The 72,089-nt window shown below is 39.7% G+C and overlaps 1 pseudogene; it reads right to left on the bottom strand.

The window, feature by feature from the left end:
• Positions 1-23,716: 23,716 nt before the first annotated feature.
• Positions 23,717-45,729, bottom strand: LOC104656108 (annotated as a pseudogene).
• Positions 45,730-72,089: the final 26,360 nt, after the last annotated feature.

Genomic DNA, 72,089 nt, shown 5'->3' with positions numbered 1-72,089 from the left:
AATTTTCCCTGTTTACAGACATGGTATTATATGTAGAAAATTCTAAAGATTCCACCAAAAAACTGTTAGAACTAATAAACAAATTCAGTAAAGCTGTAGAATACAACATCAACATATGAAAGTCAACAGCATTTCTATACACCAACAGCAAACTATCTGAAAAAAAATTAAGAAAACAATCTCATTTACAATAGTTACAAAATAGTTAAATCATTTAGGAATAAATTTAATCAAGGATATGAAAGACCTCTACCCTGAAAACCATAAAACATTGATGAAAGAAATTGAAGACAAAAATAAATGGAAACATCCTGTGTGGATGGATTGGAAGAATTAATATTGTTAAAATGTCCATAGTATCCACAGCAATCCATAGATTTAAAGTAATCCCTATCAAAATACCCATGACATTCTTTACAGAGCAAAAAATATATATATCCTAAAATTCATATAGTCCTACAAAAGACCCTGAATAGCCAAAGCAGTCTTGAGCAAAAAGAACAAAGCTGAAAGCATCACACCACCTGACTTTAAAATATACTACAAAGCTATAGTAACAAAATCCACATGATACTGCATAACAACAAACACACAGACCAATGAAACAGGATAGAGAACCCAGAAATAAGTCCACACATTTACAGCTGACTGATTTTTGTCAAAGGTGCCATAAATACAAAAGGGGAAAAGGAAATTCTCTTGACTAAATTAGGCTGGGAAAACTGGATATCCACATACAGAACAAAAAAAAAAATAGACCTTCTCTCACCCCACATACAAAAAGTCAACTCAAAATGGATCAAAGACTTAAATATAAATCTCGAAAGTAAAGAGCTAATAGAAGAAAATACAGAGAAAAGCCTCCATGACGTTGCTTATTTGGATATGAGCTCAAAAGCACAGGCAACAAAGCAAAAACAGACAAATGAGGTTACATCAAACAAAAGTTTCTACACAGTAAAGAAAACAATCAATAGATTAAAGAGACAAACTACAGAATGGTGGAAAGCGTTTTACTAAGCTATACATCTGATAAGGGATTAATATCCAGAATAGATAAGAAACTTAAACAACTCAACAGCAAATAAAAAATTAAAAAATAAATCTGATTTTAAAATGTGCAAATGTGCTAAACAGACATAGCTCAAAAGAAGACATATACATGGCCAACAGGTATATGAAAACATTCTCAACATCACTAATCATCAGAGAAATTCAAATGAAAACCACAATGAGATCTCACCTCACTCCTATTAGAATAGCTACAATCAAAAAGACAAAAGATAAATGTTGATAAGGCTGTGGAGAAAATACTTGTAAACTGGCGATGGGAATGCAAATTAGTACAGCCATTATAAAAATAGTATGAAGATTCCTCAAAAAAAACTAAAAATAGAATTACTATATGATCCAGCTATTCTTCTACTGGTTATATACCCAAAGGAAAGGAAATCAGTGTGTCAAAGAGATACCTGCACTCCCATGTTTATTGCAGCATTATCCACATTAGCCAAGATATGAAATCAACCTAAGTGTCCATCAACAGATTAATGGATAAAGCAAATGTAGTATATGTTCACAACAGAATACTATTCAGCTATTAAAAAAAATAAAGAAATCTTATAAATTTGCAAAAACATGGATGAACCTGGGGGACATTATATTAAGTAGAATAAGCCAAGCACAGAAAAACAAATACCACATGATCTCATTCATATGTGGAATCTAAAAAAGTTGATCTCATAGAAGTAGAGAGTCCAGTATTACTTACCAGGGCTGGGGCACTTGCAGGAATGGGGAAGGGCTGGAAAGACAATTGTCAAAGGATGCAAAATTATAGTTGGATTGGAGGAATAAGTTCAAGAGATCTATTGGACCACATGGTGACTATAGTTAATGACAATATGTTATATTATTGAAATATGCTAACAGAATGGATGTAAAATGTACTCACCACAAAAATAAACCGTGAGGTTATTTTATGCATATTTTATTTAGCTAGATTTAACCATTCCACAATGTATATATATTTTAAAACATCATGTTGTATATGATAAATGCATACAATTTTATCTATTTAAAAGAAATCAGTTTTTAAAAAGGAAAAATATGTAGGCTTACTTAATTTTCTTTCTTCTTCTCTCTCTGCCATCTAAACTTCATGATCATAAAACTGTCTGGTTTTGGTCATCACCCTGTGCCAGGACAAGCATGACACAAAAAATCTTCTGATTAGTAAATGCATAACAAAAGAAAGTGCAATAAGGAAAGAGAACAAGAGAGAAAAGAAGAGAAAGAAGGAGGAAGGGAGGCAAAGAGGAAAAGTAGTTGGTGGCAGATATACTAAGGCTTATTTTAAATCTTTATCCTGATTCACCAAGTGTCCTGGGGACTTGTTTCGGATGGGGAATTTGTAACAAAGCAGATGCAAACCTACCAATGTAGCCTCTTTTCTATGAGAAAATGCAGAAATACCTCAAGGAGTTCTATGTCAAAGAAGATGACTTTGAGTAGTGTTTAAAGTACATTGCAAGGATGGAACCCTCAAGAGATAAAATTACTGCAGACTACGTAAAAGTCTACACCATAGGTGGAAAACTCAAATGCCTCTATGGACCAATCAAGTCATATCAATAACCAAGGCAGGCCAGATATCAAAGAATTAGGTGTGGTGAGGACTTTTGCTACCTGGAAAGCAGATGCCCCATCTAAAGAAGCAACTGCTACTCTGCATTGGCCAACTTCTATTCAATGGGAACATAGGTCCAAATGGTGCCAGGTATTGCTACTTTCTACAGAGATGCAAAACTCAGAGTAATCGATGTAAAGCTTCTCTATTTTTAAAACAATGTGTAGTTAACACAAACACTTTGCAGTATGGAGCTTCCTTGTTATGGGATCTAAGGATAGTAGTTATTAAGGGACTCAAAGTCATCAGAGCCTCCGTGTAGATGGTAGATGATCTCATTTCCTTGGGGAGATTATAGGAAGAAGCGTAGTTTGGATTTGTAGTTTGGACTCATAATCAAGAGTCAGCAAGAAGAAAATAAATGTTCCTTCCACTATATGTTCAAATGAAGGCCAGGAAAAGTGAAGCACAGCTTAGAAAATCGGGCACACTTGAACCAAAAATTTGAACCAATTTTGTGAGTGAGTTGAGGGACTGACATTTACTGAGACTTGGAGGGCTCCCTAAATTCCCACTGTTAGTTAAGCTAATGAGAACTAAAGTAATAGTGTTTAAAGTACTGATTGAGTGCCATAGTTATACCTCATCCTATTGAAGTTGGGCCCATGAGAGGAAAGATATCAATGGACAGGAGTAAGTCAGTTCATCAGTTCTAGTTAAGGCGATTGGCATCTTTCCTGTCCCGAGTCAACATAGGGCTCAGCCTAGAAACAAAACTCCATGATCCGCTTGGAGTATGGCAAGTTGCCCACAGCTTTTAGTACCCACATATCCATCTACAGCCATTTTGTAGTCCCCACTGGGGAGTAAAGATAGCTGTACATTGGCTCTGGTTGTAACAGAAAGACATATAATGGCAACCTACATCCTGAAGATTTTAACCCTAATTATAGGAGTAGAACCCTTAAGGAGAAAATTAAATTCCAGTATGAATGTGCTCATTCCCAGATATGCTCCCCACCCCCAAAAACATGGATTGGCATAACCAGACTAAATACAGTAACATCTTCAGATGAAACAGAAAATCTTCATTTACCTCAGAGAAGAAAAATAAGGGAAAGGGATATTGGACTGTGAATGGGAAGGGAATTTTGCTTCCCTAGGAAGCAAAAATTGTACACTGTGCTCCTCTTTGTGAAGTTTGCTAAGGAAAAAATGCAATGAGGTAGAGAATTGTGTATGAAAGAATCATATACAATGATTTGTCACTTGTTTTCCTCATAAAAATGATGTGTCACTTGTTTTCATTTGTTTCCAGGGTTTGGAGGGTCTAATTTATATGAGGAAAACAAGTGATAAACCATGATTGCCAGGGAGCTGCTATGGAAGAGGAAAGAACAATTGTCAGGAGTATGGGTGATATAATTTGGCTCTGTGTCCTCACCCAAATCTCATGTCAAATTATAATTCCCAGTGTTGGAGAAGGGGCCTGGTGGGAGGTGATTGAATCATGGGGACAGGCTTCCCCTTGCTGTTCTCCTGATTGAGTTCTCACAAGATCTGGTTGTTTGAAAGTGTATAGCACCTCCCACTTCCCTTGCTCTCTCTTCCTCCTGCTTCAGCCAGGTAGGATGTGCCTGCTTTCTCTTTGCCTTCAGCCATGATTGCAAGTTTCCTAAGGACTCCCCAGCCATGCTTCCTGTATAACCTGTGAACTGTGAGCCAATTAAAACTCTTTTCCTTAAAAATTACCCAGTCTCAGATAGTTCTTTACAGCAGTGTGAGGATGAACAAACACAATGGGACATAAGCATTGCAAAGAATAAGAAAAGGAAGAGGGAAAGCAGCAAAATGGTGAGGAGACTGCAGAAAGACAGGCAGAGGGGGAGGATTTTAGCAGTTGCCCTAAGCAGAAAACTTTGGGCAGAGTAAACAATGTATGAAGATGTTTTTAGGAAAAGTTTTAAGTGATAAGCTATATAAAATTCCTATCTTGCGACCTCAAACAGATCATCCATTAATGTCTTGAGTAAAATTCGTAATGGGGCAGGTTGAGAGGGAGGCAGATGGGGTGAGAGATGTATAAGCAGACAGGCAGGCTGAGCAACCCACCTACAGTTGGGGAATATTCAGAGAGCCCATCCAGGATCAACATTAAAATTTATTTAAATAGCAGACTTCAAAAAGAAACCTTTAACTCAACTATGGAAGTAATGAAATGAAGATACATATTTTAGAAAGCTTATAGTGAAGAAAAACAAAATCTCTGAAGGCTTGGAGATCTTTCCTCCCAGGTCAAATTAGTCACTCAAGGGTACATCATTAGGGCTATCTGCCCAGGGTACCATTGCCCACAAGGACTGGGAATCCTTAGCAAGAAGGGTCTTTGCTCTCTACTCAAAGTCCCACTTTAGAGAGGCATCTACTTTGCAAGAATTCTCTGTTTACAAGCCAACAAAATTTGACATGTTTGTTCAATGCTGTTGGGTATAATTGATTTTAGATTATCCTGATTAAAGTCAGTCTAATTTTCAGACTGTTGTTATACCAAAAGTCCCTGCTGAAAACAATCCTTGTGAGGAGCTTCTGACAGCTTTGGCTTAATTACAATCCATAAAATCTCCCTGAAGTAGAAGTAACTACAAACAGAGGCTATTCAAGCTTATGAAGGCTTTAATGCTTCAACCCATGTGCCAACAGGGAGAGCTTGATACAGAGAGTGATAATTTCAAAACATATTGTCCTCTTTTCCTATTATTAAGTGAAAATAAAATATAGATTATTACTGTTACTTAGGGAAAGAAACTGAGCCCTTTGATCTGATTACAGACAATTATCAAGGGAACAAAAATGATGAGTGATATTTTAGAGAGAAAATTACTTTCAAAATAAATATTTCATAATAATTTTTATTGTTATAGTAGTTTCACTGTCCAACTTGATTATTGTATTCTTCTCAAACAAACACACTGCCCTTTCTAGTAGCCTTGTTTACAGATATATTTATTTATCTGTTTTTAAAATCTGAGTTATCAGTTATTAATCCTTCTTTGACATATTGCTTGAAAGGGTTAATACAGCTCCTCAAAGGCCTAAGATGCTACCAGAAAAGAGCTCAGAAATTAAAACAGTGTTCAATTCTGCCTGCATATTAGAAGCAGTTGAAATGCCTTAAAACAAAAAAATACCAAAGCATAAGCCCTATCCTTTGAAATCCTGATTGATGTGGTCTGGGAAGGGACTTAGTATTGTTATTTTATATAAGCTTCCCAAGTGATTTTGATGTGCAGCCACATTTGGAAACCACTGAATCAAGAAATTCTGTATAATTATTTTGAAAACCAATGAATCAGAGCTAAGAAGTGGAACAAGACAAGTATGTCTGTTCTCACCACTTTTATTCAACATGGTACTGACAGTTCTAGCCAGAGCAATTAGGCAAGACAAAGAAATAGAGGTCATCCAAATTGGAAAGAAAGAAGTCGAATTGTCCCTGTTTGCAGATGACATGATTTTATACATAGAAAACCCTAAAAGCTCCACCAAAAAAAAAAAAAATAGACCTGATAAACAAATTCAGCCAAGTTGCAGAATACCAAATCAATATACAAAAATCAGTAGAATTTCTATACACCAACAACAAACTAGTTGAAAAAGAAATCAAGAAAGCAATCCCATTTACCATAGCTACAAAAAATAAAATACCTCAGAATGAATTTAACCAAGTATAAAATATCTGCACAAGAAAAACTATAAAAGACTGATGAAAGAAATTGAAAAGGACCAAACATGGAAAAACATTCCATGTTCATGAACTGAAATAATTAATATTGTGAAAATGACTGTACTGCTAAAAGTAATCTATAGATTCAATGCAATCCCTATCAAAACACTAATGACATTCTTCACAGAAATAGAAGAAACAATCCTAAAATTCATGTGAACCCCACAAAAGACCCCAAATAGCCAAAGCAATATTGAGCAAAAAGAACAAAGCTGGAGGCATCACATTACCTGACTGCATAATATACTACAAAGCTGTCATAACCAAAACAGCATGGTACCACATAAAAACAGGCACATAGAAAAATGCAACAGAATAAAGAACCAAAAACTAAATCCACGTATTTATAGTCAACTGATTTTTGAAAAAGATGCCAAGAATATTCAGTGGGAAAGAAAAATAGTCAAGAAAGAATGATACTGGGAAAACTGGAGATCCATATGCAGAAGAATAAAGCTAGACCCCTCCCTCTCATCATATACAAAAATCAAAATAAAATGGATTAAAGACTTAAATGTAAAACTCAAAACTATGAAACTACTAGAAGAAAACAGGAAAAACTCTTCAAGACATTGGACTGAGCAAAGATTTTATGGCTAAGACCTCAAATACACAGGTAACAAAAGCCAAAATAGAAAAACGGGATTATATTGAACTAAAAAGATTCTGCAAAGCAAAGCAAACAATCATCAGAGTAACAGAAAATCTGCAAAATAAGAGAAAATATTTGCAAGTTACTCATCCAACAAGGGGTTAATATCCAGAATATACAAGAAACTCAAACAACTCAAAAGCAAAAAGTAATAATAATTTTAATGTGAAATGGGCAAATAAGCTGAACAGACATATCTCAAAAGAAGACATACAAATAGCCAATGGGTATAGGAAAAAATGCTGAACATCATTAATTATGAGAGAAATGCAAATGAAAACCACAATGAAGCCGGACATGGTGGCTCACGCCTGTAATCCCGACACTTTCGGAGACTGACGTGGGCAGATCACCAGAGCTCAGGAGTTTGAGACCAGCCTGGCCAATGTGGTGAAACCCCATCTCTACTAAAAATACAAGAATTAGCCAGGTGTGGTAGCAGGCGCCTGTAGTCCCAGCTACTCCGGAGGCTGAGACAGGAGAATCACTTAAACCCAGGAGGCAGAGGCCGCAGTGAGTCAAGATTATGCCACTGCACTCTAGCCTGAGCAACAGAGCAAGACACTGTAAAAAAAAAAAAACCAAAACCAAAACCAAAAAAAACCCACAGTGAGATACACCTGATCCCAGTTGGAATAGCTATTATCAGAAAGATAAAAAATAACAAATGCTGGTGAGGATGTGGAAAGGCGGAAACGCCACTTTTACTTCCCTCTGTTGGTGGGAATGGAAATTAGTACAGCCACTATGGAAACATTATGGAAGTTCCTCAAAAAATTAAAAATAAGACCAGGCACAGTGGCTCACACCTGTAATCCTAGCACTTTGGGAGGCTGAGGTGGGTGGATCACCTGAGGTCAGGAGTTCGAGACCAGCCTGACCAACATGGCAAAACCCTGTCTCTACTAAAAACACAAAAATTAGCTGGGCATGGTGGCACATATCTCTAATCCCAGCTACCCAGGAGGCTGACGCAGGAGAATTGCTTGAACCCGGGAGGCAGAGGTTTGCAGTGAGCTGAGATCGCACCACTGCTCCCCAGACTGGGTGACAGAGTGAGACTCCATGTCATAAATAAATAAATAAATAGATAGATAAATAAAAATAGAACTACCATATGATCCAGTTATTCTGCTACTGGTTATATACCCAAAGGAAAGGAAATTTGTATGTCAAAGAGATAGCTGCACTCCCATGTTTATTGCAGCATTATTCATATTTGCCAAGAGATGGAATCAGCCTAAGTTTCCATCAGCAGATGAATGGATAAGGAAAATGTGGTGCATATACACAATGGAATACTACTCAGCCATAAAAAATGAGATCCTTTCATTTGCAGCAACATAGATGAGCTTGGACGACATTACGCGAAGCCAAATAAGCCAGGCACAGAAACATAAACTCATGTTCTCTCTCATACGTGGAAGCTAAAAAAGTTGATCTCACAGAAGTAGAAAGTGGTATATAGTTACTAAAGACTGGCAAGGGGAAGAGGAAAGAGTTTGGTTAACAGATACAAAATTATAGCAAATAGAGATAGATAGAAAGAACATGTTCTTGTGTTCTGTAGCGCTGTAGAATGACTATAATTAACAACAATTTATATTTTCATTAGAAGAGTGGATTTTGAATGTTCCCAACACGAAGAAATGATAAATATTTGAGGTGATGGATAAGCTAATTATGCTGATTTGATCATTACACATCATATACATGTATCAAAATATCACTCTGTATCTTGTAAATATGCAGAATTACTGTGTGTCAATTAATAATAAAAGCAATAAATGAACAATTAACATCTGGCACTTAATATAAATTTCAATAATTTGAATGTGATTCAAATGATTAACTCAATACCAAAGAAAATTCACCTAATAACAGATGTCTTTCCCAAGTAGTAGCAGGATACACACGTTTTACTAGTACCATCATCTACAATTTTACAGAAAACTTCCCAGATGTTCCAAAGTTGGGAATTATTATTTTGCCCGATACATAAATATAAAAGAATGTACATATAATATTTCAGCTTATTGGTTATTCATATCAAGCTGTTAAAACTAGTCCACTCACCACTATAAAACTATACCAAGCTCCCAATAAGTGAAGTAAGGGAATGAAGAGAAATATATTAAGATAAATAACTGGGCTGGGCGCAGTGGCTCACATCTGTAATCCCAGCACTTTGGGAAGCCAAGACAGATGGATCACAAGGTCAAGAGATCAAGACCCACCTGGCCAACATGGTGAAACCCCGTCTCTACTAAAAATACAAAAATTATCCGGGAGTGGTGGCACATGCCTGTAATCCCAGCTACTCGGGAGGCTGAGGCAGGAGAATCACTTGAACCTGGGAGGCGAAGGTTGCAGTGAGCAGAAATTGCACCACTGCACTCCAGCCTGGGCTACAGAGTGAGACTACGTCTCAAAAAAAAAAAAAAAAAAAAAAGATAAATAACTGAATTTAGCTGTGTGTCTGGATACAGGTTAATACCAAAATCAATTGCCTTTATATATTCCAGCTGCAAAATGCTAAGAATATGATTTTTTTAATGATGCCATTTAAAATAGCATCAAACTATCAACTCTCTAAGAATAAATCTAACAAATGCAATAAGAGTGCTATACTAAATATTATAAAATTTTATGGAGAGAAATTAAATATGACCAGAAAATGTAGGAGAAAAATCTTGTTCATAGATTGAAATAGTTTATATTGTAAAGATGTCAGTCTGTCTAGATTGATTTATAGTTTCGATGCATTACCAACCAAAACCACAACAAATATTGGGGAGAATATAACAAGTTGATTTTAAAATGTATGGGGAATGCAAAGAATCAAGAATAGCACGTGCACTATTAAAAGAGGAAAAGGAGAGGTAGTCATTGTGGTGGTGTTAGTAAGAGGACATAAACTATCATATCAAGTTTTACAACAAACATACAAAGATGGGTGAACCAATGGAATAATACGGAATAATAGTAACATAATATAGATAGCCCAAAAAAAGACCACATACACATATATGTATGCTCTACCTAACAAAAAATAAATAAGTTGTGCAGAAACAATTGGATAACCATTTGGAACAAATCAAACTTGAATTCAACCTCAGGCCACACACAACTAGCCAGCTGCTTTGAGTAGCCTGCTGGTGTGATGGCCAGGCTGGAAGGGCCCTGCTGGGACTGCTCATCTCTACTCTTGTTTTCCAGCAACCCAGCCCAGCCTTGTTCACATGGCAGCAGCATTCCAATAGAGCAGCGGTTCTTAACTGGGGCAATTTTGCCCCCATTCCCCAGAGATATTTGGCAATGTCTACAGACATTTTGGTTGTTATAATTTGGGAAAGGGAAGGGCAATACTTGCTACTTGCATCTGGTGATAGAGGCCAGGGATGCTGATAAACATCCAACAATACAAAAAAGAGGCCTCAACCACAAAGAATTATCTGGCCCAGAATGGCAATAGTGCCAAGGCTGAGAAACACTGCAATGGGGAAAATGGAAGCTGCAAGATCTCTAAAGGTCTAGGCTTAAAATTCATACAATATCATTTTCACTTCATTTTACTAGTCAAAGGATCTCAAAGCTAGTCCAGATTTGAGGAGCTGAGAAATAGATTATTCCTTTTGATGAGAGGAGCTACAAAGAATTTATAGACACCTGTTACCTACCACAAAAGCTGATGCTTTGGGGAAGGGGAACCACTAGGAGGATGTTGATGCCTTTTAATGAAGTGGAGAAGACTGATACAGAAATAGGCTGAGCTTAGATAGAAGGATTCAGGGATGGCTCTGAGATTTCAGAAATGGAAACATTTCTAAGGAGACAGAGAGGCAGTAAACTAAAATAACAAGGCATGGATACTGTGTAAAATTCAAGCCTAATGGATTGATTTTGAGATACTCACACAATTATCTAGAAAAACCGAGTCAATCAAGTTAAGTTCTATCAATGTGGGATGCCAAGAAATTTGTTTTGACAGTTAATATGGATAAGAAAAACTCAAAGTTTACCTTATTGCCAATATCACCATAATGACATAACTGAAAAAAATTCAACTTCAAAAATAAACACTGAAAAATACCAAGTTCTTCACTAAGACTGCTTGGTAAGTCAGCAAAGGGGAATTACATCACACAGCAATTACAAGTATTATTTTCTTTGCATTTTTATTACTTTTTTTTTAATTTTTTATTTCCATAGGTTTTTGGGGAACAGGTGGTATTTGGTTACATGAGTAAGTTCTTTAGTAATGATCTGTGAGATTTTGATGCACCCATCACCCAAGCAATATACACTGAACTAAATTTGCAGGCTTTTATCCCTCTCCTCCCTTCCACTCTCTCCCCTAAGCCCCCAAAATCCATTGTATCATTCCTATGTCTTTGCATATTCATCGCTTAACTCTCACTTACAAGTGAGAACATACGATGTTTGGTTTTCCATTCCTGAGTTAGTTCACTTAGAATTACAGTCTGCAGTTCCATCCAGGTAGCTGTGAAGGCCAATAATTCACTCTTATTTATGGCTGAGTAGTATTCCATTGTGTATATATATATAAAAAAAATGTTTATCCACTCATTGATTGATGAGCATATTTTTGCAATTGTGAATTGTGCTGCTATAAACATGCATGTGCAAGTATCTTTTTCATATGACTTCTTTCCCTCTGGGTAAATACCCAGTAGAGGGATTGCTGGATCAAATGGTAGTTCTACGGTTAGTTCTTTAAGGAATCTCTACATTGTTTTCCATAGTGGTTATACACTAGTTTACATTCCCATTAGCAGTGTAGAAGTGTTCCCTTATCACCATATTCATGCCAACGTCTTTTTTTTTTTTAATTTTTTTATTATGGCCATCCTTGCAGGAGTGAGGTGGTATCACACTGTGGTTGTGATTGGCATTTCCCTGATCATTAGTGATGTTGAGCATTTTTTCATCTGTTTGTTGGCCATTTGTATATCTTCATTTGAGAATTGTCTATTCATGTCCTTAGCCCACTTTCTTATAGGATTGTTTGGTTTTTTTCTTGCTAATTTGTTTGAGTTCCTTATAGATTCTGGATATTAGTTGTCTGTCAGATGTCTTTTTTCTTGGTAGATTTATACCTCAGCAATCTACCCCTTATCTCTGCATTTTCGTGTCACCACCTGACTCAAGAAAATCAAAGAATCCTCCCCAGTACCCACCTCCTTAAAGAGTGAATTAAGTAGAGGTTAATAGCTTACTCATATTTTAAATTTTTTAGCTCCTGTTCAGCTGCATGAAGAAAAATGATTTTATGGCACTCTGTTGCCTGCAACTGGCCTACTTATCTGTGAGCGACAGAACACTCACAGGGATAAAAATGGGTCGCAGCTTCCATTTCCAGGTATAAATGAGTAGAAACACTTCAGACCCAAGGCGTAACCGGGACTTTTCTCAAAGCACAAGTTATCTCACCCTAAGTGTAAGTTATGGAAACACACACGAAGAGCATAGTCAGAAACCAAGGGGTTTCACAGAGAAACTGCATTCATCCTGCTCTGAACTGTTTGAAGCATGTCAGTACCAAACTATTCATTTCCAACAGCTCAGCCATAGAGTCCAAAGATCTTAAGATCAGGGAGGAAGAACTTTATGGGAGAATGTGAAAACCACTGTCTTCATGTATAATCTTTCCCTTGAGTTGAATTCAGAGCACTTCTTACCTTCTTAATATAGACTATTTTATCTCTATTCAAGCCTGAAGTAAGATCTGTTTATTCCTGACTTTAAAATATTTTAGCCCTTTTCACAAAGCCACCAGCCCCCGCCTTCACTGCTTTCCTCTAAAAGCAAACATGCTCCACCGTATTGAATATTTTATTAATTCTTCTAATTAAAAATCATCTTCCTTTCCTGTCCCTTTTCAAGGCACTATCTTCCCTTTTCACATGTCCGTTTTTCTTCTTCCTGAATTGCAAAGGTGGAGAAAAAAAAAGGTGAATAATGTTGTGAATGTAAACACGTCTGTTGCCATGGGAGCCGCAGCAGCTGAGCGACAAGAACCACTTGTGGCTGCAACATTTGCAGGAGGCCACTTACCAAACCTGGCAATTCTAATTCAGTAAACAGGGACAACAGTGGGCAGAGTTAGAGAAAATTGCTTATTTTTTTGGGAAGGAGAAAGGCAAACTAGGAGGCTTCAAGAACTCTATAGGATGTACAGTTGATGTTGAAGAGCATGCCTGTTGCCTAATGAAGTGGTTGTTTTTCAAAGGGGCTTGGTAAAAACGCAATTTCCAGCTGCCTTGACAACAAGGAGGTAGGCTTAATGATGCATCCTGTGTTTGTTCACAGTTCCCCCATAGGCCTGGTGATGAGGCCAGGTTGAATACAGTGCCATCCAGCAACTTAGAAAACCATTGCCAGGTTGCTGCCTGTTAGGTACCACAAAATTCTGAGCAATGTGCAAATCCAGTAAAACTTGCCCATTTACTTAGCTTTAAAAAGAAAAAAACCTGCATAAAGTGCTCAGTACTACGGAAAGAAAACTGCAGCTGTGTTCTTCATTCTTCTCCTTCTTAAAAATGCAATCAGTTAAGGAATTTTTTCATTTACCAAAAGCATTGTTATTTGTCATGTGCATCAAAGGGGCTGGGGAACATCTTTATGTATTTTGTTTTCCAGTGATCTTAAGAAAAACGTTAACAGGAACAATTAGCCACACCCATATTTCTGAGATTTTACAAGCCAGAACAGAGGACCCACCTCCTAAAGATTTGTACCTAGGAAGAGGATACGGAATAAAAATTATTTGTGTCTCATAGGCCATCCCCAGAACCAAGACCCCAAGAATGAGGACCTCAAGGGTATAACTTGTCATGATCACAAAAAGTATTCAAATGAATTCCTTGAGATATTTGACTATGCAGGCTTTTTTTAGCCTTCTCTTTTGTTCACAGGACAGAACAATTTCTGGCTCACATAGCAGGTACTTAATAAAATTTATGTAATTGAATTTAAGTAGACAAAATGAAAAGTTGTTAAAACAATTAATTATACCAAATTTGAGTAATTGAATATGACTCAAGTGTGATAAAAGTTCTTAAAAGACTTTAATTTCTGCATTCTTAATTAAAATAGTGGGGTTTTTAATTGTATTATAAAAATATCAAACCCATTTTTCTATAAACCCCTAAAGATGTTCAGTCTTGTTTTATAGAGGCAGAGTTCGAACAATAGAAACCACAGGGACCAGAGTTGGGGTAATTTTTTTACTTCTATGTCCAGCTTGGACCCTAATCGGCTGCATGAACTTAGGAAATCCTTGACACTTATTTTTCTCATCTGTAAATATTCTCCCTGGTGAAGTCCAAATGACATTATAAATATGAAGGCAATTCAAACATTATAAGAGATCAGATGAACTATATAAACCTAACCTCCTTTGTGTCTTTCTCCTTTGAGTCTTTACACAAATGCCATCTTCTCAGTGAGGCCACCCTTGGGCACCTTGTCTAAAATTACAGCCTAATGCAAACCCCATCCCTGCTTTATTTTTCTCTTGGCACCATCATCATGTTGCATATTCTATATCCAACTTATTTGGCTTGCATATGGACTCACTGCTTGCCAGAATATAAACTCCATAAGAATGAAGGTTTCTTTTTACTGTTTTTTCCTAGATATATCCACAGACCTAAATACATGTTTTAAAATATTTTTTAATTAATAAATGCAAAAATGAATGACTAATTTGCTGTCAGCTTTTTCTAAATGACTTTTCAACATGATAGAAATATTAACCAAGTCATTCTATCAAGGCCTCTGATCATATCTGTTAAAGTCAGCAGAGTCCACTGAAAGAGCTCAGGATTGTGAGTCAGGACACCAACAACATAGAGGATTTTGGGCATGACTCACAACAAATCCGTATGTGTCACAGCTACGAGCTATAGAATTGTTATCAGCATAAAATATGATCATGTGAGCAAAGTGCTTTAAAAGTTAAAAGGTGTTACAGTTTGTACTACTATTAAACAGTGCCTTAATATTTTGTCAGGGACATTAAGCACAGTGGGAGTAAGAGTGGCAGTTACAATGCAAACATTTTCAAAGGAGTGAAGAGAAGGAAGCTGCAGTTGGTCTTGGCCTCTCTACTATAAATGTGGTTGTAAGCTGTCATAGGCGGCAGAGTAGAGCACAGACCATAGAGCCTTGGCCAGAGATCAGGGCACCACAGTATCCTTCGTGAAACTTGAAAGAGTTGAGTTGTGAAGCAAACTCAGATGTTCCAGCAAATTACAATGTGTAGATTAAAGTGCATTGTTCAACAAAGCATAAAACACACAATTAAAAACATTTAAAAATTACTCATATATCTGGAAATACTAAATCACTGCTTCCTTCAAAGTGTCATAAAAATGGAAGTTTCTCCTGACAGATTCCATTGTTCTGTAGGTACTATTTTCTTGGTATGATGCCTTCCAGTACCCCTGCATATGATTAATTTTCAAATAACATGAAGTTTTCCAGCATTATAATTCAGAATAGTTTTCTAGGCTTCTTATCTCTCTTTCCTCAGAATCATTAAATATTAGGTGTGGAGAATGGTTTTTGATGACAAAAGTCTTCTTTCTAAAGTAAGCTGAGTCAGAAACAAGGAAATGTCTAACCCTGTGCATTGGAAAGTGGGGTGCCCTCTGGGGTCACTGCCCTGTGTTTCCATCACAGCTCGGGAACTCTTTTAACTGGTTTCCCCAGCTGATTCCCAAGTGGGTCATCTGTGGAATGAGTATGGTAATCCGTGGAACTGGTGGATCCGTGATCCCTTCAGATGTTCACTGCATGAGTTGAAATGCTTGAGAGTTTTTGATCTTCGATCTAAAGAAAGGAGGCTAAGTAGAGGAGAAAGGACAGCGCTAGGATGCCTGAAAGAAGAAGGGATAGGGAAGAGGAAGAGACTAAAGAGGCATGGCCTGTGTCTCCTCCCATGACCTGAGTCCCTATGAAAAGAGGAGTTAGGAACAGAAGCTTGACAAGCAATAATTGGTGGGGCAGAGGGAGGCAGGGGAGATGGAGCTGGGAATTAGTAGCACAAGCCGTGTACATCAGCTGTGTACGTCAAGGGGCTGCACAGAGATGGAATGCAGTCATCCTTTAAACTGAATCCCTCTTGCCCTTTACAACACCCCATGCTGCCACTGCCCTCAATTCAGATCTTGGGCAAAGGGGTCCAAGGGCGGCTCCCAGCCCATTGAAGATCTAGTTGGCAGTAAAGCTCAGAGAAAGCATTTCCAGCAGGAGGAGTGCTGACCACAGCAAGGCAGGAGTCAGCCTGGAAAAAAGGAAGCAGCCTTGCTTCTGACCCTCCTGACACAGGCATGGAGGAGGACTAGAAGGGCTGTTCTCACACAGGGAGGGGCAAAGGGTATTGCAATTTGGGTGTTAGTATTAATAGGACTTCATCTCTGCCCTCAGACAGGTAAAACTTGGGGAAATTCCGGTTGCAGGGACAGGAGTTTGTTCAAAGGCTCACAGAAAGGATTAAATAGGAGAACATAAGAAGGTGCATGGCACAGTGGTCTAACACATAGAAGGTACTGCATAAACATAGTCTTAGAAGATTTCCCGGGTACTTGGGTGCAAAAGCATAGAAAGAATATTGATACCCCTCCCCAAAACATCCTTCTCTGTCCCCCACCCCTTACTTAAGCATTCTTATGCAAACTACAATGGCTCCAGGGTCTAGATGGTTATCTAAGATGGTCCAACAGCTTATCATACCCTGCAAAAAAATAATCACAGGATTTCCACTGACCATTCCATGTCAAGGGACAGAAACACACACTGGAATATGCCATCTGCTTTTGTCCTCAACCTCATGGCACCTTTTAACTATCTTTTAAATTAATAATATCTTCTGAAAGATTAGAAAAAGAGAATTCTTTTTTACTTGAAATAGTGCCAATACTAAATGAGTAAGTCTGACGTGAGTTAGTCATAAACATGTCACCTGGCTCAGAGAATTTTATATCCAAATCGCCATCCCACAGCGGTGTCTTTGCAGTTTCTCTTGGCTCACTGTGCTATTTTTGAAGCCTTATAATGTTGCCTTCAGAAAGAGCCTGCAAGAAAGGAAGTCAAAAGAAAAAACTAATCTAATAAAAATCAAAATGATGCTGCATACCAAACACGACAAAATAAAACATTTATCTCTCCCAGGGGTCTGCCATAGCCAGTTCTTACAGCTCATCTACCGCTGACAAGTTTTATGTTCTTGATTACATCCAAAGCACAATTGCCCCAAATTATTTAATCATATGCATGCCAGGAATGCACTACATCTGACAAATAGAAAGTGAAATCTACTGCCTTTGTTTTCCCCAGGTTTCAATATGCAATTGTGTAAACTTTCTAAGAAACATGAATGTGTAATATAGGTATAAATTAAAATATTAAAAATTCAGGTTGATTCATTCGGGTGAATAATTCAAATGTGACACTTCATAGCTGTGTACTCCTAGAAAATTCTCATTAGGCCTGAGTAAAAGTGCTCTAATGTACATAGTATTATTTATGTGGTCATAGAAGATCTTCAGGTTGGGAGACTTACTTTCTTTTTCTTGTGAGACTTTTCCACTGTACCCTAACCCATTTATATTGCAATGTAGAATTCTTTATAGCTATATGAGAACTTAAATAGCAGCAAGTCCAATCGCTCATTTCAAAGATGAAAAATAAACAAAATGCACTAAAGTAGTGTTTTTGGGTTAAATCTTTCTGAAAATGTAATTTTAAAATCTTAACCCAAGAAAATTTATAAGGGCTTTAGTCACCTGGGTCTAACCTCAGAGGCATGTAAGAGAATGCGTTGTTGTCACCAAGCAACAGGAAATAAGATGCAAAAAGACTGCATGTTTGTCTCCCCCAAGGGACTGAATTCATCAAACAAAAGTACCGTGTTCTATTATCTTTACATCTTTAATGATGTACATAATAGACTTATATAAGCATGAAAAGAATAAACTATCCCACAGGAGAAATATACCAAATATTCCTCCTGCTCACCCTATTTCAAGAAAAATTTGTCAGATCTTCCTCATAATTCTCCCCAGTTATAGATTGTGTCAGCACCAGATACCAAATATTAAGTGTAAATTAAATACTGTAGAACTATTTTTAGTAGCACAGACCACTACACGTAGTTGGTGATCTTGACTAGCTGCTGAATTAATTTCTGCCTGTACATAAAAAGAATATACAGAAGACAGCACAGAGTTGAAAAATGTCCATTTACTTATAAGTGCCCAACTGTGGGTACTGCACATAAAATCGTTCTCTTTAAAAAGAATATTCTCTAAATGCATACAGATCTTGGAGTTTGGTTGGGTTTACCTTATCCGTCATAATAACAAAATCATTATCTCGGTTCTTATGCACTAATTATGGTAAAGCCTCCTAAACTGTGCAGCAGGTATTGTCTTTTTTGCCTATGAATTACATTTTATCTTGCTATCACTGGTTTGTTGGATGAACTATTAACAGCTTATTGCTATTCAGACGTAAATGATAGCTTTGACCACCCTATTTTACCCACCCTAAAATGTATTTTTATGCTAAACCTATCCAACCGAGTGATTTCAAATATATTTATTATATATATAATAATATTATTATATAGAAGTTAATATGGTTATGTCAATAAGTAGTTTGTAACTGCCAAGGAAATATTATTTTTTAAACTTTTTTTCACTGTTTTAAATACAGGGGAAATAGTTCCTGTAAGAATCTCTAAGCAGTTTTACAGAGAATAATTTCACTCACCATTGTAGTATGCTTCTCTGAAAATGAGATTCTTAAAAGAGCAGGATGCTGGCAGACTGCACTGAGGGTGGTGATGGGCTCTGGGACATAAAGACCTGACCCTCCCCTTACTGCTCACACTGGGAAACTTTTATAGTTGTCTCTACAACTGTTCCAATATATGAATGCACAGTTCACCTAGCAAGTGCAGACTTAGAGCATGTGTGTTCGATATATGAAGGCATACTTCACCTAGCATGTGCAGACTTACTACCAGCAAGAGTAACCACTAAAGGGGCTTTGAAGCATCAATCTTAATGTTGTTCAAGTTCCACCAAGTGAAAAATCTAAAGATATGAAGGACCACAGCAGATGCTGTTGCCACACTCCCTTCCATATCCCTTCAGCCTCAACTCTGAGTTCCTGTAGCTGTCATGGACAACGGGCACGTTGGTAACTTCCCACTTCAAATACCCTTCCCTGTCTGTCTCTCCACCTGCGGGCTATCTCTCGCCTGTGAGAGATTGCTTAGGCTACTTGCATGCACCGCTGGCAGTGTAAAACTCTTAACTTTATTCTCCTTTGGATGTGCTTTGCAGTTCCTATTCTTGATAATATGGTGCAAAGCTACTATAAGCAAGGCTCTTTCAATCCATACTTGTAAGCAATCTGGAAATGCTAGGAATTCAACACAAAGAGCAACCCTCAACAAATGAGGAGAGGGAGTAGGTGGACAAATACCACAATTTCCTTGTCCCTCAGCAGAACAAGTCTAAGTTCCTGAGCGTGTCCCCAGCTAGACAGAACCCTATTGCCTATATAGGTAACCCACCTGTATGAATGCACCCTCAAGTGGCTTTTCTCCTGAGAAAAGAAAAATAGCTCAGAGCTGTCTGAGCTACCCGGGGTATACAAAACTTACCAGGCACTAAGAAACATGGTTCAGTCCAGCGCCTGAACCCATGCCTGGAGGCAATTGTTTAAAAGCATCTTTTTCATGATGCACGGTCTCACCCACAATCTTCAAATTCCGGGAATATGTGATACAAAGAACAATGTACAGCCTACCAATAGCTTTAGTAATCTTAACGTAAATCTTGGTAAACAACTTAGGAACTGCCTCTTCTTTTTCCTTAAAAACTCGCTTTTAAAGGCTGCTAACCAAAATGTATATCCTGAGCAACTTGAATCTATGCTTCTGGGTGGCCCTTCTCAACCTTTAGGCTTGAATACACTCTCTTTGAACTAGATTTTGACCTTTTTGTTTGTTCTAGGTTCATACTCCCTGTCTTCACTCACTTTCTTAGCTCCTTCTTTTATGCATCCGGAATCCCCCCAGATAAACTACCCACCTCCGAGTACTGCTTTCCAGTTCCACTTTTGAAGGATTATAACTAAGACAAAACCTTCCTTCATAGTCAGTGGTAATGGGCAAATTTAAGGAAGTTAATGGGGTTAACTACTAAGTTAGTGGGGTTAGTGGTGAGAGAAGGGGAGGAAGAAAGAAGTGTCACCTTTTACTTAGCTGAAAATGTGTTCTAGTCATGATATTCACAAATATACCTCTTATGCTGAGAAGACCTTCTAAAAGACATATTCTCCATTTTCAAACGATGGCTGTTTGCAGCACAGTTTCTGGGGCTATATCTCCACTGACATTTTCCTATGATATCTGATTTTTAGTAAGTGTGTATGTCTATGGATTCCACCCTTTGTTTTTTCTGGTAAAGCTTACAGATTTACTAGTGATATTTCCACGCTGCTTTGCCTTTCACTGTCTCCAGCTACTATCAGTGTGGCTGATAGTAACTGTTATGTATATGAGTGAAAGAAGGAAAGCAGAGAGAGAAAGGAAGAAAAGAAGAAAATATAGTAGTGCCTTAAAATGCATTAGGTGATAAGCCATGCAATTCTAAAGAGTAAGTATGATTCATTTTGTATATGTCAGTTATAGTATTTGCAAATTCCTGGGTTATCTGTAATTCTTAACAATAAGCCTAGATAGTCCTTAAGGTCCAGTGAGAAAATAAGTTTGACACATCAGAAACTCAGGAAAAGCACTGGGGCCTGAGGAGCATTCTTCAAAGGAAATTAGTCCGAACACTAAAACAGAGTTCAGCACAGGAAGTCAAAACAAGGCATTCCAAGTTCTTAGCAGAACGGCTTAGTCTGGGGATTATTTTACTCTCTTACATAGAGAAACAAAGAATTCAGAAATCAAATGTGCATAAAGAAAAACAAAATACTTGAATTTTTTGGTCCAACAAAAACATAATACATGAAGATGAAACTAATGGTGAGAAAGCTTATGAAAATTAAAGTAGTAAATAATTTAGTTCTTACCAGAGATTGTCTTGAACTGACTTGTTTAAGCTGTTTCCGAAGAAGTTATTTCATTCTCCAGCCTCCTCAAAATAAAATCAAAATAAAGAGGAAAATAACCAATATTGAAATGCTTGTGTTTTTTATGTGTTTATACCACTCTCTCCAAATCATGTTTTTACAAAGGGACTGACTGTGGAAAATGTTTTATGAAAATATTTTCTGTGGATTCTAGTCCAGTCACCTTGAAATGTGTCTGATCTTTTACTTGGTACCTTCGTACTGTAATCTTCTTAATTTTCTTTCCAAGACAAGCAAGCTTTCATTTAGTTGAGGAACTACAATAAGGAATGCATCCAGGCTAGAATTTCAAATCATTGAGCTCCTGGCAACTTGCCCTTCCTTGTCATTTCTTTGACTCCTTCTCCCCTCCTACCTGTCTCCTTTTCACTCCCACACACCCTCAGCCCCTCTCTCCTCCATGGGAGCAACATGGTTGCTAATTGGAATGATGGGAAGGCTTTGAAGTCACTCAGGCATAATAATTTGCTTTCTATTTTTAAAAACACATCTACTGGTAAAATAAATCAAGTGTCAGGCAAAGTGGTATAATCAAATGTGCTTTGTGCCTCTTTCAGAGAACAAATAAATTCTTCCATCTATAATAATGAGTATTGAGTGGAAAAGATTTAGAGATTTGGAATACGCATCACCTTTGTCCCAAAATTCTTGCCTTGAAATATTGACGGTTGATCAGAAACGCACACAGAATTGGCAATCCCCAGCAGGCCAGACTCAGAAAGAATGCCAGGAAGCTTAATGTGGAGGCTCGGTCACAGGAATAGCAGTGCCTTAGGCCCCTTTTCAAAGTTCAGGTCACAAACAAGATCCCACTCAGTCTGCATTATATTCACAAGCTATAATATTTTAATCATTCTTTACTGCCTCTCTACTTGGTTGGAATGGATGTGGATGAATAGAAATTGAGGTGATAAAGATTAAAGTAGGCCAGCGCAGTGGCTCACGCCTGTAATCCCAACACTTTGGGAGGCCGAGGCAGGTGGATCACTTGAGGCCAGGAGTTTGAGATCAGCCTGGCCAACATGGTGAAACCCCATCGCTACTAAAAATACAAAAATCAGCCAGGTATGGTGGCAGGTGCCTGTAATCCCAGCTACGCGGGAGGCTAAAGTAAGAGAATCGCTTGAACCAGGGAGGTGGGGGTTGCAGTGAGCCGATATTGTACCACTGCACTCCAGCCTGGGTGACAGAGCAAGACTCCGTCTCAAAATGAAAAAAGAGATTAAAGTAAATATCTTTTCAAAACCCAATAGAAAAAGAACAGCTGTTTTTATTACAAATAGAAAAGGCTATTCCTAGCAATACAAAAGGAAAAGACTGTTTTATATTTGTAAATATGTACACCAACGCTTCTCACTCCGGGTGCCTCTTGGTCTTGGAAATTGGGTCACACCGATCCTCTGGTAGTCATTTTCAAGAAAGATGACTGCTGAAATCAAGTTCTATATACCATGCCTTGTGAGGTATGGTATATACCCAAAGTAATTCAAGGAAAAATCTCATGATCTCAGGTACATTCATGACAAAGACTCTGTTCTTGACCAAACCCTAGTATGACTTCTAGCAGATTAAGATTTTGTTCCTACTATGACCTGAGCTCCCTCTTAAAATGCCTGCAAAAGCTTGCAATTATAAATCCTTTCTCTGCCCTCGAGATATAAATCTTCTACCACGCAAAACTGTCTCCTCAAGGACCTGGGAGCCATCTCTCTGAAATGCAAGCGTTAGGGAGATAACTCTTCCTCTCCGTGTGAAGGTAAGGGTCTAACATCTGCAGCCCCTTGCTCCAGCTTGCACAACTTCTCCTGTAATAAAGATGCAAGAAGTTTGTTTCTCCTCCAGATAAGCACCAAGTAGCAAACCTAGATAGCCTAGTGACACAGACCAAATGCCCCACACTCGTCAGTGTTTTTCCTTCAGCACACCCCAATATTTTAAAAGTCTCCCACCTTTTGTTACAGCAGAGTTGAGCTCAGGTTACGTTGGTTAGTCTCCCCTATTACAAGAGGTAGTACTGAATAAAATCTGTCTTTATCACCTTTAACCACCATCTGGTTTTGTCTGTGTTTGACATCAGCTGGCATTCAATAAAGGGAACAGTAACTACTCTAGGCATTTCAAACAGAAAGAATTTAAATGCAGGTAATTAGGTACTTACAAAATTATTGGAAGAATTAGAGATAGGGTTACTAAGTTTACTGTCCAAACTAAGAGCAGTTGTTTTCTTGGGGGGGCAGTTATCTTTTGTCATTTTATAGCTCCCCACCACAGCTGCCCCACACCCTTCCCTTCAATGATGAAGTCTGCAGGCTTCAGGGGGACCAGAGAACAAAGCTGGGGCCTGGCAGCCCCACTACACTGCCAGCTGGGAGGAACAAGTCACAATTACAAATTATCACAACAACTAGCACCTGTACTTGGGGGTGCTGCATATTGAGGAGGCCCCACCTCCTCACTGTACAGGGGGCTATTTGGCAGTGACCTTGCTCTGGAGACGATGATATTCCTTCAGCCTGAGGAAATTGATGTTGATGAACCCGGTGGCATCAATTGGCTCATAATCACCCTGCACGTTCATGCTCACCAGCTTCTCATTGTAGAGAGACAGTGGGGACTCCCGGCCGAGGATGTACAACTGGCCCTTGAAGACGGACACCTGCACTTTCCCTTCCACTCGCTCCTGGGACTTGGAGATGCAGTGGCGGACAAATTCACACTCAGTTCTGTGCCAGAAACTGGTATACACTAGCTTAGCAGATTTCAAGCCCAGGCCTTGTTTGATTTTGTGTACTTCCCGGTCCATGGTGAAGGCCTCGATATCTAAATGAGTGTAGTAAAGAATGGTGTCTGCTGGGGCCTCCTAGATACCTTGAGAGTTCATTCCAATGAAGCGGTTCTCCATGATGTCAATACGGCCCACACCGTGCTTGCCCATGGCCTCCTTCGGGTACGTGAAGAACTCCAAGGAGGTCTGGTAGGTGGAGCCATCCTTGACGTCAGTCACCTTCACAGTGACCCCTTTTTTAACTCGATCTCGAGAATGTCAGGGATGTTGGGGGCTTTGGCCAGGTCCTGGGTCTTCGTGTAGAGACCTGGAGGCTTTTGGTTCTTGGGGTTCTCCAGGATTCCAGCCTCCTAGCTGACATGCATGAGTTTCTTGTCCATGCTGCACGGGTTCTTGGGAGTGACCAGGATGGGAATCCCATGGTGCTTTGTGTGTTCCATCAGGTCACTGCGGCCCTTGAACCAGTTGTAGAACTCGGGCATCCTCCAGGGAGCAATGACCTTTATCTGGGGGGGCTGGTGAGAAGCGGGTGAGCTCAAACTGGACCTGATCGCTCCCCTTTCCCGTGGGGCAATGAGACACATACTTGGCCCCTCCCAGTGGGCGATTTCCACTTGTTTGCAGGCGATGCAGGGCCTGGTGAGAGAAGTGCCCAGGAGGTAGTGGTCCTCATACAGTGTGCTGGACTGGATGACTGGTCAGATGAACTCCTCCAAAAACTCCCTGCTGACGCCCTCAATGAACACCTTTTTGGCCCCAAGTTTCAATGCCGCCTTCCTGGTTTCCTTGAAGTCTTCCTTCTGGCCAGTGTTGGCCACGTAGGCAATGACATCATAGCCTTGTTCCTTCAGCCACACAAGGATGCAGGAGATGTGCAGGCCGCCACTGTAGGCCAGAACCACGGAGCCTTGGCTGGAAGCGTCTGGAGGCGTGAGTTCCCGGCGTCTGGAATCTGTCTTTAAGGTGCAGCGAACCACTGGGGCCAGGCAGCAGTGGCAGGCAACAGAGCAGGGCCACTAAGAGCAGGTTTTAGAGTGAAGAGGACTGGTACAATGGGTAGAAAGCAGGCCTGTCCCAAGCATATGGAACAAACTAAAGTCAGGCAGCCACTACTGTATCAAAGTCACACCAGTTAGCTAGCATTCAGTTTTGGAGCTGCTGCTCCCACTGCTGCGGCTGGCATCCCTGAAAGCCTCACACCCACAAAGTCAGAGCCTAGAAAGGGAAAGGCTGAGGCCAGCCATGTCAACCTGCAGCCAGAGCATGCTTGTCAGGAAGACAACTCCCTCTTCTTCTGCCTCCCCACTCTTCAAGTGCTTCTCATCAGCAGGACCTGATTCATGTTCAGACCCCTCCCTGCAACTGAGACTGGAAATTATCACTGATGGTTTTTCATCCTTTCCACAAAGAAGGAACATGAAATGCAAGTTCTACCATCAACTACTTTTCCAGGCTATTTGGCCTTGATTTCACACTGAAAAATAGGTCTCTGCTCTGTCAAAACTCTAAAAACTGTGAGGTATTGAGACTTCCCAAATCTCTTCAAGATTGTCTGAATGGTATCTGGGAAGTCTGAGCCAGGAATATTCCCTTTTTCTACCTGTTGTTAAATGCTGGTCCCAATTCTATTTCCAGTAAGGAGGAGGCAAAAATGATGAAGAGGTAAGTGTTTTTTGCCCCAAATCTCTATTAATAATCAATGCATTAACACTTTTTCAAAACAGTAGTTGAAGTTGTTCTCCAAAGTTGTGATGATAAAAGCATAAAGGATCTATGTGGTCAAGAGCAGAGCTGCCTTCAGAGTTATGAATGCAGTGGTTGGGTTTATGTTTCAGTGACTGTGCTGTGGAATACTTAGTTTCTTGGTTTGTCCTTTGGATGTTGCTATAACAGACAACAGTCAACTTCAGGTAGCATTTCATTGATCTGGAAAGAGACAGAAGGAGAGAAAGAAAAATGGAGAAAATTAGAGTCCGTAACAGAAAAAGACATAAACATTCAGAAAGTTACAGAGAGACAAAGACACAGGCATCCACCCTACCATCATGAGATACAGGAACTGTGTATGAGTGTACAGACACATACACCCTGAAAATGAGGTAAAGGGAGAGATGACGGAGGAGACAGAGAGAAAAGGGGACACAAAAGCAAAGTGAGGGAACAAAACTAAAATGTAGCATGTAGTCCCAGCTACTTGGAGGCTGAGGCACGAGAATCTCTTGAGCCCAGGAGGCAGAGGTTGCGGTGAGCCAAGATCGCACCACTGTACTCCAGCTTGGGCTACAGTGAGTCTCTGTCTCAAAAAAGAAAAAAAAAAGAGCAGAGGTTTAACAGGCAACAGAAAGCAAAAAGAGAATAGCTCTTGCTCCTACAGAGAGAGAGGGGGCCTTCAGTGGATCTTCCGGTTCTGTACTGAAATGCATGGGGTTTTATAGAGGAGCTTGAGGAGGCGGTGTCTGATTTACATAGGGCCCACAGATTGGCTAGACTAGGTGTGCCATTTACATAGCACAGGAAGAAGCTGACCACCCAATCCTAATCTTTTATTATGCAGATGGAATCTCTATCTGGCAGGCGCCATGTTGCCTGCTCCTTACTGTACACGTGGTTGACAAAAGAGAAGATGGAGCCACCAGGTTGAACATGCCTAGCCCCCAGGTAGCCTTCTCCTATTGGCACAGCTACTGGCATTCACCCGTGCAAGTTTCCAGCTTGCTTATCTGTGTCTACAGATCGATTTTAAAGGCTGCTGTTTGTTAGAAAAGAAATGATTTGGGGACTGCTTTTCATTAAAAGGAAAACCTTACTAAGGACTTCCTTACCCTATCTGCCTAAACAATTTCTTTTTAACTCTTACATCAAAAAGGACCATGTATGGTTCAATAAATGGTATTGTAAGAGTTAAAGAGGAAAGAAACACAAAACACAGCTGGAAGTTAAAGACAGGTTTACTTTAAATAAAAAATGAGAGAGGCTTCTGGCCAGTTTCAGTCAGGAGCGCTTTCTCTTACAGACTAAGAGTTTATATTGGTTTTAGGGTGAGGGGGCTTATTAGAAGCTTGGAATGTCTCTGTGTGAGGGGGAAGTTTTATCACAGGGTTGGAATGTCTCTGTGTGAGGGAGAAGTTTTATCACAGGGTTGGAATGTCACTGTGTGAGGGAGAAGTTTTGTCACAGGGTTGGAATGTCTCTGGGGAGAGGGGAGGTTATCTTGGGGCAGACATCTTTCTGACTTGGAGCAGGGTTATCTCAAGGCTGGCGTCTTCCCGGCCGGTGGGGGGTTGTCTGGGTGCTAGTATGTCTCTGCTCAGGGAGGAGTTTGGAATGTTTCTGGTTGGAGATGTTACTTGTGGTTTATGGTTATCCTGACCTTAGCCATTAGACTGATGCCCTTTGGATTTAGGCGACTTTTTTATTAAGGTGAACTTTAGAATGAGAGGCTTGTCCAAGATGGCAATGCTCCTGCTCTGTCAGGTATTAAGATGACTAGTTATGAATTCAGAAGTCATTTAAGTGAATTTATAATCTCTCAACATACATAAAACAAAATATTAAGACTCAATATAAGCAATGTATCTTTTAAAATATTAATACATACAGATAGGATAATACTTTACAACTGTTTGATGCAGGGTGAGGGGAAGGCTTTCTAAGTAAAATTGGAAACCCAGAATTAGTAAAGAAAAGTCTCACAGATTTGGCTACCTAAAAAGTTTAAACCTTTATAATTTTTGCCAATGGAAATGGGGAGATTTAAGAAGATAGCATCCAATGCTAGCAGGAGTGTTTGGCAACCTGGAAATCTCCTAATCTAAATAATATAACCTATGTGAAAGTAATTTGTCCATGAAATTATAAAATATGCATTCCCTATAACCTAGCATTTTTTCCTAGGACACTAGCCATGAATATAATAACATTAATTACAAAGCTAGTATTATAGAATATTATAGTATGATTTCATTTTTGTGAAGTAAGGTATATGATATGCTTGGCTCTGTGTCCCCACCCAAATCTCATGTTGAATTATGACCCTCAGTGTTGGAGGTGGGGCCTGGTGGGAGGCGATTGGATTATGGGGGTGGTTTCTGATGGTTTAGGACCATCCCCCTAGTGCTGTCCTTTGATAGAGTTCTCTAGAGATCTGGTTGTTTGAAACTGTGTAGCACTTTCCCCTTCTCTCTGTCTCTCTCTTTCTCTTGCCACCATGCAAAGGCATGCTTGCTTCCCCTTTGCCTTCCGCCATGATTGTATAAGTTCCTTGAGACCTCCACAGTCTCCTGTATAGCCTGTGGAACTGTGAGTCAATTAAACCTCTTTTCTTTCTAAATTACGCAGTCTCAGGTAGTTCTTTATAACAGTGTAAGAACAAATACAGAAAATTGGTAACGAGAGTGTACGTGTATATATGTGTGTGTAATGTATATGTCTTTCACTGGGTCTGTATAAAATTTAAGAAAAGATTGGAAAGGATAGGCACAAAAGGTACTATGAAAAATGGAGTTGAATGAGTGGGGGAAATTTGTCATGTTTTTACATATTTTCATTTCAAAAGTAGTAATTTTTACAATAATTAGGATGGTAATTTTAGCTACATCTATGAGGCTTTCATTTGTAAACTGAATAAAATATTTGACTTCACTTCTTTCTGCCATAAACACATATTTTTCAATTAGCCCACATATTCTTTAGTTTATAGCTCTATTTTTTACATCATAGTCACTAAATAAATATTTGTTGAATAAATAAATGGCCATTCTCTTTTATCTGTGAGACTCTTTTCCTGTTTAAGTATATTAACTAGTTTTGATTTCTATTGAGTTTGTTAGCACTAATTATTTATCAAATTTTTCAAGATTATTTTTTAATTACTTTCATTGATCTAGAGATTTAGCTACCTCTCAATTCCCCTTCTCCCTCCTACCTCCCACCTCTTCTCCACCGCCACCTTGGAAAGCAAGATTTGTTGGCATATTCTGTCTGTGTGCTCATTTTTAACCATTGATTTAAATGTCATATTATAAGAAATGAATACTTTTCAAATGTGCGGTATAATTATGTGAGACTAGTTGAAGAACTGTTTTATCAATTTGAAGAGTACATTGTTGAACTTGATCATATCATATGTTTTATTGTTCTAGGTAAAAAACAATTTCCCAATTAACCAGAAGGAGAAAAGATTAATTTAGTTGTGAAAATACAGAATTACATTTCTATAATTTTTTAAAAAATGTGTTAGATCAGGCAAATCTGCACATCAAATGTTTTATCTATAGTGATAGTCAAGACTTTCTTGCTCACAGCGTATTTACTCACAGTCTATTTACTCACAACCCATTTTAAAGCCCATAATCTGTTTGGTTTAAGATAAGTCTACAGTCAAACTGACAACAAAGACTATGCTTCTCAGCAGAAAACCTGGCTGTGTTTATCTAAGTGACATACAGGGAGAAATATTTCACAAGTGGAGTTTTGTTGTTGTTTATAATTTCTAATTATCCTCCCTGAATCATCTAAAGACTAGAAGGAAAACTAAACTAACTTTTTTTAAGTGCCTAAGGTGTGTGAGCTACTTGCCATACACTATCTCATTTAATTCTAACAACATACTATCAAACAGCTGCTATTATATCCATTTTAAAGATGAGAAAACTGAGGCTTAGAAAGGGTAATACTGGTTGAGCATCCCTAATTTAAAAATTTCAAATCTGAAATTCTCCAAAACTTGAAATATTTTGAACACTGGCATGATGTCACAAGTGGAAAATTTCACACCTGGCCTCATGTGACAGGTTACAGTCAAAACTCTGTTTCATGCACAAAATTACTTTAAAATATTGTCTAAAATTACCTGCAGACCATGTGTATAAGATATATAGAAAATATAAATAAATTTTGTGATCAGCTTTGGGTCCCATCCCTGAGATAGCTCATAATGCATATGCAAAAATTCCAGACTGACAAAAATCTTGTGACCACAAGCGTTTTGGCTGAGGGACACTCAACCTGTAATTTAACCAAGATCTCAGAGACAGTAAATGTCAAATCCGAGCCCCAACCCAGGTCTATCTAACTCCAAAGTTTCTGCTTCTTTACCAAAAGGCACCCCCTATGAAGTCTTAAATGTTGCTCAAATAAGAAAATTATTGCATGAATCTTCAAATAAGTCTCACTTTTACCTTTTCATATTTCATAACAATCAAATTTCACAGCTATCATCTTAAATACAATAGGATTTATCCTTACTTAAAATACAAACCTTAATTATTTCTCTTTAAAGTAGACCTTGTTTTTGTCTATAGAAATTCTCTGCTCACTGGAAAAAGAGGCGGTAAGAAGTGATCTATGCTCCAATTTAATTATGTTCACTTGTCTTCAGGACTTTTCTTGGTAATTTAAAATGAGCTAATAATGCAAACCAATTAACAAACAAAATGAGATTACACTCAGACAGCTAAGCTACCGGTAAACACAAATATTACTAATTAGGGTTTTAATTAGAATAAACTTTAAACCAAAGAAGGTATGGAGATAAACATGCCAAGCATAGGTTACCATCATAACAACTATTTTGGCAGAAAATATGTAAGTATGCAGGTAAGTTCTGCAAAGTCTTATATGCCACCCATAATCATATATCATCCTTTTAAACACCTTTGTTTCCAATTTTGAACACAAACATCAAATATCAAAGTTTTCAAGTTGAGCCAATATCAATTCACACTCAGCCTTTGCAAATAGCCATACAACCACTCTAGGTCTTTGCTAACAACCATCACAAAGAGTAGGCAAAAAATAAAAATGTCAAATGTCTGAAACCATTTTCTTCATGTAGAAACATCTTGAGTTTTCTCTGGCAAACTCTTAAAGTTCCCTCTTAAAGCTCCTTGCCCAATTTTGGGGCATACAGTAGTAACCTTGAAACCCTTTATTCAGCACCTGGAATAAAAGGGCAAAAAGGTTGTGTTATGAACAATGTAAAATAAGTCAGATAATAGACAGGGTGATTATTAATAGTTTTTTTTTTTTTTTTTTTTTTTGAGATAAGATCTCACTCTGTCACCCAGGCTGGAGTGCAGTGGCATGATCTCAACTCACTGCAGCCTCCACCTCCCAGGTTCAAGTGATTCTCCCACCTCAGTCTCCTGAGCAGTTGTAACTACAAGCGTACACCACCACGCCTGGCTATTTTTTTTTTTATTTTTTGGTAGAGATGGGATTTCACCATGTTGGCCAGGCTGGCCTAGAACTCCTGACCTCAAGTGATCCATCCGCCTCAGCCTCCCAAAGTGCTGGGATTAATAGGCGTAAGCCACTGTGCCCGGCCATGAAGAGTATTAATATTATTAACTATGTGCATAAACCTGTGATGGAGCCCCCGTTATATAAAGTGCAATCACTGAGAAATTAAGGGAGGCAAAAGATTGCCACCAAACAAAAAGTCTAATTTGAGACTAATTATCCAGCAATAGAAAAACCCAATTGGCCATCTTGTCCATGGTACTATCATTGACAGCTAAGTTAAAAAAAAAAATGTTTAGGACCAATTGGGTATGGTGAGGAATGCCCATATATTATAAAATTATGAAGCCATGAAAAACTAATAAGGGGACTCTTCATACACCCATATGGAAATATCTCAAAAGCATAATATTAAAATAAAAAAGATACAAAACAGTATTAAAATCATTTCAGTTTTAAAAAAAAACTAGGGCAGGGGAAAATTACAAATGCATTTGGATTGTATTTACACAAAATATCTCTGAAAGGATAGCCCTGGATACCTACAGGGAGGAGAACTGGGTGGCTAGGGAAAGCGGTGAGAGGTTTTTCATTGTATAATTGTGTATTTTAAGTTTTACAAATATTCCTCAATTAACCATCAGTAAGAAACAGACTGAGAGCAACATTAGTGCCAGTTCTGACATTAATAAGGACTCTAAAGTGTTTAGTTACCTTAAATAAAAGAATGAAAACCAAATAAGCATGTACTTTGACCCAAGAATTCTCCAGCTAGAAATTTTCCCTATAGATACAGACATAGTCCAAAATACAAATTCAATGGTATTAATGGAGAAAACTTGAGAAAACCTAAAAGTTCATGAATTATCGGTTGCTGTGTAAATTGCGGTTGATCACCAATCTACCAGGTGTAACTGACTAGGGCAAGAGAGTACCTGTGAACTGAAAAGATCCTCTGGCGATGAGCCAGCTGCATTCTTGAATATAATATTTCCACTTGACAAGTGAGGATTCTTAGACCCTTCCTACTTTATGAGTTATTGAGTCCAAGTTGACCCACCCCAAAATAGGATATCAAGCCAGAGAGTCACAAGGCCTCCATAGCTCACGTTTCAAAAAGTGCCCAGTAGCAATCTAGTAGCTGCTTTTCAAACAGTGTGCCTAGTAACCATATCATGGAAGTGGCATGCCTCCCTCTTTGCCAGATGTCCCAGTTGGCAATATCATCAATCACAGAGAATTGTAGCCAAGGGGCTTATCAGAGTTTTGGAGTCCCGGAGGTACTAATACTCTTCTCCAATTAAGAAAATTTCCTCTGACATTTATAGTATAGAAAAATATAAGCATATTTTATATATGTATAAATCGATATTCATTTATATATATAAAAATTGATCAATTCCTACCATACATTTACATGTAGAAGCAACAAAAACAGTATATTGAATTGGAACCACCACAAGGTTATGCTACTTTTCCTTCCTATTATGAACCTTGCCCAAACCCCATCAAATGAATTTAGTGGCCCCTCCTCCCACAGGGTGAGCAGGAGATTGACTTGGGCTCCAATAGCCATCAAATCATAAAAGTTTAAGGCCCTCGCTGCTCCAGTTTCTCAGCATTCTTGGGTGGCTTCAAATGACCTTTGGTCCCCCTTATGAGGCGAGACCTCAGCCCCATCCCTAGTCACCTTCCGCCTTCCTCTTTAACCCAGCTGAGCTCAGGGTAGAAGGGAAAAAAGGGATTAGGGGATGCAGAGGGACAAAGTGGCTGTGTGCCAATAAACAAGGCACATTCACTTTCAGTTTGAAGTGGAATAGCAGTTGCTTGCTACTTTTCCAAATGAACTTCAATCCTTTTGTTTGACCCAAAGCAAACAATGGCAGGGTTATCATTATTGACATCATCTATTTCAGGTTTAGGGACTCCTCATCTGTCTCATAAAAATTCCCCTCAGCTCTAAGAGACCAAAACCCCCTTAGAGCAGCTGCAACAAAAAATTCTGAGCAATTTACTGTCATCTCCAGATAGATCTAAGGTTAGGATGATAAACTGATTAACTGAGCCATAAGACAGACCAGCTGTTGCCATTCTTCCTCAATATGCATCCTGCTCTTTTCTCTCCCACGAGAACCAGCCAAAGTTCTAATGATTCACCTGATTTCTGCCTATAGCAACCACAGACTTCTCTCCTTTTAGCTCCCTTTGAGATACTGAGGGCCTGAAAATAAAATAGAAGAGTCACTACAAACACCCACAAATCTGTAACCCCTGATGGAAGATAATCTCAAAATGTATCTCTACGACTGTTGTCTGAAAGATGTTGGAAGTTTCTACCCACCCAGGACAAATCTTAGTACTAGTTATTACAATGGAGCACACTTGAGGTTAATCACCAGATTGGCAAAGAAATCTCCCCACCCAGAGTAGTTAGCAAACAGGGCACACTTGATGTAACAGTTGTTGAACCTACTTCCTGGCACTTGGCCTACAAGCACATCCCCAATTCCTCCACAGTAACAGAAAACCGTGGGAAGATCATTTATGGCTCAGGTGATCATACAATGTGGTCGTTATGTTTGGTACCAATTCCCATGGACTTCCTTCAAATCCTATTAATCAACCTACACAGCTCTTACTGTTTTTCTTCAAGAAAGCCATATCTTCATCCACATCCCATCCTCATTGCCAAAATTGACAAGAACCGCAAAGAGTCTGAGATTTCACTCTACTTGCAAAGTAACAAAACAGCCTGCCACGGTATCACGCATGTTTGCAGAAGACAGGGGACTCCTAGGTCAAACACAAAAGAGGGGGACTAGAGTAAGGCAAGAGCGGTGCCTACGGTGAACAATTTGAGGAGGCTCTTACTCTCAAGATCCATGGAAGTGCAGATCAGCCTTTAAAAAGAATGTCTCCTTAAATTTTTCACCTATGTGTCTCTCTTGTCTCACCCTGGTCCCACCCCTGCAAAGGACTTTATTTCAGCAATAGTATCAGCATTTCCTTGTGCCAAGTTCCTGATTCCCACAGTGCATCATGAAGACCAGATAACGTCATGAAGCTAACATCTGCATACGCGGTGGATTGCACTACAGGAGAGGAACCAAAGCTTCAGAGACTTAAGTATTTTATAATGAAAAAGAAGCATGTATGTTCTTTGTTCCTAGGGAAGACACTATCTCTGTGTACCAAGACTGTTGTCTATGTGAACATCCTTGAAAGAATAATCCAGAACGAAGGCATAGATGTTCAGAAACACAAAGAGATTCATGGAGAATTGTCACAGTGTTTTTCATTTATGTGTTTGTGTGTGTGTGTCTATGTGTGTGTATACACACACAAATTTATGCTAAAACATATGCTAATAAGCCTATTTCTTTAAATACCCATTGTGTCTGTGAGTCATTATAAAAATATAGGGCACTTGGTTATCTGACTTAAGCTGGATAGGAAAAAAAACAGGTAATTGTAGCATTATGATACAGAAGAGATATGCTAAAAGAGGCAGTTGTCCTATAGAAATCTCACTTATAGTTTATAAAGAGCTGTCCCCAGTGGGAATGAATGACTCATGAAAAGGTAAAATTTTGAGGGAGAGGAGCAGAGTGTTAAATTGTCTGGTTAGTGGGAAAGAGGATAAAGAGGTCCAAAAAAGGAGTGTATTTATCCACCCAAAAACCTCAAAAACAGTAACCCTAGGGGTTCCCACTGAGAAGTGAAGGACTTGTAGAATAAGGTAGAAGAGACGCTCCAAACGCCCACAAAGCTGTGGATTCTGTTGGAAGATAAATCTCAAAATAAGGGATTGTCACACACCATCACCTGGAATCCTTATATTTTTGTCCAGCTAAAAGTTAAAACTGGTTAATAATGGAATATAACAGTCCTTTTTTCATTTTTAAGGGCCTATATTATAGTTGTATACACTAACAAATAAGTATCTTCTAAATATCCAAATATAGAGCAACAAAAATTAACAGCTAAAGATACAAAACTCACTTCTTTTTTACTTAACATAGAAATTTACTTTGACCCACTCTTCTGCAAAGTCTTTTAGACAAATTTACATTAATATTATTTTCTCTACTTAACATATACTCAGCGAGTTGATATCTATGTTTCTAGAAATTAGAAATGTTCTTGTTTCGATTTTGTCAGCATTAGTAATATAATTATATTACTAATATTCTGCAACAATGTTCCACCTAGGTCCTTGCCATTGCTTATTTCAAATTAGGACCTTGTGACCCCGAGTCCTATTCCAGACTCTGAATCTAATGTTGGTCCTGGAAAGAGGGATAGAAACAGCCTTGGCTGGGAGCTCAGCACCAAGTCAGTCTTGGGGATGATCTCATTAAAATTCTGGGTACCATTTTCTCACTAAATACTTTGTTCTCCTGTTTCTGAGGCTTTGACCTGTATTCCAGGTCTTCAATAGCTGAGATTCCTAAGTGGCACTCTAGTTTCTTGGTAATTTATTCTCATCTTATGGTTGATCACAGACTCCTAGTATTCCCATGACTATTTCGAACTTACTGCCAACTCCCTTGATGCTGACAAACGTGACCTAGACCTGCTGTTTGCAATTTGCCAGTTGCTTGTGCCATTCTTACTTGATTAGACATAGTGGCTTCAGTTGGAGCTTCTACCAATGTTATTCTTGCCCTACCTGTCCGTCTCCTGATTGTAAACAGATTTTCAGATCTACATTCTTACATTCCTTTCTGTGTATCCATTTATACCTAAAATATTAATCCATGACCTTGATCCTTAGCTCAACTACACACACACACACAAACACACTTGTCAATAATTGGAATTCTCTTTAACAATTTTTCAAACTGATTTACTCACTTAACTTCAATTGTTCATAAAATTTAGTGATCATAGGCCAGGTAGTGTGGCTCATGCCTATAATCCCAGCACTTTGGGAGGCCGAGGTGGGAAGATCCCTTGAGTCCAGAAATTCAAGACCATCCTGGGCAACATGGCAAGAACCCATCTCTACAAAAAATACAAAAATTAGCTGGACATGATAACATGTACCTGTAGTCCCAACTACTTGGGAGACTGAAGTGGGAGGATCTGTTGAGCCCAGGAGTTTGAGGCTGCCATGAGCTCTGATTGCCACTGTACTCTAGCCTGAGCAACAGAGTGAGACCCTGTCTCAAAAAAAAAAAATTGTTTTAATTAAGTGATTACCTCCAGTCTAAACAAGAAGCAAATGGAAGTTCACTGCCAGAGGCAATGGTTTGATTCAGCATTACATTACTTTTTGCAATGTTAAGCACTAAGTTTTCCTAAATTCCTTATCCAGATTATTGACTATTTTAGTCCATTTTGTGTTGGCAGAAAGGACTACCTGAAGCTAAGTAACTTATAAAGAGAAGAGATTTATTTGGTTCACAAGTCTACAGACCATACAAGAAGGATGGCACCAGCATCTGCATCTGGTGAGAGCTTCAGGCTGCTTCCACTCATGGCAGAAGGTGAAGGAGAGCTGGTGTGTGTGGAGATCACACAGCAAGAGAGGAGAAAAGAGAGGCAGGCAGAGGCACCAGGCTCTTCTTAACAACCAGCTCTCCTAGGAACTAATAGAGTGAGAACTCACCCCGGGGAAGGGCACTAATCTGTTCATGAGGGATCTGCCCCCATGACCAAAACACCTTCCATTAGGCCCCAACTCCAACACTGGGGGTGGGATTTCAACATGAGATTTGGTGGAGACAAACAAACTATATCCAAACTACAGCATGGACCAGTCAGGGTTCTGATTCCTGCCATCCAAATTGTCTGCCTGATTTCAGGATGGTCTGTCAAATCAATCTCTATCTACCTAAATCCAGGACTTACTATTTCCTTTCATTCTTGTAGACTGCCTACATTCTACCTAATCTACCTTAAATATACAGACGCATTTGCATTCCCAGGTGCTCACCAGGTTCCCCAGAGATTTTCTGCTAATCAGCATCACCCATTCATTCCTTCTTATCCCTCAATCAGCTTTCCTACTCCTCATCTAATGCTGCCTATGTTTCACAGCAGTAAGACATTCATGTTCTAGTTTCTGAGAGTCAACTTCCTTTTACTGGGAATAGCACACAACAATTAAACTTGCAGAGAATGGGAGGCTCAATAAGGAAACGAACAAAGCATGAAAGGAAAACTTATTATATGCAAAGACTGTCAGAGCCATGCTGAGGGGTTTAGACCTCATTTGTTCTGTAGAAAAGCCTGGGAAGGAAGAACCGTAAACTTTCTAAAAGCACAGACTCTAGGGTTGGAATGCCTGGGTGTGGATCCTGACTCTGTCACACTTTTGTTAATATTACCACTGACTTTACCAGAAAAATCTTTAAGTATTAGGAGGCTGTCAAGCTCACAGTGCCACATACAAATTTCCAAAATTCTTAAAATTTGAAAGCTCAGAATTTACCATTGGCAGCAAATACTGTCAGTTGGGTTTTTTAAAGTAACAGGCTTGCTTTGTTCGTTTTTTGAGAAAATTTCCACCAAATAACCAAATTTGAACAACCATAGTTGGTCAACCAGCATTTTTTCAAGTAAAAATGGTTCATGGAGAAGCAGTTCAGCTCACAAATCAATCACACAGCACTTTTTCTCAATACAACCATCATACTTTGGTACACAGCAAAAGGTATGCATATTTCCTATTTTGTCACACAGAATATTAAAAATATGTGTAAAATAGCCAGGTGCAGTGGTTCATGCCTGTAATCCCAGCACTTTGGGAGGCTGAGGCAGGCGGATCACTTGAGGCCAGGAGTTCAAGACCAGCCTGGCCAACATGGTAAGACCCCACCTCTACTAAAAAATACAAAATTTAGCCAGGTACGGTGGTACATGCCTGTAATCCCAGCTACTTGGGAAGCTGAGGCACGAGAATGACTTGAACGTGGGAGGTGGAGGTTGCAGTGAGCCAATCATGCCACTGCACTACAGTCTGGACAACAGAGTGAGACTCCATCTCAAAAAAAAACGGGGGGGGGGGGGGCGTAAAATAAAAGTATAAAGTGATACTTTTCAATACCTGGAGAACAAATTAACACATATTAGAAAATACTGCATATAAGAGCAAGATGGCCGAATAGGAACAGCTCCAGTCTCCAACTCCCGGCGCGAGTGACACAGAAGACCGGTGATTTCTGCATTTTCAACTGAGGTACTCGGGTCATCTCACTGGGGAGTGTCGGACAATCGGTGCTGGTCAGCTGCTGCAGCCCAACCAGGGAGAGCTGAAGCAGGGCGAGGCATTGCCTCACCTGGGAAGCACAAGGGGGAAGGGAATCCCTTTTCCTAGCCAGGCGAACTGAGACACACAGCACCTGGAAAATCGGGTAATTCCCACCCCAATACCTCGCTTTAAGCAAACGAGCACACCAGGAGTTTATACCCACACCTGGCCAGGAGGGTCCCACGGCCACGGGGCCTCCCTCATTGCTAGCACAGCAGTCTGCAATCTAACCGCAAGGCAGCAGTGAGGCTGGGGGAGGGGCGCCCGCCATTGCTGAGGCTTAAGTAGCTAAACAAAGCTGCTGGGAAGCTCGAACTGGGTGGAGCTCACAGCAGCTCAAGGAAACCTGCCTGTCTCTGTAGACTCCACCTCTGGGGACAGGGCACAGCTAAAAAAAACAACGGGGGAAGCAGCAGAGGCCTGAGCAGACGCGAACGACTCTGTCTGACAGCTTTGAAGAGAGCAGTGGATCTCCCAACACGGAGGTTGAGATCTGAGAACGGACAGACTGCATGCTCAACTGGGTCCCTGACCCCTGAGTAGCCTAAGTGGGAGACATCCCCCACTAGGGGCAGTCTGACACCCCACACCTCACAGGGTGGAGTACACCCCTGAGAGGTAGCTTCCAAAGTAAGAATCAGACAGGTACACTCGCTGTTCAGCAATATTCTATCTTCTGCAACCTCTGCTGCTGATACCCAGGCAAACAGGATCTGGAGTGGACCTCAAGCAATCTCCAACAGACCTACAGCTGAGGGTCCTGAATATAAGAAGGAAAACTACCAAACAGGAAGAACACCTATACCAAAACCCCATCAGTACGTCACCACCATCAAAGACCAGAGGCAGATAAAACCACAAAGATGGGGAAGAAGCAGGGCAGAAAAGCTGGAAATTCAAAAAATAAGAGCGCATCTTCCCCTGCAAAGGAGCGCAGCTCATCGCCAGCAATGGATCAAAGCTGGTCAGAGAATGACGTTGATGAGATGAGAGAAGGCTTCAGTCCATCAAACTTCTCAGAGCTAAAGGAGGAACTACGTACCCAGTGCAAAGAAACTAAAAATCTTGAAAAAAGAGTGGAAGAATTGATAGCTAGAATAATTAATGCAGAGAAGGTCATGAACGAAATGACAGATATGAAAACCATGACACAAGAAATATGTGACAAATCCATAAGCTTCAGTAACTGACTTGATCAACTGGAAGAAAGAGTATCAGTGATTGAGGATCAAATGAATGAAATGAAGCGAGAAGAGAAAACAAAAGAAAAAAGAAGAAAAAAAAATGAACAAAGCCTGCAAGAAGTATGGGATTATGTAAAAAGACCAAATCTACGTCTGATTGGGGTGCCTGAAAGTGAGGGGGAAAATGGAACCAAGTTGGAAAACACTCTTCAGGATAACATCCAGGAGAACTTCCTCAACCTAGTAGGGCAAGCCAACATTCAAATTCAGGAAATACAGAGAACACCACAAAGATACTCCTCGAGAAGAGCAACTCCAAGACACATAATTGCCAGATTCACCAAAGTTGAAATGAAGGAAAGAATCTTAAGGGCAGCCATAGAGAAAGGTTGAGTTACCCACAAAGGGAAGCCCACCAGACTAACAGCAGACCTCTCGGCAAAAACTCTACAAGCCAGAAGAGAGTGGGGGCCAATATTCAACATTCTTAAAGAAAAGAATTTTTGACCCAGAATTTCATATCCAGCCAAACTAAGTTTCATCAGTGAAGGAGAAATAAAATCTTTACAGATAAGCAAATGCTTAGAGATTTTGTCACCACCAGGCCTGCCTTACAAGAGACCCTGAAGGAAGCTCTAAACATGGAAAGGAACAACCAGTACCAGCCATTGCAAAAACATGCCAAAATGTAAAGACCATCGAGGCTAGGAAGAAACTGCATCAAATAACGAGCAAAATAACCAGTTAATATCATAATAGCAGGATCAAGTTCACACATAACAATATTAACCTTAAATGTAAATGGACTAAATGCTCCAATTAAAAGACACAGACTGGCAAACTGGATAAAGAGTCAAGACCCATCAGTCTGCTGTATTCAGGAGACCCATCTCACATGCAGAGACATACATAGGCTCAAAATAAAGGGATGGAGGAAGATCTACCAAGCAAATGGAGAACAAAGAAAAGCAGGGGTTGCAATCCTAGTGTCTGATAAAACAGACTTTAAACCATCAAAGATCAAAAGAGACAAAGAAGGCCATTACATAATGGTAAAGGGATCAATTCAACAGGAAGAGCTAACTATTCTAAATATATATGCACCCAATACAGGAGCACCCAGATTCATAAAGCAAGTCCTTAGAGACTTACAAAGAGACTTAGACTCCCATACAATAATAATGGGAGACTTCAACACTCCACTGTCAACATTAGACAGATCAACGAGACAGAAAGTTAACAAGGATATCCAGGAATTGAACTCATCTCTGCACCAAGCGGACCTAATAGACATCTATAGAACTCTCCACCCCAAATCAACAGAATATACATTCTTCTCAGCACCACATCGCATTTATTCCAAAATTGACCACATAATTGGAAGTAAAGGACTCCTTAGCAAATGTAAAAGAACAGAAATTATAACAAACTGTCTCTCAGACCACAGTGCAATCAAACTAGGACTCAGGACTAAGAAACTCAATCAAAACCGCTCAACTACATGGAAACTGAACAACCTGCTCCTGAATGACAACTGGGTACATAACAAAATGAAAGCAGAAATAAAGATGTTCTTTGAAACCAATGAGAACAAAGATACAACATACCAGAATCTCTGAGACACATTCAAAGCAGTGTGTAGAGGGAAATTTATAGCACTAAATGCCCACAAGAGTAAGCTGGAAAGATCTAAAATTGACACTCTAACATCACAATTAAAAGAACTGGAGAAGCAAGAGCAAACACATTCAAAAGCTAGCAGAAGGCAAGAAATAACTAAGATCAGAGCGGAACTGAAGGAGATAGAGACACAAAAAACCCTCCAAAAAATCAATGAATCCAGGAGTTGGTTTTTTGAAAAAATCAACAAAATTGACAGACCGCTAGCAAGACTAATAAAGAAGAAAAGAGAGAGGAATCAAATAGACGCAATAAAAAATGATAAAGGGGATATCACCACGGACCCCACAGAAATACAAACAACCATCAGAGAATACTACAAACACCTCTACGCAAATCAACTAGAAAATCTAGAAGAAATGGATAATTTCCTGGACACTTACACTCTTCCAAGACTAAACCAGGAAGAAGTTGACAAGAACCACATGATTATCTCAATAGATGCAGAAAAGGCTTTTGACAAAATTCAACAGCCCTTCATGCTAAAAACGCTCAATAAATTCGGTATTGATGGAATGTACCTCAAAATAATAAGAGCTATTTATGACAAATCCACAGCCAATATTATACTGAATGCGCAAAAACTGGAAAAATTCCCTTTGAAAACTGGCACAAGACAGGGATGCCCTCTCTCACCACTCCTATTCAACATAGTGTTGGAAGTTCTGGCTAGGGCAATCAGGCAAGAGAAAGAAATCAAGGGTATCCAGTTAGGAAAAGAAGAAGTCAAATTGTCCCTGTTTGCAGATGACATGACTGTATATTTAGAAAACCCCATTGTCTCAGCCCAAAATCTCCTTAAGCTGATAAGCAACTTCAGCAAAGTCTCAGGATACAAAATTAATGTGCAAAAATCACAAGCATTCTTATACACCAGTAACAGACAAACAGAGAGCCAAATCATGAATGAACTTCCATTCACAATTGCTTCAAAGAGAATAAAATACCTAGGAATCCAACTTACAAGGGATGTAAAGGACCTCTTCAAGGAGAACTACAAACCACTGCTCAGTGAAATCAAAGATGACACAAACAAATGGAAGAACATACCATGCTCATGGATAGGAAGAATCAATATTGTGAAAATGGCCATACTGCCCAAGGTTATTTATAGATTCAATGCCATCCCCATCAAGCTACCAATGAGTTTCTTCACAGAATTGGAAAAAACTGCTTTAAAGTTCATATGGAACCAAAAAAGAGCCCGCATTGCCAAGACAATCCTAAGTCAAAAGGACAAAGCTGGAGGCGTCACGCTACCTGACTTCAAACTATACTACAAGGCTACAGTAACCAAAACAGCATGGTACTGGTACCAAAACAGAGATATAGACCAATGGAACAGAACAGAGTCCTCAGAAATAATACCACACATCTACAGCCATCTGATCTTTGACAAACCTGAGAGAAACAAGAAATGGGGAAAGGACTCCCTATTTAATAAATGGTTCTGGGAAAATTGGCTAGCCATAAGTAGAAAGCTGAAACTGGATCCTTTCCTTACTCCTTATATGAAAATTAATTCAAGATGGATTAGAGACTTAAATGTTAGACCTAATACCATAAAAACCCTAGAAGAAAACCTAGGTAGTACCATTCAGGACATAGGCATGGGCAAGGACTTCATGTCTAAAACACCAAAAGCAACGGCAGCAAAAGCCAAAATTGACAAATGGGATATGATTAAACTAAAGAGCTTCTGCACAGCAAAAGGTACTACCATCAGAGTCAACAGGCAACCTACAGAATGGGAGAAAATTTTTGCAATCTACTCATCTGACAAAGGGCTAATATCCAGAATCTACAAAGAACTCAAACAAATTTATAAGAAAAAAACAAACAACCCCATCAAAAAGTGGGCAAAGGATATGAACAGACATTTCTCAAAAGAAGACATTCATACAGCCAACAGGCACATGAAAAAATGCTCATCATCACTGGCCATCAGAGAAATGCAAATCAAAACCACAATGAGATACCATCTCACACCAGTTAGAATGGCAATCATTAAAAAGTCAGGAAACAACAGGTGCTGGAGAGGATGTGGAGAAATGGGAACACTTTTACACTGTTGGTGGGATTGTAAACTAGTTCAACCATTATGGAAAACAGTATGGCGATTCCTCAAGGATCTAGATCTAGATGTACCATATGACCCAGCCATCCCACTATTGGGTATATACCCAAAGGATTATAAATCATGCTGCTATAAAGACACATGCACACGTATGTTTATTGCGGCACTATTCACAATAGCAAAGACTTGGAATCAACCCAAATGTCCATCTGTGACAGACTGGATTAAGAAAATGTGGCACATATACACCATGGAATATTATGCAGCCATAAAAAAGGATGAGTTTGCATCCTTTGTAGGGACATGGATGTAGCTGGAAACCATCATTCTTAGCAAACTATCACAAGAACAGAAAACCAAACACCGCATGTTCTCACTCATAGGTGGGAACTGAACAATGAGATCACTTGGACTCGGGAAGGGGAACATCACACATCGGGGCCTATCATGGGGAGGGGGTAGGGGGGAGGGATTGCATTGGGAGTTATACCTGATATAAATGATGAATTGATGGGTGCTGACGACTTGATGGGTGCAGCACACCAACATGGCATAAGTATACATATGTAACAAACCTGCACGTTATGCATATGTACCCTAGAACTTAAAGTATAATTTAAAAAAAAAAGAAAATACTGCTTATAATTTATGTTTGCCCAGTAAAAGTGCTTAAAGGTGAAAAATAAAATAAAAAATACATATATATGCATAAACATCCATACATACTACCATCTACTTTCCAGTGTTTTATTTTTTACCAATATAAGTATATTAATTTTCATGATACTTTGGGGAAATCTAAGATCTTAAGTGAATTTTAACTGCCAGTGAATTTTAATCATACAAATTATAATGAATCATATAAAATTATTATTAAACATCACAGTTTTTATTTTTGTGTTATTGCTCTCTTAAAAAAAAATGCAGGAAACCAGGGGCTCTAATTTGGATATAAGTGTTGAAATCATTTGAGGAACTTAATAAAATGAGGCCAAAAAATGTGTAGTCACAGGATTTAATAAAATGAATAATTTTAGTAAGATTAGTAAAATTAGCGATTTAGTAAAATAAATAATTTTTACTGCTCCATCAAAACCGTTCTTCAGTGAAACTCATTTTCTTCCCTGTAAGTGTGTGGCAATGAAGAATAAAATAGGGCTGGATGCGGTGGCTCACGCCTGTAATCCCAGCACTTTGGGAGGCTGAGGCAGGCAGATCACTTGAGGTCAGGAGTTGGAGACCAGCCTGGTGAACACGGTGAAACTCCGCCTCTACGAAAAATACAAAAATTAGTTGGGCATGATAGTGCACATCTATAATCCCAGCTACTAGAGAAGCTGAGGCACAAGAATCGCTTGAACCCGAGAGGTGGAGGTTGCAGTGAGCGAAGAGCACAACACTGCACTCCAGCCTGGGCGACAGAGTGAGTGAGACTCCATCTCAAAAAAAAATCAAATCAAATCAAATAGCTGCTCATACAGTTTGGTAGCATTCTCTTAATTTTTGCTCAGGGTGCACCGTTGCTTTGCATCATTAATACAAATGTCAACAGAGTGAAAAAGACAAACATTTTTTTCATGTTTTTGTAAAAATAGGTTTGGGAGTCCCTGTAAGTGTTTTGGGGACCATTAATCTGCAGATAACACTTTGAAACTGCTGGTCTCTGTGAACGTGATGAAGTTCTAAACTAGGGCAGTGCAGTAGAATTGGAAAAGCAGGGCTGTAAAGGAAAGAAATTTTTTGGCAGAATGTACATAGGATTTGGTAATGAAGTACATGTGAAAAGTACAAAAGAAGGGGGATCAACAATGCTGAAGATGACTGACTACTTGTTATCAACATAAGGAACAAAAGAAAGCTGCAGGATAGATTAGCAATGGGTCTGTTTATATGAGGTTTTGGAGACACCTCCAAAAAAATGTTTCATACAACAAAAGAGACTCAAGGCACAATATTTTGCTTAGGGAAAATGCTTCTGAATGTTGATGACTTGATCAATCAAATTATCATCCAGGCCAGTTTTCCATGGACCTATGACTGACTACTAGATTGAGGTAATTGTAATTACAAATCTACAAATGCTTAAAAGATATGTTTCACTAAATTTCCATCTAGACATCCGTAATAAAATACATTGGATGCTGGGACTGCAACAGCAACAATAAATAACGGCTTCTGTACAAACGTAGGATTCTTGATATCGGATAGCAAACTTGGCAGAGACATTGATGGCTCTCAACAGAAGAGGTGGCATCTCGACAGGGATATTTGATATTATTCATTAATCCTGGAGCAAACATCAGCAGTCTCAACTCTGAACATTGTATTCCTTGGAATAAGCTTCATGGATCATCAGTAATATCACCAGCAGAGCAATCAGCAAGCATCAGCAACAGAGCTGCTTACTGGGTTCACAAGGGGATCTCCATCTGAGCCAGAGTAGGAAAATGGAACTGGTGGTAATCAAAGAGCTAATTCATGGAGAACCTGAGCAACAACTTCTAGAGAAAACGCCCAAGATTCTTTGTGAAACATTTAAAACAGGATTAGTGTTCCCATAGAGCTGTAAGAAAACCTGGAAAAATACTGCTTTGAGGAGCTGTTTTTACTCCCTGGGTGATAAAGCCTAGCAAATGATTGATTATTAGACATAAACAAAACCCTAACACATGAAAATTAATTTTCTAATTATTCTTATCTTCCACAGACATTGGCTTGATCCAAAATTCTATTTTAACAATAACCTATTTTCTACAAGAAAATTTGGCTTAATTATGAATCAAAGAGGACAAAGATTCCCTTTTTCATAAAAAATCTGGTGGGACACAGTGGCTCACGCCTATGAATCCCAGCACTTTGGGAGGCTGAGGCAGGCAGATCACCTGAGGTCAGGAGTTCAAGACCAGCCTGGCCAACATGGCGAAACCCCGTCTGTACTAAAAATACAAAGTTAGCCAGGCATGGTGGTGCGTGCCTATAATCCCAGCTACTTGGGAGACTGAGGCAGGAGAATCACTTGAACCCAGGAGACGGAGGTTACAATAAGCCAAGATCGCACCATTGCACTCCAGCCTGGGCAACAAGAGCGAAACTCTGTCTCAGAAAAAAAAAAAAATCATTTGCTGTGTTTTTATTTTATCCTCAAAGACTCCATCTGTGTCTGATTATTAGTTGTAACCAAATATTACTACATGGACTTCTTTTAAATATCTATTTTCCACTCTATATAATATTAATCCTTGGAGGATTTAAGTTGCTTTGTCATGCTTTAGGATGTCTAATCTATCCAAAGCATCCTGTTTTAGAAAAAAATGTGTTACGTATCTGCTGGAAAGTACAGTAACCTGACCACAGCTGAAATACAATATTTTACATTGTACATAGGTTTCTTTTTTTGAGATGGAGTCTCACTCTGTCACCCAGGCTGGAGTGCAGTGGCACAATCTTGGCTCATTGCAATCTCCGTCTCCTGGGTTCAAGCAATTCTCCTGCTTCAGCCTTCCAAGTAGCTGGGATTACAGGCACCCACCACCTTGCTTGGCTAATTTTTTAATTTTTAGTAGAGACAGAAAATTTGGCTTAATTATGAATCAAAAAGGACACCAATCAAAATTTTCACCATGTTGGCCAAGCTGGTCTTGAACTCCTGACCTCAAGTGATCTGATCTGCCTGCCTTGGCCTCCCAAGGTGCTGGAATTACAGGCGTGAGCCACCCCACCTGATCCTGTACATAGATTTCTAATGAAGATTTTTTAAATATATGATTTGCTATAAATTACAAAAGCCAAGAAGATAAATAACTGTGAACACACAGTATGTGCTTGAGTACATATGAAATTTTGGTTATCCTCTATAATTTAACAAAGCGGGTCATGAATGGAAATCTCCAGCCACTCTTACCCTCCCAACAAATCTCCAGCCACACTGCCTGTTTTTGATGCCTCAGACATGCCAAGCTTGTTCTTCTCTCATTTTACTCTTGCGATTTCTCCTTTTATTAGTTACGTATTTCTGCATAACAACATATCCCAAAACTTTATTATTTAAAAAATAAACTTTTATTATCCCCAAGTTCCTGTGGATCAGAATTTCAGGAGGGGATTAGCTGGGTGCTCTGGCTCAGGGTCGCTTATGAGATTGCAGAAAGATGCACCCAGGGCAGCCATCATCTGAAGGCTTGACTGGGGAGCCTCCAAGATGGCTCACTCACACAGGTGGCAAGTTGGTACTGGCTGTTGGCAGGAGGCCTCGGTTCCATCGCCTCCATAGAATTGCTTGAGTGTCCTCATGATATGGCAGCTGGCTTCCCCCAGAGACTGTCCCAGGAGATCAAGGGGGAAATGGCAATGTCCTTTATGTACTAATCTCAGAGTGTGGACACCACAATTTTCAGTGTATTCTGCCAGTCACACAAACCAATCCTGATGCAGTGTGGAAGGGACTCCATAGGGACATAAATACCAGGAGGCAAGGACCACTGGTGTCATCTCAGAATGTGGCCACCACATCCTTGTCTCATATCCTTTTACTTTTCCTTAGCTCATCTAATTCAGGTCTTTGCTGAAATGGGACCTCCTGAAAAGATCTTTCTACTTGTCTAAATTAGATTACCCTTACCCTGTCACTTTTCTACATTATTTTTACAACACTTATCAATGCCTGGAATTCCATTATTTATTCACTTATGTGTTAACCTTTTATCATCTATGCCCCAAATTTCATGATGAGAGTAACTTTGTCCACTTTGTTCACAATTCAGGCCCATCACCAAGCACAGTGTCCAGCACAAAGTGGGCACCTCATGAATACCTTTTGAATAAATGAATGGTTTTTGAAGCAGGGGTAATGAGTTTACACTCAGCTCTTTATGGTCTTTCACAGTTTTGCAACTTCACATAGAGATAAATATTAGCAATAGCCTGAAGGATGATAAATCATAAGATCAGAGCTCCATTAATAATGGTACTTATAAGTGAGTTATAAGTGTTCATAAGTAATTAAGGTTTTCATTATTCAATATGAATGGTTTTTGCCTTTCTAAGGGAAATTTTCAGGATTTATTAAATACTTTAATTACTTTATGTGATATGAGAAAAGTAAATTATTTTAAATATTTAGGTATAATAAGAAACAGGGCCGGGTGCAGCAGCTCATGCCTGTAATCCCAGCACTTTGGGATGCCAAGGCAGGAGGATCACTTGAGCCCAAAGGTTTGAGACCAGCCTAGGCAACATGGCAAGATCCTGTCACTACAACTACAACAACAAAAACAAAAAAAGATGGCACACGCCTATGGTCCTAGCTACTCCAGAGGCTGAAGTGGGAGGACTACTTAAGCCTAGAAACTTGAGGATGCAGAGAGCTGTCATTTGCACTATTGCACTCCAACCTGGATGACAGAGCAAGACCTTGTCTCAAAAAAAAAAAAAATACAGTAAGCTGTCAGAGGAGATAGCTTGAAAATAAATGTAGATGAAAGAAGATGTTAATTTTGGAAAGTACTTAAACCCATTAAATACCATTACTTAAGTATGTAATACTTCTGCTTCTTGAAGCTTTTTATTATCTCAGTACCTGATGTACACATATATCATCTCTCATTTTGTCACTGAACTAAAGAAAGAAGTATGCTTATTTTAAATAGATAAATGATACTTTATTGACCCTGCTTTCTTACTTGCACTTCTCTAGGAGGTAAAATTACAACTTGCCCCTGCTTTGCTAAGAAGAATATAATCAAAGTTAAAACCTAATACTGAAGTTTCATCTAAAATGCTACAGTTTATACTCTGCACAAAGAATGATAGGAAATGGTCTGTCAGGCCGGCCGCAGTGGCTCACGCTTGTAATCCTAACACTTTGAGAGGCCGAGGCAGGTGGATCACTTAAGGCCAGGAGTTGGAGACCAGTCTGTGCAACATAACAAAACCCCATCTCTGCTAAAAATAGAAAAATTAGCCAGGCGTGGTAGCATAGGCCTATAATCCCAGGTACTCAGGAGGATGAGGCACAAGAATTGTTTGAACCTGAGAGGAAGAGGTTGCAGTGAGCCAAGAACGCACCACTGCACTTTTTAGCCTGGGCAACAGAGCAAGACTCTGTCTCAGGGAAAAAAAGAAAGAAAAGAAAAGAAAAGAAAAGAAAAGAAATGGGCTGTCAATGCTCATTTATGCAAAGTCATTTGCACCTATGCAATTAGATTATCATGGAGATAATCTGCTCAGACTAATAGCTTTCATTGCAAATGTAATTATTCTAGTTTTAATCCATCTTAATTGAGTAGGAGAGCAGGAATGGGTAGGTGGGTCAGTAAATGAACCTCTAAGATCAAAGCAGACAAAACCATGTTCATTCCAAAGTGGACTGCTAAATAATTTTTTGGCACAGAGTAATAGAATCATTAAAATGGAAAAAAACATTAGAAATTATCTAATTCACCCTCTCGGCCAAAGCACAACTTTCCTCCACATAACTCAACCTCTATTTGAACTACAACTGTCATGGAGGCTACACATCTATATCCTCTTCTCTTCTTTTAAGCTTCTCTTCCCAGAATTAATGTTTCCCTTTCCTCCTATTCCTCATATGACATAATTTCCAGGTTCCCTCATGTTAGTCCCTGGAATATGCCTTACTTTGTCAAAGTCTATCTTTAAATCAGAACCTACAAGTTCTCCAATGGCCTGATCAGTGAACAATAAAGTTGCCTTGCAATTTCTTATTCTTTGCAGAATAAATTTCATTAGGGTTTAAATAACTATGTGACGCTAGTAGTACATAGTGAGCCTACAGTCAACTGAAGCTCCTAATTCCTTTTCACATGAACTGATGCTAAACCATAAATTCCTAAACCTGAATGTATTAAGTTAATTTTCTAAATGTTTACATTTACTTTTATCCCAAAGAAATTTCATCTTATTAGTCTACTTTCAGTCATACTAGCTGACTAATATTTCAATGAATCCTTATTCAATGTAATATCCCAAGACTGGGATTAGGGTGAGGCAAGTAAGGCACTCACTCACCTCAAGCACAAAATTTAAGCTCTCAGGAATCAAGACAATTAATATTTGAAGGCAATCTTTTAAAAACTCAAAATCAATGCCAAAAATCTAAGTTAAATAAAACATCAAAATGTTAAGTGAAAGTAGAGTATTCTTGTTCATTTGTTTGCTTTATGAGCCAGCACTATTGTGCAGTGGGAATAGTTTCCAAGCCACCTGCAGCTCCCAGGGGCCATCAAGGCTCCCTGCCCCTATCCCAGTGTGTTTATGAGGGCTGGCAATGACATGCAAACACACTGGACAAAGCGAAGTTTTATATGTAGTCATGGCATTTATTGTCAAGATTTTATTTCCTTTTCCATTTGGTTTACAATATGGGAAGATAATTTCATAAAATATCTTCCAAATTTTACCAAAAATTTGGAGCACACATTTTTCCTTTCATCTTAGGCTCCCTTTAGGCACATTACAGCAATTGGCATTCGTCCACATTCTCACCCTATCCCAGATTTATGTTATCTGTACATTTGATAAATGTGCTTTTTGTATTTTTGTCTAAGGCACTGGTAAATATATTGATCTGAGAAATTCAAGTATAAACCCTTGTTCTCTGATTGAGAGAGCTTGCTCTAGTTGGAAAATAGTTCAAACAACTAAAAATTCACTTATTTATGGTTATTTGTTTCACATTTCTTTATATTTCTGTAACTCAGAGGCACTCATGATTTACTAAACTGAATTATAGTCAGCCTTCCATAGCCATGGGTTCTGCATCCCTGATTCAACCAAGCTTGGGTGGAAAATACTTTGGAAAAAAATAGATGGCTGTATCTGTACTGTAACATATATAGGCTTTTTTTCTTGTCATTATTCCCTAAATGATACAATAGAACAACTATTTACAAAGCATTTATATTGGATTAGATATTATAAGTAATCTAGAGATGATTTAAAGTATACAGGAGAACGTGCAGAGGTTTATGCAAATACGCAAGGTCTATTTTTCATCAGGGCCTTGAGCATCCGTGGATTTTGGTATCCATGGGAGGTTCTGAAACCAATCCGTTTCAGATACCAATGGACAACTGTATACTCTGATTAACTTAAAAATGATTAATTATAATTAACTTAAAATATAATTAATTAGAATACCTCATTTCACATGAAAGTTTTCACAAGAAAGTTTACAGTGTTTTGTAATTTTACCGTGTTTATACTTTTTATCTACACAGAAAAGAATTGCTAATTCCTTTATTTGATTTACTTGGAGCAACTACCTCTACAAACATTTTTTTTCTTCAGATAGCTACAGAGAAAGAAGAGGTGGACGTTATAAGACATCACATTTTTATGAGTAGAGAAAGAATTTTCTAACAATTAGAGATGTTCCTTAAATGTGAGGTAATGATTTCCCTGTCACTAGAAGTATTTAAGCAAAAGATGTATACTATTTACTGTGGATGTCATAACAGGGATTCAAAAGCATAAATAGAGTTTTAAATGGTTAAGATGATACATTTTATTTTATGTAAATTTTTCCATAATTTTTAAGTTGGGAGAAAAAAAGGTATAAGAGGAGCATGAATTCCATTACTCCAGAGGCTCTATCCAACTCAAGAATCCTGTGATAAAACCGCAAAAGAGATGCAATATTATAAGTTTCCATATGAGTAAAATTAGTGGTTCTCTCCGTTTGATATTGTATGTAACTCTGAATCAAAAGGACCTTTGGAAGAGAAAAATGTAATCGTTTCCATGATTGCAAACCCGAAGGCTAAACATGCATTCTAAATAACCTCAACTTCCTTCTAAACAATCTATAACACATCATTTTGTCTGTACCCCATGGAACCTATTCTGTTTTCTCCCTGCACCACCTTTCTGAATGATGCATTCTATGGATTTATTCCTTAGATTGTAAAGTAAAACATTATGTTATTCTATTTGTTCTGAAATTGCTTCTTTCTTACTACTGTGGGAAAATTAAAAATCATTTCTAGTGTCTCTCTCTATGTATAATTGGTTTCTCTACATTAGTGGTCCTCAAACTGTTTGTTCATTAGAATCATCTGGAAACCTGGACACTTTTGAAAATGGTGATGCCTAGAATCCACCTCTGACCACTTAAATCAGCCTGTCCTAAGGAGCCTGGGTAAGAGTATTTGTTAAAATTTCCAGGTGTTTCTAAGGTGCACCAAGAGGTGAGAACCACTGTTATATCAGTGTATTGTACCTTCTTCCTGTCTCTCTCTCTCTCTCTCTCTCTCTGGCACAGGGGGGGCTTAAAAACAACAAAAACAGTCAGAGTTTCCCTGCATGTGACTGACTCCATGCCAGTAACTGAGACACAGGTGCAATCAGAATATTTGAAGTGCCCAAAGAGGATAAAATGGCAGTCATTGGTTTCCAAAAGGAGTTTTACTCCCTCCACATAAAGAAGTGAAGGATAAAGAAATACTGCTTTTTCTAAACTAGACTGAAAATAAAATATCCTAATTCACAGTTTGGGTATTGTTTGTTTGTACTATGAAACACACTTGAGAAATGATTAGACATAACTTGGGAAACTCTTAGTGTGTCACAGGGCCTTGGCTGCTGGTCTGTCATATCATAGCACCAAGACTGGTTAGCAACAAGAATAATAACAATAGTGCTTTTTACACCTTGGATGATTTTCATTTTAAGAACACGATTATAATTCAATCATTTGAATTACTTCTTCAAAAATATGCATTTGTCAAATCTATAAAATAAACAATCTAAAAATCTAACAATAGGCTGGGCTCAGTGGCTCACACCTGTAATCCTAGCACTTTGGGAGGCTGAGGCAGATGGATCACCTGAGGTCAGGAGTTCAAGACCAGCCTGGCCAACATGGGGAAACCCCATCTCTACTAAAAATACAAAAATTAGCCAGGCTTGGTGGCAGACGCCTGTAATCCCAGCTCCTTAGGAGGCTGAGGCAGGAGAATCGCTTGAACCCAGGGGGTGGAGGTTGCAGTGAGCCAAGATCACACCACTGTACTCCAGTCTGGGCAAAAGAGCAAGACTCTATCTCAAAAAAATAAAATAATAAAAATCTAACAATAGGGGATGGGCTCAACAGATCATGGATAAAAAATAGATACATATTAAAGTAGACTAATAGTGTTGTACAAAAAAAATATCAGGTTTCAGTACAGCATAAATACAATGATCCCATTTTTTAAAATACACACAGATCAAACATAGTTGTATATTTCATATATATTATATAGCTTTCCATATATAGGTTGATATGGATATATATCCGAATACATACATGGAATGATTTATAATTGTATGTATAATTTTCTATGTGTTTGCTGTTTATCTCGGGGCTTATAACTTTTACTCCTTTTTAAAATATGAGACGGTCTCACTGTGCTGTCCAGGCTGGTCTTGAACTCCTGGCCTCAAACGATCCTCCCACCTCAGCCTCCCAAAGTGCTGGGATTACAGATATGAGCCACCATGCCTGGCCTTAAAATTTTTACATTTTTGTTTCATTTTTTAATTCTTTTATTTTTATTTTTCATTTTTTGTATAATTAATTGTGTAATAAATAGCAAAAGATTTTATAAATCCATATGGCTTGAAATAGTACCAATTTTTCTTATGCTATAGTTGAAATATAGAAACCTACAAAGGATTATCTTCAAAGAAGCAGCAAAGCTGCTTTAAACTTTTTTCCCTGCACTATTTTTCTGCCTTTTTCCTCATTCTTTTCAGGAATTAGTGTATATGCCATTTTTAGATGGAGCAAATATTTTGTTAGAATACAAGAGATGAGTGGCGCAGTATGGAAATGTCTGGATTATCTGGTGACATGCTCTATAATTCAATATATCATGTCTCAAGTCATCAATAAGATAATCGGGGAGAGGGATTTGAGGGCAGAGGAGAAAGAACTACTGAGTTCATCGTCCAATTCAGCCTCTGAAAATCTTGAGCAATTCTTCAAAGTTAATCCAAATTTCACCTACTACTGAAGCCTTCTAACCAACCCACTAATCTCTCCCTTTTCTGAAGTCAGACAGACTTTTGCCTGCAGAACACATTTAGAATTCAATTCAATCTTTAATTATATTGATATTTCACTTTTCATATGTGTAAAACTGCCCTTTCCAATGAGAATATGAGCAAACTAAGCACAAGGCTGTATCCCACCATGTTAAGCACACAACTGGTCAGTATCTACATTTCGTATTCATGAAGAGATAGTGTCTTCACAATGGAGCTTGCTCAATTGTCCTCAAATCACAAGAGATCCAAGTTTCTGATAATCTCCTGGCACGTGCAGCTGAATCAGTGAGTCTGTTCAATAATCTGTCACAGAAGACTATGCCATAGCATGTTAATCCATTGTTGTCTACAATAATTATGCCTTCATCTGGTTGTACACACACTGCTTAATTAAGTGAGAAATGCTTTACTTAGGTATAACAGATGAATTTAGGGCAGGTCTTCCTTAAAATGTGTTTGAGGGAATAGGAAACCATTAAATTACTCTTTAAAAAAAAAAAGAAAAAAGTTTTTCATGGTGAAACAGGAATAAAAAACGAGGCCAGTCATAGTGACTCATGTCTGTAATCTCAGCATTTTGGAAGGCTGAGATGGGTGGATAGCCTGAGCTCAGGAGTTTGAGACCAGCCTAGGCAATATGGCAAAACCTCATTTCCACAAAAAATACAAAAATTAACCGATGGTGTCATGCACCCGTAGTCCCAGCTACTTAGGAGGCTGAGGCAGGAGGATCACTTGGGCCCAGGAGGTCAAGGCTGCAGTGAGCCGTGATAGTGCCACTGCACTCCAGCCATTAGCCAACTCAGAAATTCACACTGTGCATTAAAATATTCCTGTGAATTTTTGTAGTAAGTAAATCTGCTTAATTTACTTTAACTCAACATTTTTCAGTGAAATCATTTGTTGCATAGCATTCAATAACATCCTGCAGAACAGACTTAGGGAAATGCTGATTGTGACATTCAGATTTCCATTTTCTCTTTCTTAAAGGTCATATCAAAATATCCCACTTTATCATTGAGTTATCGCTGTAAAGTTTGTTAGGATTAATGAAGAGGAACATTAACGTTATAAACCTTTGTTGTATTAAAAGTTCTCCTTAAAGATTTTCCATGTGGAAGATTATCCTTCAGTGTCCAGAGAACCAATTAAACAATCTATATATTTTAAGGTTGTTAGAAACAAGGACGATCATTTAATTTACCAGTAAGACTCCACAGTGCACAGAAGGCTGTCAACTTTCTATTCACTAGTATGTTTCCCAGAGGTTTGTTCTCTTTCTCTGGTTCAACTGTCAGATTACAATGGTTAATACTTTAAAATATTCTATCAACACCAAAGGAAGCTGAGGATTACGCACGGTGAGACTGCTTGACAAAAAAAGAATGATGGAAAAGAACACCTATCCTGACAAAGAACAAAACCTTCTAGCTACGCTTTAAATATTAAAATCTGGTTTGCAGCAGCTTCTGTCCCTCTGTGAAAACAGAGAAAGATGGTGAAAGCATAGAGCTGGAGTAGGGTTCTGGATGCCATAGTAACGGCATCTTCAGTGATGACATTATGTACCACCTGGTGCTCTCCTGACTAAATTGCAGCATTATGCCTCAGTATTCACCAAGGTAGGACAAAGCCTAGGCATAAAACAGAACAACCACATTAAAGCAACGATTCACCCACAGGTTGGAGTAGGACGCATCAATTGCTTTATATTTTCCTAATAATGTCCTTCGTGTTGTTAGCATGATAGCAAGATTTATGAGCAGAGCCAAATTGAAAGCACTGTGAAAGTAAAACAGAGAAGTATAAATTTGTAAATCACAAACCTACATAGAAGACTCTACTGAAGTCTAATTATTTCAGTAAGAAATTCTTGCCAAACTTTTAGTCTATTTAGTAACAGAGGTGCTAGAGCAGAGGCTGAATAACCACTTTAGGAAAACATGGAGGAGGGCTAGATAAGACCCAGGACTCGATGACCTATTAGTACCCTCCCTACATTAAAATGCAATGCTTTTGTGGCACAGTCGCAGTGTTTCACATTTGCTCGGAACAACTTACTAAATAAACGTAATAACAACTTTCCATCTACCCATCAAAATGGAATGCTTTATGGTAAACTTACTCAAATAGAGGAGCTATTTGAGTAGCTCACTGTGGGCCCTAATTCTATTCCTAGGCAAACTAATATTCATTCAACAAGCATCTGTTCATTGGGAATTTGTTTTACATGTAGCGCTATAAGTGCTGTGAAAGATATATCTCATTATTATTCACCAAATCTTTCCGGCTCTCTCCATTCAGGGTACATGATGTGTACTTCCTGTCCCTCTTTGAAGTTGAGCGTGGACATGTGACTTGTTTTGGAATATGGAATATGTACTCATATGAGTACAAAGAAAGTGCTTTACTTCCAAGCAGAAGGTTTAAGCGTCATTGTGGCATGGTCCCTCTCCACTGCTTCTGTGATCATGGAAGCACGTGTCAAAATAGTCTCCTTCACCCTGAGTCCTCAAGTCACTTCACTGAGCAGTCCCCACTGCCAACCCATGTTGAACATGAAATCCAACAAAGATACAAACTTTTGTGTTAAGTGACTGAGATTTGGACTGTTTGTTGCCATGGTATAATCTAGCCTTTCCTATCTGGTAAGAAAATCTAGCCTTTCCTATCTGGTAAGAACTCCAGGCTGGAGTTCAAAACCACCCTGGCCAAAATGGTGAAACTCCACCTCTATTAAAAGTACAAAAATTACCCGGTCATGGTAGCACACGCCTGTAATCCCAGCTACTTGGGAGGCTAAGGCAGGAGAATAGTTTGAACCCAGGAGGCAGAGGTGGCAGTGAGCAGAGACCACACCACTGCACTCCAACCTGGGCAATACAGCAAGACTCTCAAAAAAAAAATCAATTTAGACCCAATTTATTTAGCAATAACGACATAAACGGATCTTGAGCCAAATCTATAAGATTTAGTGGCATTTTAATGAATAAAAAGAACAGGGAACGCAATAGAGGCTAAAGACATTGAACAAACAAACAGGAAGGAAACTATTAGAATACAGGTTCAGGCCAGGCGCAGTGGCTCACGCCTGTAATCCCAGCACTTTGGGAGGCCAAGGCAGGTGGATCACCTGAGGTCAGGAGTTTGAGACCAGCCTGACTAACATGGTGAAACCCCATCTCTACTACAATATGAAAATTATCTGGGTGTTGTGGCACATGCCTATAATCCCAGCTACTTGGGAGGCTGAGGCAGGAGAATCACTTGAACCTGGGAGACAGAGGCTGCAGTGAGCCAAGATCTTACCACTGCACTCCAGCCTGGGTGACAGGCACTGTCTCAAAAAAAAAAAAAAAGAAAAAAAAAGAAAGGAAACAAGTGCTTCTATAGCAAAGAATCCCAATAGAAAAGAATGGAAAAGGAAATAAGTGGGTCATGGATGGTCTTTTCATGGGCTTTTTCCTGTGGAACTAATTCTAAAATATAGGTGTAAACTATAAAACTCCAGTTAGATCCAGAAGAACACCTTGAGAAATGCACTTAGGTTGATTATAAACAGATTTGAAAATATTAAAATCAAAATTTAGATCCTCCAGGGCCATAATGTTTTACCTTAGGATTGGAATTAACCACTCTACTACATCTTAAATTCAATTGTAAATTTTCCCAAGTTAAGCACATGTCTAGGCCAACAAGATGGAAAGGGGTTACCATGCAAGCAGCAAGGTCAGATGCATAACTCCATCCTCAACTGGGGACAGTTGTCATCATCAGAACTCCTCAGTCAACCTTAATCCCAAAGCTGGTAACTTGAATTCTCATAGTATATAATCTCTTTAGACAGAATAGTAGAAAACTGAATTATTTCAAATGGAAGAAAGAAAAATTAGAATATTTGGGGGAAAAAAAATCGTTCCTAAGTGTACCTTAATGGATAGTAGGTATTGAATAAATGAACTTTGATTTATAAGAATCCCTATGGGCAGGGAGACAGCAATGTATAGAGCATGTTTAAATTGCAGCAAAGGGAGGGGGCGGAGCAAGATGGCCGAATAGGAACAGCTCCAATCTCCAACTCCCAGCGCGAGCAACACAGAAGACCGGTGATTTCTGCATTTTAACTGAGGTACTGGGGTCATCTCACTAGGGAGCGCTGGACAATCGGTGCTGGTCAGCTGCTGCAGCCTGACCAGCGAGAGCTGAAGCAGGGCGAGGCATCGCCTCACCTGGGAAGCACAAGGGGGACGGGAATCCCTTTTCCTAGCCAGGGGAACTGAGACACACAACACCTGGAAAATCGGGTAACTCCCACCCCAATACCGCGCTTTAAGCAAACGGGCACAACAGAAGAATATATCCCTCACCTGGCTGGGAGGGTCCCACGCCCACGGAGCCTCCCTCATTGCTAACACAGCAGTCTGCAGCGATCTAACCGCAAGGCAGCAGTGAGGCTGGGGGAGGGGCGCCCGCCATTGCTGAGGCTTAAGTAGGTAAACAAAACCGCTGGGAAGCTCGAACTGGGTGGAGCTCACAGCAGCTCAAGGAAACCTGCCTGTCTCTGTAGACTCCACCTCTGGGGACAGAGCACAGCTAAAAAAACATCGGGGGAAGTAGCAGAGGCCCGAGCAGACGCGAACAACTCTGTCTGACAGCTTTGAAGAGAGCAGTGGATCTCCCAACACAGAGGTTGAGATCTGAGAACAGACAGACTGCCTGCTCAAATGGGTCCCTGACCCCTGAGTAGCCTAACTGGGAGACATCCCCCACTAGGGGCAGTCTGACACCCCACACCTCACAGGGTGGAGTACACCCCTGAGAGGAAGCTTCCAAAGGAAGAATCAGACAGGTACACTCGCTGTTCAGCAATATTCTATCTTCTGCAACCTCTGCTGCTGATACCCAGGCAAACAGGGTCTGGAGTGGACCTCAAGCAGTCTCCAACAGACCTATAGCTGAGGGTCCTGACTGTCAGAAGGAAAACTATCAAACAGGAAGAAGACCAATACCAAAACCCCATCAGTACGTCACCATCATCAAAGACCAGAGACAGATAAAACCACAAAGATGGGGAAAAAGCAGGGCAGAAAAGCTGGAAATTCAAAAAATAAGAGCGCATCTCCCCCTGCAAAGAAGCGCAGCCCATCACCAGCAATGGATCGAAGCTGGTCAGAGAATGAATTTGACGAGATGAGAGAAGAAGGCTTCCGTCCATCAAACTTCTCAGAGCTAAAGGAGGAATTACGTACCCAGCGCAAAGACACTAAAAATCTTGAAAAAAGAGTGGAAGAACTGACAGCTAGACTAATTAATGCAGAGAAGGTCATAAACGAAATGACAGAGATGAAAACCATGACACGAGAAATACGTGACAAATGCACAAGCTTCAGTAACCGACTCGATCAACTGCAAGAAAGAGTCTCAGCGATTGAGGATCAAATAAATCAAATGAAGCGAGAAGAGAAACCAAAAGAAAAAAGAAGAAAAAGAAATGAACAAAGCCTGCAAGAAGTATGGGATTATGTAAAAAGACCAAATCTACATCTGATTGGGGTGCCTGAAAGTGAGGGGGAAAATGGAACCAACGTGGAAAACACTCTTCAGGATATCATCCAGGAGAACTTCCCCAACCTAGTAGGGCAGGCCAACATTCAAATTCAGGAAATACAGAGAACGCCACAAAGATACTCCTCGAGAAGAGCAACTCCAAGACACATAATTGCCAGATTCACCAAAGTTGAAATGAAGGAAAAAATCTTAAGGGCAGCCAGAGAGAAAGGTTGAGTTACCCACAAAGGGAAGCCCATCAGACTAACAGCAGACCTCTCGGCAGAAACTCTCCAACCCAGAAGAGAGTGGGGACCAATATTCAACATTCTTAAAGAAAAGAATTTTAAACCCAGAATTTCATATCCAGCCAAACTAAGTTTCATCAGTGAAGGAGAAATAAAATCCTTTACAGATAAGCAAATGCTTAGAGATTTTGTCACCACCAGTCTCTTGTAAGGCCTGCCTTACAAGAGACCCTGAAGGAAGCCCTAAACATGGAAAGGAACAACCGGTACCAGCCATTGCAAAAACATGCCAAAATGTAAAGACCACCGAGGCTAGGAAGAAACTGCATCAACTAACGAACAAAATAACCAGTTAATATCATAATGGCAGGATCAAGTTCACACATAACAATATTAACTTTAAATGTTAATGGACTAAATGCTCCAATTAAAAGACACAGACTGGCAAACTGGATAAAGAGTCAAGACCCATCAGTCTGCTGTATTCAGGAGACCCATCTCACATGCAGAGACATACATAGGCTCAAAATAAAGGGATGGAGGAAGATCTACCAAGCAAATGGAGAACAAAGAAAAGCAGGGGTTGCAATCCTAGTCTCTGATAAAATAGACTTTAAACCATCAAAGATCAAAAGAGACAAAGAAGGCCATTACATAATGGTAAAGGGATCAATTCAACAGGAAGAGCTAACTATTCTAAATATATATGCACCCAATACAGGAGCACCCAGATTCATAAAGCAAGTCCTTAGAGACTTACAAAGAGACTTAGACTCCCATACAATAATAATGGGAGACTTCAACACTCCACTGTCAACATTAGACAGATCAACGAGACAGAAAGTTAACAAGGATACCCAGGAATTGAACTCATCTCTGCACCAAGCGGACCTAATAGACATCTATAGAACTCTCCACCCCAAATCAACAGAATATACATTCTTCTCAGCACCACATCGCACTTATTCCAAAATTGACCACATAATTGGAAGTAAAGCACTCCTTAGCAAATGTACAAGAACAGAAATTATAACAAACTGTCTCTCAGACCACAGTGCAATCAAACTAGAACTCAGGACTAAGAAACTCAATCAAAACCGCTCAACTACATGGAAACTGAACAACCTGCTCCTGAATGACTACTGGGCACTTAATGAAATGAAAGCAGAAATAAAGATGTTCTTTGAAACCAATGAGAACAAAGATACAACATACCAGAATCTCTGGGACACATTTAAAGCAGTGTGTAGAGGGAAATTTATAGCCCTAAATGCCCACAAGAGAAAGCAGGAAAGATCTAAAATTGACACTCTAACATCACAATTAAAAGAACTAGAGAGGCAAGAGCGAACACATTCAAAAGCTAGAAGAAGGCAAGAAATAACTAAGATCAGAGCGGAACTGAAGGAGATAGAGACACAAAAAACCCTCCAAAAAATCAATGAATCCAGGAGTTGGTTTTTTGAAAAAATCAACAAATTGACAGACCGCCAGCAAGACTAATAAAGAAGAAAAGAGAGAGGAATCAAATAGACGCAATAAAAAATGATAAAGGGGATATCACCACGGACCCCACAGAAATACAAACTACCATCAGAGAATACTATAAACACCTCTACGCAAATCAACTAGAAAATCTAGAAGAAATGGATAATTTCCTGGACGCTTACACTCTCCCAAGACTAAACCAGGAAGAAGTTGAATCCCTGAATAGACCAATAGCAGGCTCTGAAATTGAGGCAACAATTAATAGCCTACCCACCAAAAAAAGTCCAGGACCAGATGGATTCACAGCTGAATTCTACCAGAGGTACAAGGAGGAGCTGGTACCATTCCTTCTGAAACTATTCCAATCAATAGAAAAAGAGGGAATCCTCCCTAACTCATTTTATGAGGCCAACATCATCCTGATACCAAAGCCTGGCAGAGACACAACAAAAAAAGAGAATTTTAGACCAATATCCCTGATTAACATCAATGCAAAAATCCTCAATAAAATACTGGCAAACCGGATTCAGCAGCACATCAAAAAGCTTATCCACCATGATCAAGTGGGCTTCATCCCTGGGATGCAAGGCTGGTTCAACATTCGCAAATCAATAAACGTAATCCAGCGTATAAACAGAACCAAAGTCAAGAACCACATGATTATCTCAATAGATGCAGAAAAGGCTTTTGACAAAATTCAACAACCCTTCATGCTAAAAACGCTCAATAAATTCGGTATTGATGGAACGTACCTCAAAATAATAAGAGCTATTTATGACAAACCCACAGCCAATATCATACTGAATGCGCAAAAACTGGAAAAATTCCCTTTGAAAACTGGCACAAGACAGGGATGCCCTCTCTCACCACTCCTATTCAACAGAGTGTTGGAAGTTCTGGCTAGGGCAGTCAGGCAAGAGAAAGAAATAAAGGGTATTCAGTTAGGAAAAAAAGAAGTCAAATTGTCCCTGTTTGCAGATGACATGATAGTATATTTAGAAAACCCCATTGTCTCAGCCCAAAATCTCCTTAAGCTGATAAGCAACTTCAGCAAAGTCTCAGGATACAAAATTAATGTGCAAAAATCACAAGCATTCTTATACACCAGTAACAGACAAGCAGAGAACCAAATCAGGAATGAACTTCCATTCACAATTGCTTCAAAGAGAATAAAATACCTAGGAATCCAACTTACAAGGGATGTAAAGGACCTCTTCAAGGAGAACTACAAACCACTGCTCAGTGAAATCAAAGATGACACAAACAAATGGAAGAACATACCATGCTCATGGATAGGAAGAATCAATATCGTGAAAATGGCCATACTGCCCAAGGTTATTTATAGATTCAATGCCATCCCCATCAAGCTACCAATGAGTTTCTTCACAGAATTGGAAAAAACTGCTTTAAAGTTCATATGGAACCAAAAAAGAGCCCGCATTGCCAAGACAATCCTAAGTCAAAAGGACAAAGCTGGAGGCGTCACGCTACCTGACTTCAAACTATACTACAAGGCTACAGTAACCAAAACAGCATGGTACTGGTACCAAAACAGAGATATAGACCAATGGAACAGAACAGAGTCCTCAGAAATAATACCACACATCTACAGCCATCTGATCTTTGACAAACCTGAGAGAAACCAGAAATGGGGAAAGGATTCCCTATTTAATAAATGGTGCTGGGAAAATTGGCTAGCCATAAGTAGAAAGCTGAAACTGGATCCTTTCCTTACTCCTTATACGAAGATTAATTCAAGATGGATTAGAGACTTAAATGTTAGACCTAATACCATAAAAACCCTAGAAGAAAATCTAGGTAGTACCATTCAGGACATAGGCATGGGCAAGGACTTCATGTCTAAAACACCAAAAGCAACGGCAGCAAAAGCCAAAATTGACAAATGGGATCTAATTCAACTAAAGAGCTTCTGCACAGCAAAAGAAACTACCATCAGAGTGAATAGGCAACCTACAGAATGGGAGAAAATTTTTGCAATCTACTCATCTGACAAATGGCTAATATCCAGAATCTACAAAGAACTCAAACAAATATACAAGAAAAAAACAAACAACCCCATCAAAAAGTGGGCAAAGGATATGAACAGGCATTTCTCAAAAGAAGACATTCATACAGCCAACAGACACATGAAAAAATGCTCATCATCACTCGCCATCAGAGAAATGCAAATCAAAACCACAATGAGATACCATCTCACACCAGTTAGAATGGCAATCATTAAAAAAATCAGGAAACAACAGGTGTTGGAGAGGATGTGGAGAAATAGGAACACTTTTACACTGTTGGTGGGATTGTAAACTAGTTCAACCATTATGGAAAACAGTATGGCAATTCCTCAGGGATCTAGAACTAGATATACCATATGACCCAGCCATCCCAATACTGGGTATATACCCAAAGGATTATAAATTATTCTACTACAAAGACACATGCACACGTATGTTTATTGCAGAACTATTCACAATAGCAAAGACTTGGAATCAACCCAAATGTCCATCTGTGACAGACTGGATTAAGAAAATGTGGCACATATACACCATGGAATACTATGCAGCCATAAAAAAGGATGAGTTTGCGTCCTTTGTAGGGACATGGATGCAGCTGGAAACCATCATTCTTAGCAAACTATCACAAGAACAGAAAACCAAACACCGCATGTTCTCACTCATAGGTGGAAACTGATCAATGACATCACTTGGACTCGGGAAGGGGAACATCACACACTGGGGCCTATCATGGGGAGGGGGGAGGGGGGAGGGATTGCATTGGGGAGTTATACATGATCTAAATGATGAATTGATGGGTGCTGACGAGTTGATGGGTGCAGCACACCAACATGGCACAAGTATACATATGTAACAAACCTGCATGTTATGCACATGTACCCTAGAACTTAAAGTATAATAAAAATAAATAAATAAATAAATTGCAGCAAAGGTTATGGAAGGTCCAAGTACAAGAGAAAATAGGAAAGTATCTGGCAAATAAAGTGTTTGTGAAAAGAATCAGCCAAATAACCAATCAATAAATTAAAGTGTTAGAATTCGAATCAGATTGTGGATGGGTTTGAAAGCTGATGTCCCAAAAGTATGGGGTGGTAGCAGAGGCTTTTGATCAGAGATATAATATAACTTAATTCATTTATTTTTATTGATTACATTTGCTTAGTGATGTCTTTTTATGTTCCCCAACAATGCTAAAAATTGGTGAAAGGGGCCAGGCGCGGTGGCTCAAGCCTGTAATCCCAGCACTTTGGGAGGCCGAGACGGGCGGATCACGAGGTCAGGAGATCGAGACCATCCTGGCCAACACGGTGAAACCCCGTCTCTACTAAAAATACAAAAAAAAACTAGCCGGGCGAAGTGGCGGGCGCCTGTAGTCCCAGCTACTCGGGAGGCTGAGGCAGGAGAATGGCGTCAACTCGGGAGGCGGAGCTTGCAGTGAGCTGAGATCTGGCCACTGCACTCCAGTCCGGGCGACAGAGCGAGACTCCGCCTCAAAAAAAAAAAAAAAAAATTGGTGAAAGTACTGAAAAGCAATTGTTTAGAGGTCTTTTTTTAATGTAATAAATTCTTTAAACAATACTAAAATGTTTTGAGTGGAAGTAGTTTTTTATTATAAACGTACTTCAAAAGCATTTCCTATATTAGATTTAGAAAATGCAATTTTGGGCCGGGCGCGGTGGCTCAAGCCTGTAATCCCAGCACTTTGGGAGGCCGAGACGGGCGGATCACAAGGTCAGGAGATAGAGACCATCCTGGCTAATAGGGTGAAACCCCGTCTCTACTAAAGAATACAAAAAACTAGCCTGGCGACGAGGCGGGCGCCTGTAGTCCCAGCTACTTGGGAGGCGGAGGCAGGAGAATGGCCTGAACCTGGGAGGCGGAGCTTGCAGTGAGCTGAGATCCGGCCACCGCACTCCAGCCTGGGCGACAGAACCAGACTCCGTCTCAAAAAAAAAAAAAAAGAAAGAAAAAAAAAAAGAAAATGCAATTTTGGCCAGGCATGATGGCTCATGCCTGTAAACCTAACACTTTGGGAGGCTGAGGCAGGAAGATTGCTTGAGGCCGGGGTTCCAGACCAACCTGGGCAACACAGCAAGATCTTGTCTCCACAAAAAAATTTTTAAATTGCCAGATGTGTCTGGGCAACATGGCTCACACCTGTAATCCAAGTACTTTCGGAGGCTGAGGAGGGCAGATCATCAAGTCAGGAGTTCGAGACCAGCCTGACCAATATGGTGAAACCCTGTCTCCACTAAAAATACAAAAATTAGCCAGGCATGGTGGTGCGTGCCTGTAATCCCAGCTACTCAGGAGGCTGAGGCAGGAAAATTGCTTGAACCCAGGAGGCAGAGGTTGCAGTGAGCCAAGATTGCGCCACTGCACTCCAGTCTGGGCGACAGAGTGAGACTCCGTCTCAAAAAAAAAAAAAAAAAAAAGCCAGATATGGTGATGACTGCAGTCCTAGTGAGAGGTGACAACATGCTGGCGGCCCTCACTGGCTCTCAGCGCCTCCTTGGCCTTGGCATCTGCTCTGGCTATGCTTAAGGTGCCCTTCAGCCTGCTGCTGCACTGTGGGAGCCCCTCTCTGGGCTGGCCAGGCCAGAGTAGGCTCCCTCTGCTTGTGGGGAGGTGTGGAGGGAGAGGCGCGGGCAGGAACCAGGGCTGCGTGTGGTGCTAGGGGGCCAGAGTGAGCTCCAAGTGGGCGTGGGCTCGGGGACCCCGGACTCAGAGTGGAGGGCTGGCGCCACTGGCCTGGGCAGTGAGGGGCTTAGCACCCAGGCCAGCAGCTGCAGAGAGTGCAGCCAGGTCCCCCCCAGCAGCTCCTGCCAGCCAGCGCTGTGCTCGAATTCTCGCCAGGCCTCAGCTTCCTCCCTGAGAGACAGGGCTCAGGGACCTCCCCACCACCCCCGCTCCCCCCGACCCCTGTAGGCTCCTGCAGCTGCCTGAGCCTCCTGGGCTGAGAAGTTTGAGGGCACAGGCGCAGGACCGGCCGCAGGACTGGCGGGCAGCTCTGCCTACAGCCCTGGTGTGCCATCCACTAGGTGAAGTCACCTGGCCTCCTGGGTCTAGTGGAGACTTGGAGAACCTTTGTCTAGCTAAGGGATTATAAATACACCAATCAGTACTCTGTGTCTAGCTTAAGGTTTGTAAATACACCAATCAGTACTCTGTATCTAGCTAACCTAGTGGGGACTTAGAGAACTTTTCTGTCTAGCACTGTGTCTAGCTAAAGGATTGTAAATGCACCAATCAGCACTCTATGTCTAGCTCAGGGTTTGTACATACACCAATCAGTACTCTGTATCTAGCTCAAGGTTTGTACATACACCAATCAGTACTCTATCTAGCTAACCTAGTGGGGACTTGGAGAACCTTTTTGTCTAGCACTCTGTGTCTAGTTAAAGGATTGTAAACACACCAATCAGCACTCTGTGTCTAGCTCAGGGATTGTAAATGCACCAATCAGCACTCTGTCAAAATGGACCAATCAGCTCTCTGTAAAATGAATCAATCAGCTCTCTGTCCAATCAGCAGGATGTGGGTGGAGTCAGATAAGGGAATAAAAGCAGGCTGCCCAAACTAGCCAGGGGCAACCCTCTTGGGTCCTCTTCCACACTGTGGAAGCTGTGTTCCTTCACTGTTTGGGTCCACCACACCTTTATTAGCTGTAACACTCACCACGAAAGTCTGCAGCTTCACTCCTGAGGCCAGCGGGACCATGAACCCACTGGGAGGAATGAACAACTCCAGACCGGAAGAACAAACAACTCCAGAAGGGCTGCCTTAAGAGCTGTAACAGGCCCGGCGCGGTGGCTCAAGCCTGTAATCCCAGCACTTTGGGAGGCCGAGATGGGCGGATCACGAGGTCAGGAGATCAAGACCATCCTGGCTAACACGGTGAAACCCCATCTCTACTAAAAAAATACAAAAAACTAGCTGGGCAAGGTGGCGGGCGCCTGTAATCCCAGCTACTCGGGAGGCTGAGGCAGGAGAATGGCGGGAACCCGGGAGGCAGAGCTTGCAGTGAGCTGAGATCCGGCCACTGCACTCCAGCCAGGGCGACAGAGCCAGACTCCGTCTCTAAAAAAAAAAAAAAAAAAGAGCTGTAACACTCACCACAAAGGTCTGCAGCTTTACTCTTGAATACAGCGAGATCACCAACCCACCAGAAGGAAGAAACTCTGAACATGTGTGAACATCAGAAGGAACAAACTCCGGACGCATCTTTAAGAACTGTAACACCCAGTGCGAGGGTCCGTGACTTCATTCTTGAAGTCAGTGAGACCAAGAACCCACCAAATCCAGACACACTAGTTATGTAGGAGGCTGAGATAGGAGGATCGCTTGAACCCAGGAGTTCAAGGTGGTAGTTAGCTATGATTGCACCACTGCACTTCAGCCTGGGAAAGAAAGAGAGAGAAAAGAAAGAATGAATGAAAAAAGGAGGGGAGGGGAGGGGAGGAGGGAAGGAAAATGTAATTTTTAAAAAGATATCCACTATAGTAAATAATAACAATAGCTTCATAAAACCTCTGATGAAACCTAACAAAAGAAATGTAAAAATAACACAGGTATATGTGAATTATGTTCCAATAAAGCTCTTTTTTAAAAATACATGCAGTTTTTATTTATTATTATATCTTTAGCTTCTAACAAGGTAACACCAAGAGGTACTGGACAAATATTTATGACATTTGTAACTTTGCAACTTTTTTTTAATTTTACTTCAAGTTCTGTGATACATGTGCAGAATGTGCAGGTTACATAGGTATACATGTGCCATGGTGGGTTGCTTCACCTATCAACCCATCATCTAGGTTTTAAGCCCTGCATGTAGTAGGTATTTGTCCTAATGCTCTCCCTCCCCTTGCCCCTTGTCCCACAACAGGCCTCAGTGTGTGATGTTCCCCTCCCTGTGTCCATGTGTTCTCACTGTTCACCTCCCACTTATGAGTGAGAACGTGCGGTATTTGGTTTTCTGTTCCTGTGTTAGTTTGCTGAGCCTAATAAAGCTCTTACCAAAAAAAAATTAACATAAAAAATACATAGATTTAGAAATAATGCTTTCTTTCTCTCTGGTTTTTTTTTTTTAAGAGAGAGAGAGACAGATTCTTTCTGTCACCCAGGCTGGAGTGCAGTGGTGCAATCAAAGGTATAATAAGCTCAAACTCCTGCCCTCAAGCCTCAAGCGATCCTCCTGCCTCAGCCTCCTGAGTAGCTTGGACTACAGACACCTTCTACAACGCCCAGCTTATTTATTTTTTATTTTTTTACTTTTTGTGGAAACAGGGTCTCACTATGTTGCCCAGGCTGGTCTTGAACTCCCGGCCTCAAGCGATCCACCCACCTCAACTTCCTAAAGTGCTGGGATTATAGGTGTGAACCACTGTGCCTGGCCTCATGTAACATTTTGGTATATGTTCTTCAAAATGTTTTTAAAGAAAATAGATTATACTAGGCATGCTATTATGAAATCTACTTTTCTGGTTTGACATATTGAGACTATTTTTCCAAGTCAATGAACATTAAAAATCATATTAATGGTTAAATAATATTTCTTTATATAAGTATACCATAATTTATCAAATCTATTGCCAGACAATTATAGCATTCTCAATTTTTTTTTTTTTTTTTTTTTTTTTAGATGAAGTCTCACTCTGTTGCCTAGGCTGGAGTGCGGTGGTGCGATCTTGGCTCACTGCAACCTCTGCCTCCAGGGTTCACGCCATTCTCCTGCCTCAGCCTCCCAAGTACCTGGGACTACAGGCACCGACCACCACACTCAGCTAATTTTCTGTATTTTTAGTAGAGATGGGGTTTCACCGTGTTAGCCAGGATGATCTTAATCTCCTGACCGCATGATCCGCCAGCCTCAGCCTCCCAAAGTGCTGGGATTACAGGCATGAGCGCCCGGCCCATTTTCAAATTGTTTATGTTAAAAGACATTATGTAAGAATATTGTCAGTTTTTTTTTTGGACATAACTCTAAAAGAAAAATTGTGGATGAAATACACATGTTTTAATATGCAAGTTATAAAAAAAGTTACATCAATTTTAATTCTGAAAATTCTCATTTTCACATACCTTTGTCTAAATTGGAAATTATCATTTTATATTTGTTGAGTAAAAACTGGCATCTCATTGTAATCTTAAATTGCATTTCCTTAATTACTAGTACATTTCAACAATTTTTATACATGTACTCGTGGTATGAATTTTTAATTGCCTGTTTGTACTCTTTGCTTACCTTTCAATTCATATGTTTGTTCAAGTGTTTTTGGAAGATAAATCTAGTTAGGGGATGCTAAATAGTTTGAGGCATGTGTGCTATCTGAATGCAGCTGAAGGAAGATAAGATTTCAGAACATAAATCTTCATTTTACTTGTATTGCTATAAACTGTGCTTTGTTTTGCTTAGGCCCAGAGTGATGTTACAGGTCAAAAAAAAAAAAAAAAAAATATATATATATATATATATATATATATATATATATATATATATATATAACCAAAGCAATTTCAATGTTTAACCCATGTTAGCAAAAATAATTTCAATTTTTAATCCAAGTTTTTTACTTCTATTTCTTCAATGCTGTGAAGGAAAGAAGCTACATATCCTGCCTAATAATACTTGTTGGATATTGTCTTTTTCTTCTCCCACCCACACTCTTACTTTAAGTGCCTCTTGAGTCTGTTTCTCTCTTCAAAGCCACCTAAAAATTCTTCCATAGTCTAGGCAACTTTTGTTCCTATTATCTCCCTCTGTCTCACTACTACTTATCATGTGTTGGAAAAATGTAATTAAAAACGGAATAGCCTGCCAACTCAAAAATCATCTCCAGAAAAGTAGAGGAGAAAAGACACAGTTTTATTATCAAATAAGCGTTAAACCAGAATATGACACATATCACAGGCATTCCACTAAGATTGCAAAGTCAGAAAAGACTCTCACCCTTAAAGCAGACACATCCCGTTACATACGTTACCTACGTTCTCAAGATTAACAATAACTGCTCCCCAAGGAGGAGTACTTGACAGAATTATTCGTCACCCACATCCCAGTTTTACCTGGTAATTGCAGTGGCCATTTGCGTTTGCGAACTGGCTTTATCCAAAAGAAAGGTAAATTTCTCATATCTTTATAACTTGAGGTAGTTTAGGAGTGAGGCATCCATGAAACTAAGCTCCTCTCATCTCACAGAAACTGAGAGATAGAGACACTATATTCCTTGATGATTGCATTTCAAGGAGATAGCTCCCTGTTCCTTTAAAAAAAAAAACGTCCTGGGCCGGGCGCGGTGGCTCAAGCCTATAATCCCAGCACTTTGGGAGGCCGAGACGGACGGATCACGAGGTCAGGAGATCGAGACCATCCTGGCTAACATGGTGAAACCCCGTCTCTACTAAAAAATAAAAAAAAAAATTAGCCGGGCGAGGTGGCGGGTGCCTGTAGTCCCAGCTACTCGGGAGGCTGAGGCAGGAGAATGGCGTGAACCCGGGAGGCGGAGCTTGCAGTGAGCTGAGATCGGGCCACTGCACTCCAGCCTGGGTGACAGAGCGAGACTCCGTCTCAAAAAAAAAAAAAAAAAAAAAAAAAAAAAAAAGGCCTGGGTGGTAAAGCAGGCAGGAGGCTTATTAAGGTTTTAAAAAGTTTATATACATCTTGGCTGAGCATGGGTGGCTCACGCTTGTAATCCCAGCATTTTGGGAGGCTGAGGAGGGTGGATCACCTGAGGTCAGGAGTTCAAGACCAGTCTGGGCAACATGGTGAAACCTCATCTCTACTAAAAATACAAGAAATTAACCGAGTATGTTGGTGGGCACCTGTAATCCTAGCTACTCAAGAGGCTGAGGTAGGAGAATCGCTTGAACCTGGGAGGCAGAGGTTGTCGTGAGCCAAGATTGCACCACTGCACTCCAGCCTGAGCAACAGAGCAAGACTCCGCCTCAAAAAAAAAAAAAAACCAGTTTATATACATCTTAAAAGGACAGAGGAAGAATTTAATATCCCAAGTTTTCTAAAGAAAATGCTCTGAGGAAAAGGATGGAGTGTCTTTACCTTTTGCACAAAGGAATCTTTTTTTTCTTTCTCATTTTTTATTTATGCTTACAAAAGCAAATTGGCTTAAACTTAACCTTACTGAGACTGGCAACACCAAACCTTTCTGCTGAGGGGAGTGGAAGGTAGCCAGGCCAGAGTCCTCTATAGCGAGAAGGCTGCGAGGAGGGGAGAGGAGAGTGAATGTTTCTCTGTC

Source organism: Rhinopithecus roxellana, chromosome 10 (assembly GCF_007565055.1).
Source record: "Rhinopithecus roxellana isolate Shanxi Qingling chromosome 10, ASM756505v1, whole genome shotgun sequence".
Classification (NCBI taxonomy): domain Eukaryota; kingdom Metazoa; phylum Chordata; class Mammalia; order Primates; family Cercopithecidae; genus Rhinopithecus; species Rhinopithecus roxellana.
The sequence above is the reverse complement of the archived record's forward strand: the minus strand, read 5'-3'. Positions and strand labels throughout refer to the sequence as shown.